This window comes from Lygodium microphyllum, chromosome 3, assembly GCF_053477565.2.
Source record: "Lygodium microphyllum isolate KBCC chromosome 3, Lygodium_microphyllum_v1.1.10, whole genome shotgun sequence".
In the NCBI taxonomy this organism is placed as follows: Eukaryota; Viridiplantae; Streptophyta; class Polypodiopsida; order Schizaeales; family Lygodiaceae; genus Lygodium; species Lygodium microphyllum.
In genome coordinates this window covers 169,598,431-169,670,519 of record NC_141137.1, presented here as the reverse complement: position 1 = coordinate 169,670,519, position 72,089 = coordinate 169,598,431, and the positions used below count along the sequence as shown (strand labels likewise).

At 43.3% G+C, this 72,089-nt stretch overlaps 1 protein-coding gene across 2 annotated transcripts; it reads right to left on the bottom strand.

The window, feature by feature from the left end:
• Nucleotides 1-18,286: 18,286 nt before the first annotated feature.
• LOC148039161 (wax ester synthase/diacylglycerol acyltransferase 5-like) lies at nt 18,287-68,457 on the bottom strand. Of its 2 annotated transcripts, none has more exons than XM_087675049.1 (8): nt 68,169-68,457; nt 67,796-68,058; nt 66,908-67,483; nt 65,317-65,383; nt 35,134-35,306; nt 34,674-34,883; nt 19,046-19,183; nt 18,287-18,962 (listed from the first exon to the last, which is right to left on the bottom strand). In XM_087675049.1, exons 2-8 carry the CDS (start codon nt 68,045-68,047, stop codon nt 18,813-18,815), a joined length of 1,566 nt encoding a protein of 521 aa, XP_087531175.1. In that variant the 5' UTR covers nt 68,048-68,058; nt 68,169-68,457; the 3' UTR covers nt 18,287-18,812. The 2 variants fall into 2 exon arrangements, with proteins under 2 accessions (XP_087531175.1, XP_087531174.1); XM_087675048.1 differs by having other exon boundaries at nt 68,179-68,457.
• Nucleotides 68,458-72,089: the final 3,632 nt, after the last annotated feature.

Sequence of the window (72,089 nt, the reverse complement as noted above, 5' to 3'; positions counted from 1 at the left end):
GGAGGAAACAACGAAAACAACAATAGTTGCAGGTGGTTGTGGACCCCAAGAGCATTGAGACCAAGAGCGATGAAGAGCCGGGGAATAAAGCATCAACTCCGTCCACCAATGAGCCATTGATGCCTCTCCTAATAGCGGTGAAACCTCAAACACATCGGTGTGCTCTGAAAAACCAAAGCAATCGTTGCCATCAACAGTTGCTCGCAACACTCTATCCACTGACAATAGAACTCGCATCGACCAATCAAGAGTGGATACAACGTCGTCACAAGAGGGTGACAAATCTATACCAGTCATATCTGAGAAGAACCATGACAAAATAGCAGTAAAACCTCAGGAGAAACATGAGAACCCAAGAGCATAAGAAATCCTAGCGCTGACCAATCTTGCTCATCTAGGCCTAAGCCCCCAGCCATGCTAAAGCCTAAGGAAACTCTTAGAACTTTGCATGAGATGGTAACTGAGCAAGCCCTCGTTGAACATAGAAGTGTCACTGAATGCTTAATTGAGTTGGATACTAAGCTCAAAGTGGTCGCACGTATCTACGTCCTTGCGAACATGGGCACAATTCCCAAGGAGCAGCTTCGAGATTACTTAACCTTTCCTCTATCATGGGAAGAGCAAGAACATCTTAACGAGCACTACGACAGGCTCCTGCATAAATGCATGCGACTCATCTCTCACGAGGAGGCTCACGAGCTGCGCTTAACCGTCACGTTCAATGAGATGCTCTGTCGACCGAATCTCGTAGACATAGAGCAACTAAAGTGATTGTCAACAGGATAGAGTCAATTTGAGCAACGTTGGTGCGAAAGCCGCGTTGTAATGGCCGAACTAGGGGCTTAGATCATGACGGGTCTCAGAAGAGCGATTGGCCAAATGGCGGTCTCAAAGAGACCCAACTTATGTGGCACCAACTTCCCTTCAAGTGCTGACTACCATTCGAGGTATGGACCTAGGTGGAACTAGCCAAGAGAATGTTCTGTTGGATAAGGTTCTCACTGAGGAGGAGTTACATATAGCCAGTAGACTCAGACAAGGTTCCATGCTACTCGATGTGGCAAAATAACTATCGGTATTAAGTAAGCTACCACGAATACTAGATGCGTGTGCCACGCTCTGGTACAACCCCAAGTTCTACACTTGGTTCTTGTCCTCGTGAAGTGACATGGATTCATAAATATGTATATAAATAAACACTGCTTTTTGTGTCACCGTGTATAAACAATGTCAACACACACAAGCAATGATAGTCAAGCGCAGGGAGAAGAGTTGGGTCAGAAAAACTAAGCTCCTCAAGTCCTCCTCTCATCACACATTCAATAACCGTGTGACCAGCCCCACCTCCAAGTGAAGGGCATGCAACCCACATTACTGCCATAGGAAGCCTTGACCAACAACTCTGATGGTGTAGACAGGGTGTAGTCCCTTCCAAAACACCTGCTTCCCTTTTTGGTCTATCCTTTCGAGGATGTGCCATGTCCCACTCCACGACAACCAGTCTACCCGACTTAGCATAAACTAATATCCGCTAATGACTAGAGGCAACGTGAACATCAGCGTGGGGGCCACTCCTCTACAACAAACACCGCATGCCTCACCCCTCCCCTTCTTGTCATATGTGCTTCATAAACCACACTAAAATCCCTTCCATGCAAACAGTTGTATCCTATATCCAAGTCTAACCCTTGGATTGTGTCTTGCAGGCTTCCTTTTTTGGCGGGACGCATGGAGAATCATGGCAATCTGGCATGCAAAGACGCTCTTCGCAAAAGACGGGAGCATGTGGCATGCGCCCCTCCACCGGAGTGCTCTGTGCCCACCATCAAGAGGTATGCCAAGAAGCGAGGCCCTAAGCAACACTGTCCAGGGCGAAGGCCAAAGAATCCTTGAGACAAGAAAGCCAAGACCCAAAACGCGCAACAGGTGGCAGCACTAGTGGCACGAACCCTCAGCTCACGCCCGGGCCCCAGATGCTCAAGGGCATAAAGAGCAGCTCGGGAAAGAGAAGAATTTAATGAATTATTTAAATACATTCTGGAGACGGTAGCGGGTTGGGACTACACCATTCATGTCCCAGCCGACATGTTCCCTACCCAACCCCACAGGAGTCCCACGCCAGCAGAGCCCCAATCACCCGGCCATCCAGACTCGCCCCGCCTCGTACAAATAGAGTAGCCTCGTGCCATATAAAGGGATTATCAAATACTACCTGGCCATAACTTTTTGCCTTTAAAAGGTTAAATGTTGACATGTTCCCGAATTGTATGAACTTTCCATATCTGCGTTTAATATATTTCACATCTTTAGCTAAAGAAAAAGCTAATCAAGCGCAGGTGATAAATGTCTAAGTCAACACCATGGAATCCAGATAAGGGATGTCTCCTTGCATTTCGCTGGTTTATTATAGTTGCGACATATACCATGCATGTACTCTCATGAAGCGACAAGTGGATATAGGATGAGACAGGTCTTTGCACAAAAGTGTTTCAATGCCCAATCACCGCAAGACCAACGACCCCACAAGGAGCCACGGCAAAGCCACGCTGCCGAAAGCATGACTCACCCTTGCCACCTGCCCACATCGCATGGGCCACACTCCCTTTCTGGGTCAAGCTCTATCGTTGGCTCACGGTGGTTGTTACCTCAATTGTGCCAACATCGCATATGCCGCAAGGAGGTTTGCAATATCTCAAGTGTATCTCCCCATTTCGCCAACTGCTTCTCTAATGACGAGGCTAGGGCGCAATCATCATTGTACTATCCATTTTCTGCACCTTCAAAGCTTGACATTGTCCAACCCATTGAAAGGATGATAGCCTCAAAATATTATAATGGTTGTACCCAGGCAAGGTTTTTTTAAAAAAAACCGAAACGAATGGAAAAAATAAGAAACACCCACGATCATAGCACAGCACCTAGGGGTCCTCAAATTGGGTACGTCTAGTGACCTTGGTCGACTAGCTTCGTCCCTAGTCCCCTAGCCCTTTACCACCACCCACAATTGTTCAGGGCACATCAAGAGCGGGACATACCTGGGGAGCTTGTCTCGCCTATGGTTTGACCTGTCCCCTTGACCCACTTGCACACTTCTCTCTTGCACTCTGCCGGAGTACCATTGCAATCAGTAGTGATAAGCACCGTACGATTCACCATGAAAAGCACACGTACTCATCAAGCAAGTCCAATAGTTTCCAGCTACTGAGAGTGCGGTGTCCTTGTATTCAATTCTGCTATGTCATGCGTCACAATGCAAAGGATGTCTCATATACCTTCACGTGTACTTCTTCTCCACATGGACAACTTTGCTTCATCCATGCATTGTTATGAGAAACTAGCCTGCGGTCTTCTAACTACGTAATATCTAAGTATGCACAAGCACTCACATAATATCTACACCGAAGTATATCCACAGTTTGGGTCCTCAAGTACAGGACAATACTCCAGGCTTGCTTAGAGTTCGACCTGTCTCCCAAACTAATCAACATATGTCCTGTGCACAATAGCGGAGACTAGCACTACCCTTAGGGAGAGACCACAGGAGAGGTTTTCAATTGCAAGTGTTGAAGACTCCAACGAAGGTGTCGTTCACTCTTCATCAACACCTAACTCTAAATGCTTCTCCCTCACCATCCGACAAGCCCGCAAAGAATTGTCATGTGCAGAATCCCCAACAAACCAACACTTGTGCCAGCCATCAATGCAATCCCCAACACAGATTAGCCCTACCACCAACTCCAACAACCTTCCACCAGCCACCTTGGCCACCAACAGGCCCCCAGGACCTTCTCCCACACTACCACCAACACTCTTCCATGGAACCCACAAGCGACCTTGTCAACCACGTCTTTGGTGCATGCTACAGCCTGCTACCTACGACGGTGAGTGCCATGGAACTGGCACTCGTCTAGGAGGGGGGTAATGTTAACCCCAACACGAAGAAAGCAAAAGGAAGTGGAAAAGACGTAGGGCAAAGGTGGAAAAAAGGTAGCCCAACTGAAGAAAGAAGAGGAGAAAAGGCCAAAAGCACAAGGGCAACCTTAAAAGTCCAAGGCAAAGACAAAAGGGGAAAGGCGCATTTTTTTTAAAAAAGGCGCACCCTAGAATCTTGAAAAAGAGCGCCGGGCTCTCACCCGTGCAATTTGTAAATGTAGACGGGTGATGGACAGGAAGCTAGGAAGATAGAAGGACAATGGGAAAAATGGCCTAAGCTATGGCCGGCCATGTAAAAAAGAAAAAAGGGGATGACCGCCCAAAAGGGATTGAGGGTTTTGTATATAAAGTTGAAAAGTGAATGAGAAGCTCATTCTTGTGTGTGTTAAAAAGTGGCCCTTCTCTTCTTCTTCTTCTTCTTCTTCTTCTTCTTCTTCTTCTTCTTCTTGCTTGCTTGCTTGAGCTTGTGCTTGAGAGAGGGAGTGTGAGAGTGCGAGGGAGTGAGTGTGTGAGGGTGAGGGACCAAGGAGGAGAAGCTCTCCATCTTCTCCTCTCTTCTTCTCTTCTCTTCTCTTCTCTTGTCTTGCTAGCGGAAATGGAGCTTGGAGTGTGGAGCTTGAGGATGGAGCTTGCTTGAAGCTTGCACTTGGATCGTGGAGCTACCGGAGTGCGCCGGAGAGGAGGTAACTCGAACGGCATGGAGGTAAGCTCACTACACCCGTAGATATGGATGGCGCGTCGGTTATGTGAGAGGTAGCCATTAGTGCTCGGCTTGAAACGCTTGAAACAATAAGCAGTTCGTGGGTCTTGGCAGTTGAGAGAAAGCTCCCACAGTCATCCTCAACCATGATGTTATTTTCCATCAATAGCCTATAGTAGCTAATGCTCTAGTGGCCTAAGACCCCAATGTTAGATAGGATGTACAAGCCTCATAGCCATTTGTGGCAGTCTACTAGAGATAGACATCAACTCGATCGGTTTGCGCCCTCTATGGATTATGTTATGGTGACAAATGTTGATGAGCCTCTTACCTATGATGAGACATACATAGAGGTGATAGTTGTTCAAAACTAACAAATGATTTAAGCACTAGGAAGAGATGTCCTGAATCCCATATGCACAATGAGGATAGTGAAGAAGCTGGAAAGCTATAAAAGCATGTACTTGGTTCACTTTTTAAATGCAATGCTATTGTACTTTGTACTTAGAGTCTGTAACTCTATCCACTCAAGATTGTGTTTATGAGTCCAAGCTAATCTATCTTGGAACCTAATTTACTTGAGTGAAAGTTTTTGTCTAGTCATCAATCTTCATGTCTCTTGCTTATGATTTCAAACCTCCATAGCTAAACTTATACGAGTTGTACAACCCTCCAGGTATGGGTATCTTCCTGGCCCCCAATGGTATTTCACTAGGGGGTGATACTTTATATTGCTAGACAACCACTTTAGCACACCCGATACATCTCTCTATTGATACTCAAATAGTGCTTCTTGGCACTTAAGGTTTTTTCGCTTACTCAAGAGTAACTTATCTTCAGCTACTTCAAAATCCTATTCTTAGTCTATAATGATTTGAATGTTTTATTGATCCAATTCCTTGTAACTCTCAATCTCATTGTAAAAGGACAGACACTACCCAAGTGTTCTCGTGTAAGACCTCCATCTAAGATGACTGAATTGGAGCAGATAGCAAAGTTTAATGGTGAAGGCTTTCACGCTTAGGAGAAAACCATGTACCATCTCATGAGGAAAGACGTTTGGGATCTCTTTGAGGAAGATGATGCAGATGACAGTGCTAAAGAGGAAGATGTTGCAGAAGACCAACCTAAAACAAAGGCATGGAAGAAGATGAACAACAAAGCTCTAGATATTATTTCCTAGGGACTATCCAATGATGTAATACATCATATTTCTAGCATCAGGGATGCAAAGAAAGCATGGGAAGAACTTCATAAGATCCTTGATACATAAGCAAAGAACTCGATGGTCAAATTACTTATGCAGTTTTATAAGTTGGATGTAAAAGACACTTCATCTATGAATGTACACATCAATAAGTTCAAGAGCCTTAAAACGTAGCTAGCAACTCTTAAAAAGAACATTGATGAAGATGAGGCAATAGCAGTGCTACTTGCCAATGTTAATCATGAACCGTATGAAAACCTTGTTTCAACACTAAGTAATATTCCCAGTCTCTCACTCAAAGACATTGAGCACTCACTACTTGATGGAGAAAGAAAATTTAAAAGCAAAGATGTAAAAGAAACTAGTTCAAGGGAAAATCTCTTATACACCAAAGGAGCTGCTTGACCCAAAGGAAGGGGTCAAGGATTCAACAACATAGAGAACAAAAGTCAGATGACATGCCATTACTACGGTAAGGTTGGTCATATTTCCAGTGAATGCTTTCACAAGAAAAGAGCACATAGATGCAGAATGACCACCACCAAAGTCAATTCATGAATGAAGAAGAAGAAGAAGAAGAAGATGCTTCTGCTACCATCAACAACTCTAACAGATTTTTTCTAAGGAATTTGTTCCCATAGTGGATCTCTATGTTTCCCTTAGTGGATTTGATTTGTAAAAACCCTTGCCAAAGATGTAAAGTCTCAGGCTTTAACTTGACTAGGCTACCTATGAGCTAGTCTCCCGGGCCATGTTATCATGTAAGGGGGGGAAATCTAGCAAGTGTAGGGACTCATCATTTGAGGGGGGTGTTGAGAAGTAACAAATGATGTATGCTCCAAGAAGAGATGTCCTGAATCCCATATGCACAGTGAGGATAGTGGAGAAGCTGGAAAGCTATAAAAGCATGTACTTGGTTCACTTTTTAAATGCAATCCTATTGTACTTTGTACTTAGAGTTTGTAACTCTGTTTATGAGTCCATGCTAATCTTTTTTTAAACCTAATTCACTTGAATGAAAGTTTGTGTCTAGTCATCAGTCTTCATATCTCTTGCTTATGAGTTCAAAGCTCCATAGCTAAACAGTGTTCAAGATCCATGTTTCTCAACATGGTATTAGAGCCATGGTGAGCCCAGTTTAGCTCTTCTCCCTGCGCCTTTAACTCTCTTAAATCTCAGCTTAGCTCATAGCCACAGAAAGCTTTCAATCTTTAACTCTACTTTACTTAATCCACACTCTATCTTGAACTGCCATGGCTGTCTGTCATACCTATTGATCTTAGAGGAGTCTCCTTGACCTCGAAAAGAGCCACGGTCTCTGCTACATCTACCATGCTAGCTAGAGTAAAGAACATTGCCTCTTCTTTGAGACATACTAAAACCTATATTCAACCCAAGCTTAACTTTCTCATGTAGTAGCAAAGCAATCATCTCATCCTAATCAAGGGATTCAGCTCTCACAGAAATAGACGTATCAAATGCTTTATACTCTTTACAAAGTCCATTCAATGTCACTACAATCATATCATCCTCAGACACTAAAGATCCAATGGTGGCAAGAAGCTGATCCACTATGTTCTTGATCTTTGTAGTGTAGGCCCGAATGCTTCTGTCGTTCCTAGCTATGTTATTGAATTGTTGCTTCAGTTGAATCTTTCTTGCATGTGTTACATTTCCATAATTCTTCATGAGTATGTCCCATGCATCCTTCGGAGAAATACATCCAGTAATCAGTATAACCATAGCATCCGATATACATAAGGAAAACCAATGTAACACCTTGCATGCTCTCAGTCCATAGCTTATGAGTCCTTTTCTGATCATTTGTCGAATTTCTTTCATGCATTTCAGGTTCAGCCTCATCACCTATACATAAGTCCCAATAACCTCTGCCAATCAAAAAATTCTTCATATGGAACTTCCATAAAGCAAAATTTTTGTTGTCCAGTTTTTCTCCCACTTCCATAGGGCCTTCATAGCTCTACATATGAGCTATCTCCAACTAATGTAGCTTGACAAAATTTTGTCTCTATAGGGAGATATTACACAAACCCTAACTGTGTACTCTGCAGGAAGCCATAGCCAAAAATTTAAAAAACCTTGGCAACCTCGTTCCTTTCTCACTGCCATCATCAATAATGATTTTGGTCACTCTGACATCATCTCTAAAGTCTATTGCAGATCTGGAAGTGCCAAGGAAGCTCAAAAATTACCTAGCAACATCAAGCCCAATATCAAGATCCCCACTCAACCCCGTTTTCCTCTGTGTACTATATATACAAGTTGTACAGCCCTCCAAGTATGGGTATCTTCCTAGCCCCCAGTGGTATTTCACTAGGGGGGTGATACTTTACGTTGCTAAACAACTACTCCAACACACCCGATACATCTCTCTATTGATACTCAAATATTGCTCCTTGGCACTTAAGGTTTTTTGGCTTACTCAAGAGTAACTCATCTTCAGCTACTTCAAAATCCTATTCCTAGTATTTAATGATTTGAAATTTTTATTGATCCAATTCCTTGTAAGTCTCAATCTCACTGTAAAAGGACATACAGTGCCCGAGTGTTCTCGTGGTAAGACCTCCGTGTAAGATGACTGAATTGGAACATATAGCAAATTTTAATGGTGAAGGCTTTCACACCTAGAAGGAGAAAACCATGTACCATCTCATAAGGAAAGGCCTCTGGGATCTGTTTGAGGAAGATGATGCAGATGATAGTGCTAAAGAGGAAGATGTTGCAGAAGACTAGCTTAAAACAAAGGCATGACAAAAGATGAACAACAAAGCTCTAGGTATTAGCAAAGAACTTGTTGAAAGATAAGGATAGGAACTCTCCTGACAATAGAGAGGATAAGGGTAGCTAGGTGTAAATGGACATGAGGATTGGGGAAACCCTAACCCTAGCTTCTCTAATGGCTATATAAACGGCCTAAAGTACACACTCAATGTAGAGGAGAGTGTACTAGTTGTACTTTGAGCAACTGACTAAACAAGATCTCGTTCTTGTACTTGAGATCTCTCTCTCCCTCTTGTTCACACTCTTTCATGCTTTCAACTTTGATTTTCATCATGGTATCAGAGCCTTCTCTGATCCTTTTAGCTTCCTATACCGTCATCTTCACTAACTGCACATGATTTTCCATCTTCATCTTTTACCTCTTACCTCCATAGCCAAACCTTGACCCCCTAACCTTAGACGACCTGGGGAAGCCAAAGGAGAGCATTCTAGCTCTTGACCTCAAATGAGGACACAAACTGGCATGACACATCAAAGGGTAGCATTATGCATTGTGGAGGGTGGCATTGAAGAAAATGCTGGAAAAGGTGCAGTTTGGGCAACATGGCATCTCTGTGTGTGGTGCGGCCTGTACTGGGCACAATCGTGGCGGCTGTCTCAGGGTTATTGTAGCCCCTACAGTGGACCATTCCACCTAAGAGGGTTTGTCCTAATTCATCTCCTACAATGTGCTGTGATCAAAACCCTAGCTGTGGGTCTCCTGGTGGTAGCCATAGTCAAAAAGCTTCAAGCTTTTTCAACCTTCAATTATTTTCAATATTTGGTCACTAACAATGATTTTAATCACTGAATCAACTCTTCCACAGTTAATTACTAATCTGGGAACTTTATTTCAAAGGTTATTTTACTTGGAAGGTCATCATCAAGCTCATCAAGACCGACATCTACCATCTCTAGCAACATAAGCTACACATGAGTGCTTGTAAGCACTAAGGCACATTGCTTAATCATTATTGCTACTACTACTTACATATTCTGAATTTTTTCATCTGAAAATTAAAACAATTGAGCACTTTACTTCATGTTGTAAGGCTATGTGTAGAATTATAAACACATAGACCATCCTATCCTAAACTTGTATTGCATATCATGTGTGGCTTTTTCAAGTACACTAGTCAATGAAATCAGAGGGATGAGTATCATTGTACTCTCCTCGGGGTCATCAACAATAAGCATTGAAATCATAGACCGTCCTTGTCCAACACAAGGTTCATCCACTAAGCCATACCACAAGGAGGAGCCCAAAGTCCAGTCTAGGTTCACATTATTGAAGCCTAAAAAGACCATTTAACCTCGGAAGAAGATTGCACATAAGAAATGACCACCAAAGTCATATTTTGAAATATTACATATGTATGATTTTCAGCCTTTCTCCTCATTACAACTCTGATATCAATTGCTTGATTTGTTTCCGCATTCAATGGCAGGGTTGTAAGAGACTAGACACTGCCCTTGTTCTAACAAGTGGTAAGACCTTCCCAATGGCCACAACATATGTTGATGTCTATCCTCAAATTCAAAAATTTAATGAAAAATATTTCCATCCTTGGAAAGTCTTGGTCAAATATAAAATGATGGAAAGAGGATACTTGCCCTACATAAAAGGGACCAAAGTAATTGACCCATCCAATCCCCTTGATGTAGAAGATGATGAACGAGCTCAGGCCATCATCATGCTTCATTTAGATGAATCTTTAATTCATCACATTGACCAAATCTCAAATGCAAAAGAAAAGTGGGATGAGCTCGAAAGGCTCTACGATGCTACAGGGCAGAACTCCAAGATTATTCTCAAAATTGAGTTTTTTAGATTGGAATACAAACAGGGAGAAGATCTAAGCAAGTTCATTTCACATATGAAGGGGCTTATGGCACAGCTTGCCTCCGTTCAAGCACTTATCCATGATGAAGATGCCATTGCCATCCTGCCAAAGTCTGTGAAGAAGGTCTTTCCAACCCTTGTGACTACCCTAACTAATATCCCGGACCCAACGTTAGCAAGTACCATCCAATCATGCATGGATGAAGAGAAGAGAAACAATACTAAAGGGTCTTCAACATTTACTTCCCGTAAGCAAGTGTTAGTCCATACAACTTCTACTAAGTGCTTCTTCTCTCACAAAAAGGGGCATATTATGAGAAATTGCTGTTGGAAGAAATATCCTAACAAAATGAAGTGCAATAAATGCAAAAAGACTTGGTATATCACCAATAAGTGTCCCGGTGTTCCAGAAGTACCTAAGGAATTGGAGGTCAACTTTGCCTCCCAATCCACAAGTGACCGACTCTTTTGAGTCTTATAACACTCTCTACCTATAATCTTGTCTTGTATCGTGATTTATAAAGGCATCTCATTGAGAATTAAGGGGAGGCATCCTATTATGTTTTATCTAATGCCACCTAGCATTGAGGGGGGTGTTGAAAGATAAGCATAGGAACTCTCCTTACACTAGAGACGATAAAGGTAGCTAGGTGTAAATGGACTAGAGGACAGGGGAAACCCTAACCCTAGCTCCTCCAGTGGCTATATAAACAGCCTAAAGTACACACTCAATGTAGAGGAGAGTGTACTAGTTGTACTTTGAGCAACTATCTAAACAAGATCTTGTTCTTGTACTTGAGCTCTTTCTCTCCCTATTGTGCACACTCTTTCATGCTTTCAACTCTGATTTGCAATAGAACTTGAAGGTTAAATTACTTATGCAGTTTTATAAGTTGGATGTAAAAGACAGTTCATCTATGACTATACACATCAATAAGTTCAAGATCCTTAAAACTCAGCGAGCAACTCTTAAAAAGAACATTGATGAAGATGAAGCAATAGCAGTGCTACTTGCCAATGTTAATCATGAACCGTATGAGAACCTTGTTTCAACACTAAGTAATATTCCTAGTCTCTCACTCAAAGACATTGAGCGCTCACTACTTGATGGAGAAATAAAATTTAAAGTAAAGATTTAAAAGAAACCAGTTCAATGGAAAATCTACTATACACTAAAGGAGCTGTTGAACCCAAAGGAAGAGGTCGAGGATTCAACACAGAGAATAAAAGTAGAATGACATGCCATTACTATGGTAAGGCTGGTCATATTGCTAGTGAATGCTCTCACAAGAAAAGAGCACAGCATATGCAGAATGACCACCACCAAAGTCAATTCATGAATGAAGAAGAAGAAGAAGATGCTTCTGCTACCATCAACAACTCTGACAAATTGTTCTAAGGAATTTGTTCCCATAGTGGATCTCTATGTTTCCCTTAGTGTATTTGATTTGTAAAAACCCTTGCCAAAGATGTAAAGTCTCAAGCTTTAACTTGGCTAGGCTACCTATGAGCTAATCTCTCGAGCCATGTTATCATGTAGGGGGGGCAAAAGCCAACACAGTATAAGAACTCATCATTTGAGGGGAGTGTTGAGAAGTAACAAAAGACGTATGCTCCAAGAAGAGATGTCATGAATCCCATATGCACAGTGAGGATAGTGGAGAAGCTGGAAAGCTATAAAAGCATGTAGTTGGTTCAGTTTTTAAATGCAATGCTATTGTACTTTGTACTTAGAGTCTATAACTCTATCCACTCAAGATTGTGTTTATGAGTCCAAGATTATCTATCTTGGAACCTATTTCACTTGAGTGAAAGTATGTGTCTAGTCATCAGTCTTCATGTCTCTTTCTTATGAGTTCAAACCTCCATAGCCAACCTGTGTTCAAGATCCATGTTTCTCAACAATAGCTACTCTTGGGATATGGCCATATAGTTAGAGTATGACTCACTGTTGAGAAATCATGCATGGGATTTGGTTCCTTTGACTAATGGAAAGCATACTTTGCCATTCAAGTGGGTGTACAAGTTGAAAAGTACCCTATGATGCCCCAACCTAGCCTATAAGACCTGATTGGTTGCTAAGGGTTTTAAGTCAGAGCATAGTGTTGACTTTCATGAAGTCTTCTCTCCTATAGTCAAGATGACAACCCTACGCTTGGTATTGGCTTTGGTTGCATAGCTGGATCTAGACCTCTATCAAATGGATGTCAAGATGGCTTTCTTACGTAGGGACTTGCATGATGAGATTTATATGTAGCAGCCTTACAGCTTTGAGAAAAACAACAAGAAACACCTAATGTGCAAGTTGAGAAAGAAACTTTATGGCCTTAAGCAGGCACCTATGAATGGTACCATAAATTTGATGCTTTCATTCATTCACAAGGATATATCCACAAAGATATGGATCTGTGTTACATGAAGAAGACCTGTGATAGTAACCTTATGCTTTTGGTAATCTATGTGGATGATATATTGATTGCTAGGAGTGCTCACGATGAGCTAGATGTCTTGAAAGGTCAGCTCAAGAAGAGCTTTGAGATGAAGGACATGGGACAGGTCTCGCATATTCTTGGGATGCACATCATGTGCAATTTCTCTAAGGGACTCCCCTACATGTTGCAAAAGGAGTACATCCTACAGGTCCTTAAATGGTTTCATATGTAGGATGTTAAGCCTATTGGCTGTCCTTTATCTTCTCATGTGAAGGTTAGTCAAGTGGATTGTTCACAGTCTGCTGATGAGTAGAAGGCTGAGATTGCTAAGATTCCTTATGCATCTGCAATGGGCAGTTTGATATATACCATGATATCCACTCACCTTGATATAACATTTGTAGTGGGAGTTGTGGGCACGCTATATGGCTACACTTGGCAAGTAGCATTGGGATACCACAAATGGTATCATGAGGTACATTAAGGGCACTGTAGATGTATGCATATGTTATGGTGGCTAGGAAACATGAGTCATGGGGTACACTTACTTTGACTATGTAGGGCATTTAGATAGTAGGAAGTCCACCTCTAGCTATGTCTTGACCTTTTCTAGAGGGGTTGTTTCTTTGACGTTTAGGGTGCAAAAATGCATGACACTTTCCACTACAGAGGCAGAGTATGTTGCAAGCCACTAAGACTTGCAAGGAGGCTCTCTAGTTAGGTAGTCTGGTAAACCTTGGTATTATTGATGCGGTCCCTACATTGCATTCAGATTCTATAAGTGTTATTCAGCTAGCCAAGTATCAATTCTTCCATAAAAAGGCAAAGCACATTAAGGTGTATTAGCACTTTATTAGAAAGGTCATTGAGGACAAGTTCATTGAGCCGTCAAGATCTCAACTAACCAAAATCCTACAAATCTACTCACTAAAAGTTTATTAACGGAGTGTTTTGCCTACACACATGTACATTGTAGGTGGTGGGTGCCCATCATTGTCACTTCATTCTTTACTCTCTTAGTGACATTTGAATAAGGGGAAGGCTAGTGACACATTGTGACTATTGGAGTTCCCACATCCTATATCTCTAGCTCTTACTCTCTTACTTCTTCCACCATAGCTCTTACTTTCGCTTTTGCCGGCTTCCACTCAAGGCTTCCTTCCTTACTATAATACATCTTGTTTTGCCCTCACTTGGAGCTTACCCAAGAGGAGCTAAACTGCATCATCAAGGTGGACATCATTCAAATACACACAACCAGAACATGGGTGACACCCACTCCTAAGGATCTAGGAACAAAGATGGCTTTCTACTACTAAAAAAATCTTATGCATATATTCCTCGATGGCTTTATTATCCACCCAAGATACATGGATACACACTTACCTCATGGGGTATGATGCACCATTGGATAGCTTAATACATTTTTGCACCGACTATGGATTAACATAAGTAGATACAGTGAAAACTTCGTCCCCTTGTCCTTTGTGAGCTTTGTCAAATCGAGCTAAAGATCGAGGAGCACTACTTATGTAGATGTTTGGTGTATTATGAGATTGCATGGTGCTTTCATTGCTTGTTTAGAGAGGGATTTGGATCATTACCTAGGGTGATGGATTTCCCAAATCATAAATATCTCTGCCTCTTCTTAATGGAGCTATGCCAACACAAAGAGACCACCTCTTACGAGCAAAAGAGCAAGGACAAGGAGTTGCACGCCAGCATACACTCATGGAGCTCTATAGAGCATCAACTACTATTGCACTATAGAGCCCTCATCGGACCAACTAGTGGCCCCTCCACAAGGAATCACCCTAGCCATAACCACAGAGAGATGTAGAGCTTGTTGTCCTCACGCAACCAGTCTATGCTCCTACAAGAGGCATCATTTACACAATATACTACACCGTCATCAGGGGACCATACCCCGTCGCTTCAGGTTCTCTATGTTAGATAGACCCATGAGAGATATCTTAGGATGAGGGTGTCTCCTCATTAGTTACACATTGTATCTAGCTTATACATCATTTTGTACTCGTCAACGATGTATTGTTTGTTATTTATTTTCCATTTAGTTAGTCATAGCATTAGATTACATTTATTTTGGGACTTTGAAAAATTCTTTGACTTTCCAAATGTAACATTTTGGGCTCATAGGCCGATGTGGCCTTTTATGGATGTTAATATAACTTTCTTTCTTTCCTTCTTTCTCTCTTCAAGAATATACTATAATAGACTTAAGATAAAAAGTAAACTAGATAATGACATAAGAATAGGTACAATGTTTCTCCCATACACAAAGAGGACTCTCCTTGATGCACATATTTAAAATTGTATTACATATTTTATATTACAAGTTGCAAGGGTATATAGATATTCATGGAATATCTAGGATCCAACTCTAATACAATTTTATACACATGGATTGAGGAGGGTCCTCTTTGTGTATGGGGAAAATATTGTGTATGGGAAAACTAAAGAGCCTTAATTGTATTACAAATTGGATGACAACAAGCACAATGCTCAAAACCTATTTTGCAACAGATACTTGGGGGTCTTAAATACTAAATTTAGTTCCCATTGTGATCCTGGAGCATCTGATACCTTCAAGCTATTTTTAGCTTTTTACAATTTAGAGTGTTTTTTGAAACTTCAAATTTCATGGTTGCATCCTTCTTGATGTGCTAGTCCTTCTTGTACCTTTACTTTTTTACTTTTGGGATTTACACCCACTATTTCTCTACTTCTACTCTTGATATGGTAACCAACCTTGGATAAGATTAACAAGGCTATACATGTATATTCACATAATGTAGCCCGAGATCGTCATGAGTCATGGGAGGATTAAACTAGCTTTTGATAGCTCATCCATGGTTCGTAAAGGGTGATTTTAATACTTGTGAGCACATAGCTCAAACAACTTTCCCTATCTCAATGATGGACAGTCCAAAGAACCAGTCCAAGGTGCACATGCGGTTTCCTCTCTTAAGCAAGATACATGGTCATAGCTTCATCTTTATGTGATAGGCCACATGTATTATTCTATCCACCATCCTAATACTTAGCTAGATTGGATATGGTCGATATGTGCGTGCGTGCGTGCGTGCGTGCGTGCGTGCGTGCGTGCGTGCGTGCGTGCGTGCGTGCGTGCGTGCGTGTGTGTGTGTGTGTGTGTGTGTGTGTGTGTGTGTGTGTGTGTGTGTGTGTGTGTGTGTGTGTGTGTGTGTGTGTGTGTGTGTGTGAAAATGGCACTTTTTCTAGCAATAATATTGAACAAGTGGTTAAAGAGGTAACATGTTTTCTCTAGCTAATATCCTTTGGTGTTGGAAATGTTGTATAAACTAGTAGATGCTTAAGGCCCTACTAGAACCACTTGTCTCTATGCTTTCACCAATAAATGACTAATTCTCAAAATATGTGCAACATCTCATTGGTTCATTTGGCAAAATGGACACTTCTTGAAAGCATGCATGTATGGCTTATTTTTCAAGAAGTTTATTGTACGACATCATATACATATGGAATTCGACACACATTTGATGTTTGGGCTAAATTGCAACACCTCAATTTTATTTGAACACTATAAACTTATTGATGACTTCTCTAATGGTTATGACACTTCATTCAATTGTTAACATGCAAGATTCAATCTCTATAGAATGAACAATATAAGAAGTATAGATTGTTGGCCAGTATAAATACATTATGTTATATAACTATCAAACTCATGTTTCTTTTGCTTGTATTTACCAAAAATATGCTAGAGAGAGTATTATGCAACATAGGACTTTGAAGATACACATGATTACTAAGCTACATTTAATCATTGTTGTGTATGTATTATTGCTTCTCTATTCGACTCACTCGATAATGTTTCAAATCTTGTCATTGCTACTTACCATTATATTCTAAACATGATTAGAACCAAGTTAAAACCACCAAAACAGGCAACCTTTATGGATGTTAAAATCACATAGAAGAGTTTAAGGTAGTATTAACTTACCTTCCACATAAGAAAATCCTATGATAGGATGGTTCGCCAATGAGCTATTCTCAATTTATTGTAGATAAGTTTAATGCTCAAATTTGGAGAATAGTCCAAATGGCATCTAATTGAAAGATTGCAGTACTTTAATTATTGTGTAATATTCCTTATCTATTTTTGTTATGGGGTTAGTGTATGAAAGATTATGTAAGATGACCATTAACAAACTCTAAGAAACCTTCCCTATGCTAATTCATTGGAGGCAATATTGTCTCAAATGACATCTCCTCAAATGGCACCTCCTAGTTGGCACGACCAACGATAATTGTGGTGATGCATATAATGCTTAACGAGAATCTAATCAAAGAGATTAATCTTACTCAATCTCTTCATTAAGATTGCCTTCTTTGACATCTAACTCATCCAATACTCTCGTATATCGTTACTAAGTTGCAATTATTTAGATAATCTTGATGGAGAGACTATATTACTAGGATAAATTACAAGATATGATTGTGCTATATCATAGAGTAATAATTAGATTCTACTTTGGGTATCTATTCTTAGATTAAAGAGTTGACGAGTCCTTAAGTATGAATAATCTCTAAATGATTGTAAAGTAAGCATAATGTTACAATAGTTTGTATATACATCTAGTTATATCATATATATATAAAGAGCATAAACTTGTTTTGTAATATAAGTTGAATCATACTTAGTGTTATTAGAGTATTAAATTTAAGACTAACTTTTCTTTAAAATAAAAATAAGCTTTTCTAAATGAAATGCTTTGCCTTTTTTATATTGCCTACTTTTGGAAAGCTTTTCTATTTCTCTTTATCGAAGCAAGAAGATCCCATACAAAATTTGAATATAAGAGATCATTTCTCACTCATTTGGACTTGAACTTCAAAGCTCAAGAGACATTTTGGGAGTTTTAGCATGTTTGTAATGCAATGGTATTGTCAAGACATCAAGATTGGTCTCACAAAAGTCCATGTGAGCTTCAAGAGACCTTATACATTGAACTGAGTTTTCGATTGGTACGCTACATGATCCATTTGGTATCGTGTATAAGCTTGAGTGAGTTGAAATGTCAAATGGCCACAAATCCATGCGTTATGGTGGCATATGTTCCAAATTCAATTCGTGAAATTAAAAGTCGAGTATTTTCTACTCTCCCAATTGATTGCTTCCTTACAACTCGGCATTGCTTAAGAAAGGAGGCCACTTCCATCCAATATGAGATTTTGGTCACGCCCAATATGCCTAGCTTGTTAGATAAGCGCGTGGAACATGATAGTTTAATAGAATGGCACAACCAAGTTTGAGACATTACAATGGATACCAAATTGACCTATGAGAGAAATAAGCATACAAGAAGTTTACAATCAATACAAAAATAGAAAAGAAACTAAAATGCATATCGTGACTAGTCCATAAGAGTATAATCATGACAAGCAATCTACATCCAATGGGTATAAGCTCTATGTCATACATGAAGTAGAGAGAGACAAAGAGTTTTTTTTGAAGTATTGTCTGTGTTCTCACTTTTTAGGTGTTCTGAGAGGTATGCATATGGCTTTTGCATATTGGTCAAGAGGCGTGGGGACATCTACAACCTTTTACCAACCTTTACAAGGGAAACAGAATCAATTTCTTTTAAAGTATTGTCTCACATTTTAGGTGTTTTGAGAGCTATGCATATGGCTTTTACACATAGGCCAGAAGGCCCCTTACACATGTACATCCTTCACAAGGGAAAGATAATGAAGTCTATGGTCTCTCTCTCTCTCGCTCTCTCAGACACGTATTATGTCCACGGATGTGATACAGAATGGCGTTCCGGGGTGAGAAAGCATACGTATATGGACATCATCCAATACATGTATGATTCATAAGACTGAGCCTCTTGACTCAGAAAGGCCGGGTTATAGTCCTGTAATGATCTTCTGCTTCATCCTGTCGAGTGCACGAGCCATGTGACGACATAGATTTTCCGGGTCAGGAATCACATCTTTTGCCGCCAGAACAACGATGGTGACCTTCCCCATGTAGCTTTGAACGTGTACACAGAGCGACTGCATGCACAATGGACAAGCAATCGATCATTCAAGAGAAGAATCAGCACCGCAAAACCCTTCCTGATTCCCAGACACTCTACCTGCGGTTGACCAGATACTGTTGGAATGATATGTGCGATCCTATTTCCAAAGATCTGAACTTCTTCTGCCGGTCCCATCACATTCGAAAATGAGAGAGTAGCATGCGAAGTACATCTATATGTGAGCTTAACTGGCACCTGGAAAATTGTCAAAAAAATGCAGATAATTATTTTCAGCTTCACAACACAATCTACACGAGATATCAGAATGGATGCTGATAACCTTTGAAACTTGATGCAAACAATGCAATCTTTTCTGTTTTTCAGAGAAACAAAATTATAGTACTAACACATCCGAGAAAACCTGAGTTGGTCCTGATTAGAAAGCTGCGGCTAAACATAGAGAAGGGGTAATGATGTTCTTACTCACAAATTATATGAAATGTCTTAGTTCTGCTTCTGTGTGCAGCTTGCATAGGCTAGTTTAAATGCTTAACAATGGGGCATGTAGTCCAGGCTGCATATGATATGCAGTGCTCCATGCACGGCCCCCAATCAATAAGAATACATGGTCTGACATCATTGCCAGATTGGTTGTTCACGCAAACATTATATTTATGACGTTTGTCTCAACTACTCTTTACAGGGTACTTTGTGCCCTACGCAAGGGGGATTGAGTTTGTCCCTGTTGTAGTCAGGCGTAAGTACATGATGAATCCAAGCATCCAGTTTCTTTGAGAGCTGCTATATAATGAAAATTGTCAAAGCTGGGGAGCTATTTTGGAAGCTATAGACTAATGGATGATGGCTTAACCTGATCCTCATTGGTAATTCATGTATCTGCCTGTTTTTCTGCAATGTCTATGGCTCTCATGGCTGATGTTTCCAATGGATGAAATGAACCAAATTCACAAATTTCACCATGCACCATACATTGAAGCACCGTCGATCACATCAAAGATCCTTACACATGGCTGCAGATATTGCCCAACCAATGTCACCACACCTGAACAATCGTGGGTTGCCCATTCCATACATTAAACAAATCACAGCACATCCTTTCCAACTGAAATGTCTCCTAAAGATGAAAGAACGGGCAAGAAGAAAACCAAGTGGATGCTGGAAAGTGACACAATTTTTGGGATTTTTTGAAATATCTTAGGCATTGGAATCTTTTAGGCAACATATCCCAATCAATTTTTATATCGCTGAATTTTTTTGTAAAATTGACAGTTGGGCTCACTCCCATGCACCTCGTATCTGTCTTCAGACTCCATGTAAGGCCAGCACTTCAAGCACGGCCAAAAGGAAAATATCACAGTGAGACTATAATTACAATACAATAAAAAAAGAATGTTGAACCATGGTCCATGGGAAAGTCAATAAGGTTTTATAGACGCTTGAGTCAAGCATTACTTTACTATGGGCAACCAATAAAGGCCCAAAGGTATTGCAACTAGCATAGGTGCTTCTATCTTCTTCTCCACCTTGCTTCACCATAGAGAGAGAGTGTGTGTGTGTGTATGTGTGTGTGTGAGCTTGGTTGAGGCTTTCTCGTCTCTATTCTCCTCCTCATCTTCTATTCTCACTTTTGGAAAGAGATTTAAGCCATAGCCATGGCTTGAGTGAGAGAAAAGTCAAGAGGGAGTGTGAGAGTGTGTTTGTGAGAGCTTGGAAGAAAGCTTCCCTTCTCCTCTTCCTTTCTTTATTTCTCTTCTTATTCCTTTTGCTTGTTTACAGTGGCAATGGTGGATGGATTTAGGAATGAAAGGCTATGGTACATAGCGGAGCGACACTTGGATCGTGACAGCATTGAAGCTCCTCTCAATGGATTGGACTACAATGGTACGTTTAAGTTTGGTGCGTCTACTATACCCTTTGAGCTTGCTATTGCATTTTCACAATTCATTGTCACATCCAATTGACAGACCTTGTTGTCCCTCAGGCCTACAAAAGAAAGAGAGTTTGTCAATCTTGAGTGCAAATCTGAAGAGTTATGCTGAAATCTCTTAACTTTCAGGGCATACATGATAGGACCCCGTACTTGGAGTGCAAATATGGTGCAAGAGTCCAAGCAAGTCCACAAGTAACTACCAAACAATTCCACGTACCACAAGTTCTTTGAGCCAAACCTTTGACTAAGTAACCTTGCCATGAGACCAAGTTTAGAAAAGCATAAACCACTACCTTGGAGGTACTTGAAATGACTCTTTTGGACACACTACAAAACTTTTTGACTAGTACATTGCGACCATGCAATCACTAAGGGACAACTAGATTGGACCAATACAAAGACTTTCCAACCTTGGGAAGGGAATCAAGAGATTAAGTCAAATAGAATCCATAACCCCTCAAAGGCATGCACTCTATTGTTTGACCATAGTTGTGACAAGGAGGGATTGGTATCCTACCTTTGGATTCTTGACTTGTGAAACCAACCTTCCTTCTTGGCAAGGGTGATAATGACTTGATTATTCACTAATTATAGCAAGCAATCAAATCAATTGAAACACAAATATTACCACTTAATCTTGGACAATGGACATCCTGTTGGCCCCAAAATAGGTGCCCCTTGCAGTGTTCCTTTATCTTGTATTGCAATTGCATGGAGTATACTTAGACTGCTCATATCTCCTTCACTTCCCCATGCCTATTGCTGTCAAGAATGACCAGCAAGCCTTCAAACCAATTTGCCCCTTCGTTTGCTTGAGTTTGGCCTTGAGTTTGCTCCTTGGATGACAAATTCTACCTTTGTTTTGGTTGGCTGGCCTCTTGAGATCTTTTGAAGTTCTCAAATTTCAATTGTTGAATTTTAGGTACTAGGCCTTGAATTCTAAGCTTGCTTCCCAAGCTAGCTTTCGAACCCTAATTTTTGTAGTAAATTAGGGTTTATAATAGTGAATCTCTAAATTCTTTTCCTCCAAGGGCTAAATGGCTAGATTGACTAAGATAACTTGAGAGATGATTGGAGAATGAGAGTGAATGCTGAGCAGAGAGTTCAAAATTTTGTTGCGAGAAATAGCTGAAATATGCTGCAACCTTGTCAAGTCAACTCTTGGAGCTGTTGCCTACCGCCGAAAGGCTATCATCTAGTTGTAACAACCCTTTTTCAATTGTCACTCACTGCTCTTGGCTCTTGGGCTGCTGTCACATGCTTCCATTACTGCTCTTGATGGCTGCAAATGGTCTTGATCAACTGGTGACCACCTTCAACAGCCTCCTCATCAACTAGTAGAGCTCTAGAGAGACTCTCTCTCCTCTCCTAGCCTCCAACCACCCGCCTCTCACTCGCATGAATAAGTTTTGCAAAGGGGCTATCAGAGGTGGGTGTGGCAATGGAAGTGTGAGAATTTGCTGTAATAGACTGCATGACACAAGAAAGAAGAAAGACTACAAAAGGAAAGAAGAATAGAAGAACATTGTAAAGGGAGAACTCAGAGATATGCTTGGGAAATGGAATTCATATACCAATGTGAAGGAAACTGCTAGGGTTTACACTGAGGATACACAGAGTATATGACCACGACAAAAACACAAAGAGACAGACACAAACACAGAGGGCAAAACTCAAACCCTAAACGCAAAACTCAAAACTCAAACACAAAAACTTAAACACAAACAGAAGAAGAGAGAGAGAGAACACAACTCTGAAGTGAATGAATGCTGTAAATGAATATAAGAGTGTACAGTGTGCTCAAGGGCAGAGCAATGTCGGAGTGTGACGTCCACCGAAGACTGATCCCAAGTCTGTGACCACCAGTCGGAGTGTAGGAGTGCTGAACAGTGAATGGCAACAGTCTGGTCACCAAAACGCAGCAGTCTGGAGGCTGGAAACTGGTAAATGCAGCAGTGTACCACCGATCGGAGGTTGGAAACTATGTGCAGTCTGTTGTAAACAGCAGTCTGGGACAGTCTAGAGCAATCGCTAGCAGCTGAGAGCTGTCGCCTACAGCAATGGACAGGTTGAAGATAATGTGGTTGCAGTCAATGATAACTGGACAACAGATGGAGACGGGCTGCAAGCTGGAAATTGGACGCCAACAACAAACAGATGGCGTGTGGGCTGGTGTAACCTACAAACAACGATGATGTCTGAATGGGGGCAGCCTGTATATTTATAGATGTGGAAGGGCGCCCCAAAAATTAGGGTTTCCACTAAACTCTCTGGAACCGCTCCCATTTAAGGGTTTTCACTAAACTCTCTCGAACCGCTCCCCGTTTTAGGGTTTTACTCTAAAAGAGCATTTTTTGTGCGTTTTGGGGTTGTTTAAGAGACTGATCAGCAAGTGATGCATATTTTAGCTCAACACCCTCTCTCAAGCCCAAAACTGAGCTAAAAGGTTAGGCTAGCCATTGTGATGTTTCTGTACTCTAAGGCATCCCACACCAAAGCAGCCAAGGCATCGGACAAAGGGTACACGTCGGTTGCCCAGTGGCCTACCAAGGCTACAAAGGCGATGGTTATCTTACCAAGGGAATCCAAGTATTCACCCCAGAGAGGACAAGGCATCAGACAAAGGGTGCACGTCGGCTGCCCAATGGCCTACCAAGCCCTACGAAGGCAGATGGAACTACATGGATTTTCATTTTTTTTAAATAAGTAAAGTAAATTTGATGGAATGTGGCCGATTGACTAAAAGTGACCCAAAAGACAGGAGTAGGGAGGGTACACCCAACACATTACAAAACATAATGCCGTCTCAGGGCCTCCAATGATGGAGAAGCCTGATAAGACATCATAGGAACTAGAGAAGGTGTCTGGGACATTGTGATTCGGTTACGAGTCGTATTGTGTGCCTCGCACAAAGACTAGCTCTCCACAATATCCTCAAGATACTCTTTAGAAGAGCACCGGCTCTAATACCATGTGAAGGAAACTGCTAGGGTTTGCACTGAGAATACACAGAGTGTACGACCACGACAGAAACACAAAGAGACAGACACAAACACAGAGAGCAAAACTCAAACCCTAAATGCAAAACTCAAAACTCAAACACAAAAACTTAAATACAAACAGAATAAGGGAGAGAGAGAAAACTTTGAAGTGAATGAATGCTGTAAATGAATGTAAGAGTGTACAGTGTGCTCAAGGGCAAAGCAATGTCGGAGTGTGACGTCCATCGAAGACAGATCCCAAGTCTGTGACCACCAGTCGGAGTGTGGGAATGCTGAATAGTGAATGGTAGCAGGCTGGTCACCAAAACGCAGCAATCTGGAGGCTAGAAACTGGTAAATGCAGCAGTGTACCACCGATCAGAGGTTGGAAACTGTGCAGAGTCTGCTGTAAACAGCAAGCTAAAACAGTGTCTGAGAGTGTCAGGGCCTGCAATGTTGAAAACATAGGCTAGCTGACCTTGAATGTAAGAGTGTACAGTGTGCTCAAGGGCAAAGCAATGTCGGAGTGTGACGTCCACCGAAGACAGATCCCAAGTCTATGACCACCAATCGGAGTGTGGGAGTGCTGAATAGTGAATGGTAGCAGGTTGGTCACCAAAACGCAGCAGTCTGAAGGCTGGAAACTGGTAAATGCAGCAGTGTACCACCAATCAGACGCTGGAAACTGTGCACAGTCTGCTGTAAACAGCAGGCTGAAACAGTGTCTGAGAGTGTCAGGGCCTGCAATGCTGAAAACATAGGCTGACTGACCCTGGAGATGAGACAGTCTGGAGCAGTCATCGCCAGCAGCTGAGAGCTGTCGCCTACAGCAATGGACAGGCTGAAGATAATGTGGCTGCAGTCGATGATGGCTGGACAGCAGATGGAGGCGGGCTACAGGCTGGAAACTAGGCGCTAACAGCAGCAGAGGGTTTGTGGGCTGGTGTAACCTGCAAACAAGGATGATGGCTGAATGGGAGCAGCCTATCTATTTATAGATGTGGAAGGGTGCCCAAAAAATAGGGTTTCCACTAAACTCTCTTGAACCGCTCCCCGTTTTAGGGTTTCCACTAAACTCTCTTGAACCGCTCCCCGTTTTAGGGTTTTACTCTAAAAGAGTATTTTTTGTGTGTTTTGGGGCTATTTAAGAGGCTAATCAGCAAGTAATGCATATTTTAGCTCAACAACCAAGTCATGAGATAGTCACGTACAACAGTGAGTCACTACCTACTTGAGCGTTGGCTCCCTCTCTCCAATAATACTTGCTCTAGAAGTCTAATAAAAGTAATAATTGATAGAGGATGAATGAGCCCATGCCATAAATAGGCCACAAAACAAGAAAGTCAGCCCACACATCAAATAATAATAAAATCCAATCGGTCATAAAATAATGGGAATAAATCCTCAAACACATGCATCAAAAAAATGCATAGAATAAACTCCTATACCTAGCCTACTAAACCACACCCAATCTCTCATGAGCTAACTAATCTGCTAACATTGGCAACCTTCCAATTGCATTTCCCAGCAATTTTCAGCCAAATTAAATTAGTTTGTAAAATATTAATTCTTGCTCAAAAAAATAATTCTACCAGCCAACAAATGAATCGGTTGGGCCAATTTGTAACCTAAGTACTCTTGAGCATTTATTAGCCCCTGAGATAAGAAGAGAAGAGAAGAGAAACCTAGATGAATAAAATGAAATAATAAAATAATGAAGTACAAGGGTGCCACAGCACAAAAGATGCCCTAAAGCAAGAAGACTGCTAAAGAAGCCTTTAAGTCTACAAACGCAGGGATGATGAGGTATTGCTTGAGCAGGGAGACTGCCATTGAAGAGAAGCCTTTGAATGCGCAATGCACGAATGATGATTGGCAATGGTTGGAGTAGGAAGACTGTCATCAAAGGGTGAGGAGCCGTTGAGTCTATAAACACAAGCGTGAAGACCAACGCCAGCAACTGGATGTGATGTCAGGTGGAGGATGATGAGCCATGCTACCAAAATGCAAGCAAACAATGGTCTCTGGGGCTATTGCCAACTGGAGGAGGAGATCGCCTATTGTAGAGGAGCCACTAGGATATCAAAACGCAAGCAGGGCCTCAAGATGATGACGCCAGCTAGATGATGTGACGTTTGATGGTGGAGGAGCCACTAGGGTGCAAAACACAAACATTGGCAGACTCAGATACTGTTGCCAACAGTGGGTGATGATGCCTGGAGGAGGTGGAGTGTTGTCGCCAAGGTGTAGATGACAAGCACCAGCTGAGAAGAAGGCTGCCACCAAAACGTAGCCCAGGTGATGTTGAAGATTGGTGCCTGGCAGCATGAGATAATGGTGGACAGAGAGGAGAAAGAGATGATGGTCCCACAAAGTGAGTGAAAGAAGTGGCTAAAGAATGAATGGGAGGTGCCATATCTATGGGCACAAACAGTTTCGAGTCTCGCCCACTGAAGTCTCTCGAACGACACTCCAACACTCTCAAAAGACCCTAGAAAGCCTTTTTGGGGCTGGAAACTAAAACCAAAAATGGGAATGGATAAGTGAACTTGTACAGAATAATGTGTTTCTCAACATTTCCTAATGTCCCCATTGACATTAATGGCTAAGAAAATGATATAGGCCAAAATCTAATCACCAAAAAAGTACATGTCAAGTGCAACTTATTATAGCTTTTTCCTTTAGCATCCGCTAACTTCTCAAGGTCCTTGGCCCGTCATTGTGAAACAATTAAGTTTCACCCCACTTATTAACTCTTTAAAATAGCTCCTAATTAAACGGCGAGTGGTTTACAGAGTTTTTGTGTCCCACATGCAAAACCATAATTTGGGAGAATCCTTCTGCATCTATAAATAGACAGGCTGCCCACCATTCAGCCCTATCCTTGTCTTGCAAGCTTCAGCCATCAACCCTCTTCCACTAGCGGTCCAACCCCTAATGACCACTGCTACATGATCTACAACTATTGCCCAGCCTCCCACTGTTGTTGGTGATCAGCTGTCATCACCTTCAGCAAGTCGTTTTTGTGTTTTTAGCACTTTTCTTCATCAGAATCTATTCCGACTAGTGGTTATTGCACTCGGGATTTGTTTCCAGTGGACGATACACATTAACCCCTCCCTTAGCCTGCTCCCATGAGAGCCACCAGTTGTTGGACAGCTCTATCCTTGAACATCTTGTACATTCTTTGCTTCATTTACAGTATTGATTCACACTTTAGAGTTCTCTTTCTTCTCTATTTGTGTTTGTGCTTTGCATTTTGCATTTTATGTTTTAGATTTTGCATTTTGAGTTTTACATTTTGTGTATTGCATATTGTGTTCAGGGTTTAAGTTTTGCACGTCACTATTTGAGTCTTTGTGTTTCAATTGTGGCTGTACTTTCTATGTTTCCTCAATGCAAACCCTAGCATATCTTCACATGGTATCAGAGTTGGTGCTCTTGTAAAGAGTATCCTGTGGATATTATGGAGGCTTGGTTTTATGCGAGGTACATGAATGACATGTAACTAATTCATAATGTCTCAGACACCTTCTCCTGGAGTTCCTACAATGTTTTATCAAGCTTCTCCATCATATCAGACCTTGAGGAATCATTATAGACTCGGTGAGGAAGATGACACCCCATCTTCAATTGGCAACCCATCTTCTTCATCTCAACTAGGCCCAATGCTAGGTTCTTACAACACCTTTAAGTTGTATAAATCAAAACTCTCTCCTATTTCTCCTTTTGGTATGCAAGATCCGAATAATTTTCAATATGTAAACTTCAATAGAGGGGCTCTCAAAGCATACATCCTTCATCGTGTATATCTATACCTTCTATTTCATTTGAGTATGTAAACCACTCTTCTCAAATCCCTCCCATCCAAATCACATCTAATCCACACCTCGATTTTCTCTCTTCTTCATTCCAAAACCTCGGATTGCACTCCACTTCTATATCCAACACACTAGGAGTTGGATCCTCCATCTCCGCTCTTAGCACGTTCTCTTTTTCCACCTTGTATTCTATCTACCCTCCAGTACCTCTTTGTACCATGTTCTATCGTTAGGGGAGATGCCACCCTTTAATACTGTGCCTTCCACATACCCACATGTGAGAACTTCTCTTCACCCCGGGACAACTGTGATGAGCAACCCTCTCAATACTCCCAGTCACTCCCCTTCCTATTTATCGGCCTCTCAAACACAGGGATTTCCATCCTTTGCTTATGGTGCATTCTCACACACTCGATGGGTCACTCCTATACAGGGATTTCCATCTTCAGCTCCATGTGTTCCTATTTCTCCTCCATGGGCTACTCATGTGGTCACCATACCCATGCCCAGTCGGTCCATACTCACATTTGGATCCGCTACACACACTTTCCGCATGTATGGGGGATTCATTCCCAAGTGTACTCCACTTCCCCACCCTATCCACTCTACCCCCATTACACACCTTATCCATCTCCTAGCACTACCACTCCTATTGCAATGGCCAAGAATGCCTTCATAGATAAGACTCATTTTAATAGGTCAAATTCCACCACTTAGTCAAACTTCATGCAACAAGTGCTTGAATCTCAAGGACTTTGGGACCTGGTAGTTGCTGAACCCTTAAGTGGCTCACTCTGAGGACATCTATTTGTGGAGAGCCCCTAATGCTAGAACTAATGTTGAGTTAGTGTAGGGGTTGCTTCCTAAGTTCCACTCTCAGTTACAGCATTTCCCCCTTGCATCTGAGCATTAGACTCATCTCATTGACCATTAGATGGCATGAATTCGCACTGGGCATATAAATCTCAACTTTGAGCTTCAAGAGTTTTCCATTAAGGGGATGATCTCAAAGTCAAGTTGACTAAACTTGATAGTTATTGAGTTTGCTATATTGACTCTCTAAAGTCAAATGATGATTAGGTTATGTTCTTTTTGAATAAGCTGCCTAAAAAATACTTCCATTTCATTCAAGACATTATCTCATTGGCCTAATTAGCAACCTTTTATGAATTCAAGTGTTAGTTTTTGCATTACATTAGGCTACGCGATCAAGTCCACAAGAAGTCCTCAACATACTCTTATTCAAAGAGGGGTCTGGTGCCTCTTCTTTGCAAGGGAAAACTGTTGATGGCAAGAACTCACAAGATGTGAAGGCAAGCCACAACAAGGGTGACACCCCTTCCTCCAACAAAACCAGAGAACCAAAACTCATTTGGCAACAATGTCCTGAGAAAAATAGGTTTTGCACACACAGTTAGAGATCGAGCCATATGGACGAGTGTCATACTAAGACCCAAGGTCTCCCACCTAAGGAACCACAACAGACCGCTACAACTGCCTCCACTTTTGCTAGACACTCCAATGGGGCTACACTTCCTATTACTTCCCCGTCTACTCCTTTTGTCCCCATCGCTACTGGACGCGGTATGTGGATAGCCTCAGCAATCTATATCTTTCAGTATCCCTAAAGGATTAGCTAATTGATCTGTTACCTCCTCTTCCATAGCACTCTTTGCATCCATTCCTAGGTCTCACTTTGCGCTCTCATCTAGGATCACTTTTCCACCTCATCACACATTTCATTGGCAGTGACCTACTAATGGATGTATGCAACGGTAGCCATATCTTTGGTCTTTCCTTCTTCTATTGCATTCACTCATACACTCATTGCATTGTCATTTAGTTCTCATTTTTTGTTTGTTTACTTTGGAACATGTCATTATTGATCTTTGTCTTGTAGATTTTAATCTCTTTTGCAGGGTTTTGTGTTTCAGTGTAGGGCTAACATGCAGGTTTGCAACGGTTCTTTCCGCACTCAAGACATGGGCTGCGCAACGTTCCTTTCATGGTTTCATCTTCCAAGGAAATTTGTTCTTTTACCAATATGAAGGCTTCCCCTCTCGAGGTGGATCGTACAACATCTCTCTTGATGCTCTCATGGCAATGACTTCTACCTTGCTCTTCCACTCTAGGTGTTTCATTCTAATCTTTATCTATCATCATGGTTCTCAGTACTACATAAAGACTAACATCAAGCTTCTCTTCCTCCTTTGGCATCAACGTCCATGGTTAAGAGGGGGTTTCTACCATTTCATGATATTCTATAGATTTTGGCACTTGTCTTTGATATCGGCTTTTCCACCTTGTTGTACCTTCTCCTTTGCATTGCATGATTTCATTATCTTTGTAAAGGACGCTTGGGTAAGTGAACAATTTTCCCACAAGGGATACTGTCCAAGTGACACTTGCTATATGCACATTCTCATCAAGTAGCATACTCCATTGCATCTCATTGTGTAGAGCACCCTTGAGCGGATCCTAAGATGTCTCCACTAGTAGTTCTTTACGACATTACTCCATTACCCTTTCCTTCGTTCATCGTCAACACCCTTGAGTGGTTGGGATAACTTGTTTGTTTTGTGATGTATTGCATCTAACCATCCCTGTTCATTCTTCCCACGAGGCTAGTTACTTGAAAGGCCACAAACCATCTCTATCCTCCCACAAAAAACCAAAAAAAAAAAAAAACAAACAAACAAACAAAGGGAGAAAAAAAAATTATGTGGTTCCATCCACCTTTGTAGAACTTGGTAGGCCACAGGGCAACAGACGAGCATCCTTTGTCCAATGCATTAGCCTCTTTGGGGTAATCATTTGGACTTCCTTGGTAAGATAACCATCACCTCTGTAGCCTTGTTGGGCCACTATGCACTCTTTATCTGATGTCCTAGCTGCTTTGGGGTGGGATGCCTCGGGGTAAAACTTGGTTTGAGCTTTTCTTCCAATCCCATCTAGTTCCAGTTTTCGACTTGAGAGGGGGTGTTGAGCTCAAAATTCATTACCCCATTGATTAGCTCTTTCAAATAGCCCAAAAAAAAAAAAAAAAAAAACCAAATTTTTCGTTAAGCGGGGAGTGGTTCTAAAGAGTTTTTGTGTACCACATGCAAAACCCTATGTTGGGAGGATCCTTCTGCATCTATAAATAGACAGGCTACCCACCATTCAGCCCTATCCTTGTCTTGCAAGTTTTAGCCATCATTCCTCTTCCACTAGTGGTCCAACCCCCAATTACTACTATTGTGTAGTCTATAACTCTCGCCCAACCTTCCACTGCTGCCACCAGTGACTAGCTGCCATCATCTTCGGTAGGTTGTTTTTGTGTTTTCAGTACTTTGCTTTATCATCCTTTACTCCAACTGGTAGTTACGGCCCTCAGGATCCGTCTCCATTGGACGACACACATTTGACACCTCTCCTAGTCCGCTCCCACAAGAGCCACCGGCTATTAGATAGTGTTGAGAAACCCTTCACCCGCAATTTTCGTTTTTGCATTTCTGCATTTTGCATTAGAGTTTGTGTTTAGGGTTTGCAGCCCCAAAAAGGGGCGCCATCCTAGGCTAACTGTGCCTATTTATAGCCCACTCTCTCATTCATTCCTCACGGCTAATTCATTCAGTCCGTCGCCTCTTCTCTCCAGCCTCTCCACTATCCTCACACCCCTTCAAGAGGACATTGCGGTTCGTGGTCATCTTCCTTGTGCTACGGCACCCTTGGTCCCTTTTATCACATTCACTCCATGATTCTGAACTTCATTATTCCATTCATCAGAGTTTCTTCTCTCTTCTCTTCTCTTCTCCATGTTTTCCGAGTTCACTCCGTGTTGCTCCCCGCAAACCCTACTATCTCGCTAGTATGTCATCTTTTAACATGGTATCAGAGCTGGATCTGCTCACCTAGCAGCGAAGATCCTCCACTCTAGTGAAGGCAAAGACCGGTGGCGGGTTTGGCATCCACTTCTCTTCTTCTTCCGCTGCATCAACATCTCGTTTTTGCAGGTTTCAAGTGTTTTCAGCTTGCTGCCCACACCCCTTTCGCGAAGGACATTGCAGTCTCAACTGTCCCTTGCTATCATCTACAGTCTGTCACCTGTTTCCAGCCTTCCACCCACAGTTTGCAGCGTTTATAGCAGAGCGACTATTGCTGATCACTCGCCATTCAAAAAACAATCTCGTTTTTGCAGATTTCAGGTATTTCGGCTTGCTGCCCACACCCGGGACGCGGAGGACATCGCGGTCCAAGCTGGCCATTGCTGTCTAGAATAGTCTAGCGCCTATTTCCAGCCTATCACACACTGTTCGGAGCTGATTTCAGCATATTGACTGCTGCTGTTGTTTTTTTTCCTACGTTTTCAGTCTTTCTCTCTCCTGAGGCTGTCCTGCCTGCGTTTTTAGTTTCTCTCTCCTGCAGCCTGCGTTTTTAGTATTTCTCTCTCCTGCAGGCTGTCCTACCTACGTTTTTAGTCTTTCTCTCTCCTGCAGCCTGCGTTTTTAGTTTTTCTCTCTCCTGCAGGCTGTCCTACCTGCGTTTTTAGTCTTTCTCTCTCCTCACCTGCGTTTTTTTACTGGTTGCAATCTCTTACTGTTGGTCACATCCTCCTCTTACTGGTTGCAACCTCTTACTAGTAGCTCACTTCCAGCCCTTCCACTACCCTCCCACCCCTTGAGGCGCATATTGTGGTTCGTGCTTCACACTGCCCTCACACCCCTTGAGGTGGACATTGTAGTTCATGGTTTATGGTGGCTGACCTCTTCCTTCTTCAGCAAGGCACGTTGGTATCCATGGCTTCTTTACCACTAGATGACTAAACTACTGGGTACTCCTACTGTGGCATCACCGGACATACTACCGATGCTTGCCAAATTCGACCCTTGCTCCCCACCCCCCCCCCCCCGAGTATATGCGTCTTCCACCAGGCACTCCTTGTGTCACCTCTCCTTTCTGGGCCACAGAGATCGTTCTACATCGGCTATCAGAGTATTATGCTCAAGGCAATAAGACGCATCTAATACGTACTAAGTCCTTTCGAGCACATGGAGGATCAATTGGCGCTACGACCTCTGAAGATCGTCGCAATGCCAGCGACACTCTTCTCCCACCTATTTTCGGTACAGTGGCTACCACGGCCCGCAGTTTTGCAGTCCACTCCATCGAGAGACTGTGATTGTTTGATACCGTCTCCTCGTCAGTCCGCTCCTTCGAGAGACAGTGGCTGCTCGACTTCTTCCTCTTATTCGGCTACCTAGTCTGCTCCATTGAGAGACAGCGATTATTGCTCACCTCTTGCTCATTCTAAGCCCCACCCTTCCCCACCCTCGACTACTCAGGTTCGAGAGGCTACCTCTGGGAGCTCTTCGACACCCCAGATACCTTCTTCGGCACGACTGGCGGCACTTCTTTCGTCATCAAATATTTCGAAGTCCGTGATCCATGAGTTTTTGGATTCCCTATCTACTTCAGAGGGGGATATTATTTATTTGCCCTCAGAGAGGGCATCTACTTCTTTGACTTCAGCGGGGGCCCCTCCACCTCCCACCTCAGAGGGGGAACCTACTCCACATAAAGCTCTTCACTCATCCTCTACTTTCTTGGGGTGGCTGTCTTCGACGAGTCATCTCTTCTACTGATACCCAGGATCTTCAAGTACCACCTAGATCGGGACCTCAAAGGTTCAACCACGACTTGGTGACGAGGCCTTCATATTCCTTCCAACATGGATGCACAGAGCTAGTGGCTTCTCTCTCAAGGTTGAGTTTCGGGTTCTCCAGGCAAGTGAGTAGAAAGTGCATACTTTATCTCGATGAGGCTATCTCAAGGCAAGTGAGTAGAAAGTACATGCTTTTGGGTTGTGTTCAGGAGAGAAAGTATGAACATGGTTTATGAGCCTAGATGTGGCTGAGAGAAATGACTTCAATACATTAAAAGGACCAGTTCATCTGGGGATTCTCAAAAAACGGCTATGCAAAAAACCTCCTAGTCAAGCTAATGAATGTAAGCCAAAGAGACAATGAGGCTATAGATATTGCATGACTAGCATCCATGGTCTCTATAAAAGAATCCCCGATCTTCATCAATGGGATCAAAGACAAGGAGCTGCATAGCCTCTTTGTCATACTTACATAGAGGGCCCCATTCCTATTTTCACTAGAGTTATTTTTGTACCATGTTCTCTTTTGTTTTTGAGGATAAAAAATATTGAGGTTGAGATGTAACAAAGAGCATAATAAGTACTCAGACATAAATTTTGGTATATGTTTGATAAATACTTTGGTGTTACCATCACCCAAGTATAAAAGGACATACGAGACTAATTTTTCTTTTCTTTATCACATGAATACATTGAGAAGTCTCTTTATCTTTCCAAGCTTCCATCTCTCTCTCTCTTTTCTCTTCTTCTATTCTCTCTCCTTTTCTTGGTTTTCTCACTCAAATTCTCTCTTCCCATTAGCTTGATTCCTTACATGAGACATGCTGCAGATGTTCCAAATGATGATTTTACTAGGACAAGATTCTTGCAAGTCAAGATCCATGGTGGATGCCCCAAAGCAATGATCTATTGTGAGCCATGATGATGATCCCCTCTGCTCTTTGACACACAGACACATACAGTCCAGTGCTCCCCAACCAATCCTTTATGCAGTTAAAATCAATACTTGCTTAAAAGTGAAAACTTTATCGTCTTCTTTGAAATATCCCGTCCTAGTCAATTCTTTTTTAAAAGTGAAAACTTTATCATCCTCTTTAGATGCGTGATGAACTGTGCAGCCAGGAGGCAGAACCCAAGGTTTGAGCTCACATACCCACAATACTCAACCCACACTCAAAACCACTAGGCTACGAACCCATTGGCTTTATCGTCCTCTTTGAAATACCCCAACCTTTTAATTGTTAATCAATACTTGTTTAAAAGTGAAAACATTATGGTTCTCTTCAAATGCCCAATCTTTTAATTTTCTGGAAACTAATGAGCGGAACCAAAGATGTGCAAACCATACCTCTGACCCAAAAAGTTTCATTAGCAGTGCTCCACATTTATAGCTGAAGATTGCCTCCAAGGACAATTTTTTTCTGTCAATGATTTTTTTGGCTTTGTATAATGACTCAAGAGGATCCATGCAGCTTGAGAGAGGCACCGGTAAAATAATATAACCCATATGATTTCCCCATCGAACCTTAGATCCCCTGGTCATCATATCTTTCAGCTCCTGTACACATTCACCACAGGTCTGCAAATTATAATTGTATGCTGCTAAATAAACCTTGCTAAGCATGCCAAGTGCATTCAGCTGCACAATGAGCGTCAAAGAATTATAGATATGTCTTGTCATCAACCAAGTCTCAAAAAGTTCCTATTAAGTTGATACTTTGTTAGCATAGCTATATTAAGACTCACGGTTATGTATCTTTTAAAGATAGCAAGCTACTTTGTCTTGCAAGCATACCAGGTTGACTTACATGAAGGCCCGGTGATGGTCGTGTGTTAACCAGAATAGAAGCCCTCACTCGCAAATGATCCAGTAATGGTGGACTCTGTCGGAGAGTACTCTTTTGATTTTTTGGCACATGCTCTTTGACATCATAATTTTGATTCAGTGCCCAAGGTGGCTTTTTGCCTCCATCGACCGTACCTAAAGACATTCAATCTGTACAACTTAGAAAGTCAAGCTAGCAATGTAGAAAAATGCATATTTACTCGAATCCAGCAACTGTAATATGACATTTTTCACTATTTTTTAATCAGCCTGTAATGTGACCTTGCAACACCGTATTCATATCCCTATAGTATTTCTGTTTGGTACGAACGTTGTATACCATGGCATAACTTAAAGGGAGAATCGCCAACACTCTGCTTGAAAAGGAATTCGTACGTGTGATGTTTTAGGTTCGTACGTGCAAAGTGGCTGAAGGGAATTCGTGATGCAAAGTGGCCGAATATCCTACAATATCCACAATTCTCTCCTCAACTGTTGCGTCCCTTCCCCTCTTCCTCATTCTTCCCTATCACCACCCCTTCTACCATCTCTCACTCCCGTCCACAACCACCACCATCACCTTGTCTTCTCGTCATCACCAACAATATCACCTCCCCAACAACATCACCTACGCTATCTTTTATTTTATCCTATCACACACCTAAACCCTCTTCTCTCTTCACCATAACCCTTTCACCGCCACCCTTCCCCACTACTCCTTTCCCCAACCACAGTCTCCTTTACCACCTCATTGACAGTCCCCAAGGACATCATCTGCACCTTCAATTTCCCTCAACTCCCTTAAACCTCTCTCTTACCCTCCTTCCCTATCATAGCCACATGTCCCCCATCAACAGCTAGCTTGCGTTTGCATGTCCTGCACAATCAATAGGTTTTCTCTCTCCTCTACAATTTGATTTTGCTGCATATTTTATCTCCTATTGCCTGTCTGCATCAGATCCACTCTTTTGTGGCTATGTTTGCTAGTGTTCAACACACGAAGGTTGCCTTGTTGGGTTTCAGGATCTGTTCGGAGTACAACACACTCTCCAGCTCATAACCTCTGCTTTGATCCCAAAGATACGAGAGTTCGAGGTTCAATATTCACTGCGTAGTGTGTTTGTTGCATGACCACTTTGTATTTATCAATTTGTGCTTTGTCATACAATTGGTTTTGTGTTTTTTGCATTTAGAGCATTTCTGCACATGGTATCAAAGCTAGGTACTCTTTGAGAAACCTTGGCCTTTGATCGGAGAGCTCATTTGCACAAGTAAGAATAGCAAAAGGGTCAAATGACTTTAAATGCATTCACATCATCGCTCCAATCTCCACAGGTGATGTACATGTGACAAAGGCTCAATCTCGCAAACACACACTTTCGGATTTCCCTCTAGGAGTGCATCCCAGACATACTCGAGTGTAGATGGGTTGGTACCACAGTTTGCCTCTATGGCTTTACCTAGTGGAACATCCAATCATTATGTTGTCCCCCAACCGACATTTGGACAAGCTATCATGTCCCAATATCTCCACCTCCACCTACAATATAATATGGAACTATGACAGTTTCAATACCTCCACATCAATCAGCACTCATCCACCTTCATAGACACCTCATGGTTCTGGTTCCTCATCCTGCAAGCATGCTTTTAATGACAAGACTCATTTCAACGGGTCAAACTACACCACTTGGTCAAATTTTATGAGGGATGTCTAAGACTCTCACAACCTATGGGATTTAGTGCAAGGGTTGGAACCCCAACCTAATCCCGCACTTGTTCCATATGAGATTGTCTACTCATGAAAGGCTCATAACGCCTCCACTATTGTTGAGCTTATGCAAGACTTATTGCCTGAGTTTCACTCTCAACTTCAGCATTTCGACTTAGCATACAAGCATTGGGCACACTTCATTAACCCCTACCCGGCTCGAGATATAACGCATCATATCAATTTGGATCATGAGCTCCAAAACTTTAAAATCAAAGACAAGGATGACTTGAAAGTCAAGTTGGATGAGTATTGGCATCTTCTCTGAGTTCTTAACCATTGAGACTCCTAAGTCCTTTGAGAATTAGGTTACCCTATTCCTTAACAAGCTACTAAGAAAATATATCATTTTGTACAGCAAGTGATTTCAATGCCTCAGATGCCCACATTTTATGAGTTTAAGTGTCAACTGTGTAGGGACCGATTAGACACGAAGATCGAGACAGACTGTCCTACGCGCAGTGAGAGCTAGAGAGAGTGAAAGAGAGAGAGAGCAGGGTAGAGAGTGAACACGATTTTAGGTACAATGACGAGAGTGTACCTTTAGGTTTTTAGATAGATATATATGTGTAAGTATAAGTGCTAAGGGTGTGTTCACACCCAAGCACATTTAAAAGGCACGAGGCCTTTATTCCCAACAACCTCCCACCTAAAGGAAATGTGCCTTAAGAGGAGAAAAGAATCAGCTAAGTCTAGGTATATACAAAGCTGAAATACATATATCTATCCAACTCCCATTCTCTGTCGGCAATGAGCAAACCGCTCTGCTGGAAGACCCTTCGTGAGAAGGTCTATAGGGTTATCATCTGTATGCACTTTGACAAGCTCAATGCTTTTGCTATCAAGTACATCTCTAATGAAGTGGTACTTCATCTGTATGTGCTTTGTCTTTGCATGAAAGACAAGATTCCGTGCTAGCATGATAGCACTCCGACTATCACAATGGAGAACAGGTAACTCTGTGATGCCAAGCTCTCCCACTAGACGTGAAAGCCATAAAGCCTCCTTGCATGCCTTAGTGGCAGCCACATACTCTGCCTCTATAGTAGACAATGCAACATACTTTTGTAGCCTGGAGATCCAAGAGACTGCCCCTCCTGTGAAAGTAAACACATATCAAGAAGTGGACTTCCTGCAGTCCGCATGACCAGTATAGTCTGCATTCGTAAAGCCAACAACACATGCCTTCTGCTTTCCAAAGCAAATGCACAACTCCTTTGTGCCTTTGAGGTATCTCATAATACCTTTCACTGCATCCCAATGCTTCTTGCCAAGGGTTGCCATGTATCTGCTAACCACTCCTACTACAAAGACAATGTCAAGACGTGTAGCAACCATAGCATACATCAAACTGCCAACAGCTGAAGCATATGGTATCTTGGCCATTTCAGCCTTCTCATCATCAGATGTAGGGCTATCCTCTGCATTGATTTTCACATATGGAGGCAATGGAACCTTAATTGTTTTCCCCCTCTCCATATTGAAATGTTGCAAAACTTTGGAGATATACTCATGTTGAGATAGATAGAGTAAGCCTTTCGATCTATCTCTGAGTATTCGCATGCCAAGAATGCGATCTGCATCACCAAGATCCTTCATGTGAAAGCTGCCATGAAAACTTTGCTTCAATGAATCCAAGGCATGAGTATCCCTCCCAGCAATCAGCATGTCATCAACATACAAAACCAAGATAATCAGGCTGTCATCTGCTGCCTTCTTGGTGTACAAGCAGTGATCCACTTGACTTCTATGAAAGCCTTAGGACTGCATGAATGTATCAAATTTATGATACCATTCTCTTGGTGCTTGTTTCAGCCCATACAAACTCCTTTTGAGTTTACATACCATTTTTTCCTTCCCTTGTTCAACAAACCCTTCAAGCTACTGCATATATATGTCTTCATGCAATTCACCATGTAAAAACGCAGTCTTTACATCCATCTGTATGAGCTCCATATCTTCAACTGCAGCCAAACCCAAAATGATTCTCAATGTAGTCATCTTGACTACAGGAGAGAAAATCTCATCAAAGTCAATTCCATGCTCCTGCTTGTACCCCTATGCAACCAATCTTGCTTTGTACTTTGGTGAATAACCAGAAGTGACCTTCATCTTGTAAACCCATGCATGGAAGGGTTTTCTGCCCTTTAGGCAACTGCACCAAGTCCCAAGTGCCATTTTTTTTCAAGAGATTCCATCTCTGAAAACATGGCTTTATACAATTTCTTGTTGTCCTGTCTGTCCATTGCTTCCTTGAAGCAAGACGGTTCACCATAGTCTGTCAACATGACATAATCAGCCACATTAATTACACCAGGAACAAACCTGTCAAGTTGTCTAGTAGCCCTAGACGATCTCCTAACCCAATGGTCATTGTTTGCTGGCTGTTCCTACAAATTTCCATTTTCAACATGCTGTCCTGGCATTTCAGCCTGCAAATCAGCATTAACAACTTGCTGTGTTGGCTGTTCCTGCACATGTAACGGCTCATTTTCATGGGCAATAGCTGGCTGATCATTTCCTGCATCATTTTCTGCATTTACAAGTTCATTTACAGCAGGTATTTGTTACTATACAGCAGGCACATTTTGCTATCCAAAAGGTATTTCTTCGCGGAATACAACCCTACGAACCTCCTCAGTCTTTTCGGGCTGTTTGCGCATGCGATCTTCCCGGAAGATAACGTCATTGCTGCATACTACTTTCCTTTTCTCGGGATCCCACAATCTATACCCCATTTCACCCTCGTCACCATATCCTAGGAAAATGCATTTACAAGACTTTGGCTCAAGTTTGTAGCGTATTTCTTTACGAATATGCACAAAAGCCTCGCAGCCAAACACTTTCAGTTGAGCATATGAAGGTGGCTTGCCCGACTACGCTTCTTGGGGAACTCCCCCTCCCCCCAAAGACCTGTTTGGTGACCGATTAATCAAGTGAACAACTATCATAATAGCCTCTGTCCAAAAACCATGGGATAATGCAATATGAGACAGCATCGTACAGACCTTATCTTGTATGGTCCAATTCATACGCTTTGCAACTCCATTTTGGGGCGGAATATGAGGGGCAGTGAGCTCCCTCTTTATCCCTTTGCTATCACAAAATGCCTAAAAGGCCTTGGACACATATTCCCCACCATTGTCAGAGCAAAGACACTTAAGTGTCTTATCTGTCTGATTTTCAGCCAATGCCAAGAATTTTTTTAACTTATCAAGCACTTCATCCTTGCTACGAATGGAATAAACCCATACCTTCCGTGTAGCATCATCGACAAAGGTGACAAAATATTTCTTTCCCCCTAAAGATAATCCTGGCATTTGACATACATCCAAATGTACTAACTCTAGAGGAGAAGATTTCAAAGAAATAGACTTTTTGTGAGACATCTGTGCATGTTTGTCATAAATGCAATGATCACAGTACTCAAAATCAACATAACAAAGACAAGGCAAGTAACCCAAATGAGAAAGCACTTTCATTCATGTTTGACTATGTGTCCCAACCGGCCATGCCACAAAGAAACGCTTGGCTACTCGCTCACGACAACAACATGGTCACGCGCACTAGATACATGAAGTGGATACAAAGTATCACTCTTGCAACCTCTGGCAATAACCCTAGATCCCTTACAGATCCTCCATTTTCTATCACCAAAGGTGGTATGAAAACCATCATCATCTAGCTGCCCTGTGCTAATCAAGCTCTTCTTGAGTTGAGGTACATGCCATACATGCTGAAGTGTAAAAACAGAGACACACTGAAACCGTAACTGCACACTGCCAATACCTACAATCTCACATGCATAGTTGTCCCCAAGATGGACAACACCATGTAGACCCCTTGTATAGACAGAAAACCACTTACGATGAGGGGTGACATGAAAGGAAGCACCTGAATCAAGAATCCAAGTATGCATGTTATCATCTGTATCTACAAGTAAAGCATGTGCACCAAAGTATGAAGAGACAAAGAGTACATCACTCCCACTGTCACTGTCATGAGTGACTACATCACCTCTTCAATTTTTACACTGCTCTTCTTAGGCTGACTGTCCTTCTTCTCTTCCTTGCTATCATCTATTTTCTTGCCTTTTTCTTTCTCTTTCTTCCATTTGTAGCAGTCACGTTTAAAGTGACCCTTCTTGCCACAATGATGGCATTCAACATCTTTGCCACATGATTTACTACGTCCCTTGCCATCATATTTGCCCTTTAGCTGGATCTGCCCTAGTATGCAAAGCACTGGAAGACTTACTGGATGCATTGTTCTGCCGATTCATCTCTTCCATAAGTAGAGCACTCTCTACATCAGCATACAAAAGGATCACATTAGAATTGCTCATAGCAGTCCTAAATGTATCCCAACTCTCTGGTAGAGTGCAAAGCAAGAAAGTAGCCTTAAATTCCTCATCAATCATGAACTTCAAGGCAACCAGTTGGCTGAAAATGGAGTTAAACTCACTCAAGTGAGTAGACATTGCTGTACCCTCTTTCATACGCAAATCCATAAGCTTTTTCAACCAAAACACTTTGCTTGCAACACTCTTTTGTACATACAGTTCTTCCAGTCTAGTCCATACAGCATATGCAAAACCCAAACCTTCAATGTTGAAGAGCAAGGCATCAGAAATCGATAGCTCTATGGTTGAGCATGCAAGCTCATTTAACTCATCCCAATCATCTTGATCCATGTCCGCGGGCTTGGCCCCTTTGGTTTTGATCGACTTTGCCTGCTTCTTTTGTAACAAGATACTGTAGCACTACTTTTGCCAAACTGCAAAGTTATGTGCGCCTTCAAGCTTCTTTATGTGCATTAGATTACTGCTGTCATTGCTGCCAGCCATGATTTTCAGCCCAAATGTGACCAAAAAACCAGCTAATGCAGGCCCAAACTACCCAAGTGACCAAGGTACAAACAAGTACCAATCAGCAATAAATGACCATGCAAAAGCACAGATTTCAGATCTGTAATTAAATTTTCAAAAGCACCAAACCATGTGCTACAGCATTATCCAACTAATTACAGCTGTTCCAAGGGCATGTGCATCACATTACACGAGGAGTCCCAAAATTTCAGCAGCAATTTCTGTTGTACATGTACCCACGGGCATAAAATTTCACAGGAATGGTCAAAAGCCCCAAAATTTTGTGCTCAAAGAATCAAACACACATCTGCATTTCCTCTGTCATGCATAGGACAAGCCAGTTTTGCCAAAATAGAGCAATTTCAGCAAAACCCCCAAATTTTACCAAGTGTTGATGTCCAAATTGCGCGCAATTCAACTTGCATGTACATAAAATGACCAAATGCTGCACAAATTTTGCCCAAACTACAAAAGCCCCAAATTGCACAAGGTCCAATGTGCATCATTGTCGAGAAATTAGGCAAATTTCGGCCCAATTTGTGCATGTACATTAAAAGCCCCAAATGTCGGAGGCAAGATTTCACAAATTCTTATAATTTCTGAGACAAATTTGCTTGTCCTGCATCACATTCCCCAAATCTGGGAAAAGCCCCAAATTTTATGGGTCCAATGGTGAGAAATTTCACTCAGATGAGCAAAATTTCAACATTATTGGCGAAATTCCCAATTCAAATGAGCACAATGTCTGTAATTCCAATGCAGATGCCTCAATTTTGCATAAACAGTGCTCAGTCTAGAGAAGCCCCAAATTTCCGGGCCAAGATTGCACAAATCTGACCTTCAAGAATTTGCCAGAAAAATTACGAGAAGAAAAAAAAAAACGTCACGTCTAACGTTGACCCGTCAGGTCAAGACTAGTCGCGCTGGCGTGAAGTCGGCCCGTCGTGAAGTTCATATCCTGTCGCTCGCGTGACGCTGACGACATCTTCTGGCCTGCTCGCGACGACGCCTAGTCACCCAATCCCTCACGCCACCTGCTCGCGATGACGCCTAGTCGCCCAGTCATCGTCACGTCGGGTCAACTGCTGCCACGTTATGCTATGTCCGCTGCCCGCTAGTCCTCGTCAGCTCTGCTGCCCGCTGTGTCCGACTGGCGACTGTCACCTATTCACGACTTGTCGCCCACGATGCTTGCAGCCCAACCTGCAACTCCGACTCTGCCATTGACTCCTGTAAGACTGATGGAGTGTTGAGCACCTGGGCTCTGGTACCAGTTTGTAGGGGCCGATTAGGCATGAAGATTAAGACAGACTGTCCTACGCACAATGAGGGCCAAAGAGAGAGAGAGAGAGAGAGAGAGAGAGAGAGAGAGAGAGAGAGAGCAAAGTAGAGAGTGAACACATTTTTAGGTACAATGACGAGAGTGTACCTTTAGGTTTTTAGATAGATATATATGTGTAAGTACAAGTGCTAAGGGTGTGTTCACACCCGAGCACATTTAAAAGCCACGAGGCCTTTATTCCCAACAAGCTATTGCATTATGCATGGTTGTTTGATCAATTTCATAGCATGCCCTCAATAGACGGGGCTCTCGTTGCATCTACTCAAAAGGGACCACAAGGTGAGGGCAAACAAAATTCAAATCAAAATCCAAATCAAAACAAGGCTAGTAAATCCCAAGGAACCACACAATCCACTCTTACACTTGGATGACACAATGTATCTGAAAAGAACAGGTATTGTTAATATTATCAAAATGTTGGCCATTATGACAACAAGTGTCAATCTAAGGTAAGAGGCACACACCCAAAATCCAAGAATCAGACCCACGCATCCTAGTCAGGTAACCCCTACCAGGGAAAGTAGGGTGGTGGCAACCCTCTGCAGGGGTAGTAGCAAGGCCAGAGCCACACTACCATCAGTCAGCCATCACAGTCGACAAACTACTCAACTCCAAAGGGTTTGTCTAACTAGTCTGCAGAGGCCCACATTGTCTCCTTAGAGGCATCGGATGTGAGTCTCGTTCATATCTGCAAGTTGCCTCTTGATGTGGTGATTGCAGAGACCCACTCATCACAATCGAGCACATCAACACCTATTTGGCTTGTGGACAGTGGAGCAAATGATCATATGACTCCTATAGAGGATATTTCATTTCCCAAGCCCCTACAACCAAGAGAGTCTACGTAGGAAATATCTCCTTGGTCAAGATTCAGGCCCAAGGTCATGTCAGCCTTCTTCTCACTGACCAAGGTCCGGATCTAGCTTCGCTAGATGATGTCTATCATATCCCCCAGCTTGGGGTAAACTTATTGTCCATTCAACAGCTTTGCCAGTTGGGGCGAGTAGTTTTCTTCACACCGACCACAATCGAGATCCTAGACTCTTAGACTAGTTTAGTGACTGCTAGTGGTAAGGCAAAACCTAATGGCCTTTATCACATGACTCATTTTCTTACCGCGTTGATTGCCAATGATTCAAAGTTCCACCACTTCCAGGCCTTCGCCACTACATGGAAGCCCACAAAGTTTGAGCGTCTTTGGTAGTTTCACTTAGAAGATCTTGGCTATGACTCTCTTTATAAGTTGTCAAATCAAGGGTACAAATCTAGCTTTGCTAGATGATGTCTATCATGTCCCCAGCTTGGGATAAACTTGTTGTCCATTCAACAGCTTTGCCAGTTGGGGCGAGTAGTTTTCTTCACAGCAACCACAATCGAGATCCTAAACTCTTAGACTAGTTTAGTGACTGCTAGTAGCAAGGCACAGCCTAATGGCCTTTACCACATGACCCATTTTCTTACCGCGTTGATTGCCAATGATTCAAAGTTCCACCACTTCCAGGCCTTGGCCACTACATGGAAGCCCACAAAGTCTAAGCGTCTTTGGTATTTTCATTTAGAAGATCTTGGCTACAACTCTCTTTATAAGTTGTCACGTCAAGGGATGGTTGAGGTCCTTCCAAGCCTAAAACTATCTCGAGAGGTCAGAGAGCATGTTAGATAGATAAACAACATTGTACACCCTTCCCTCAGCAATCTACCATTCGTGGTGAGGAAACCCATAAGCTCATTCATATAGACCTTTGTGATCCCACATCCATTGTCGCCTTAAATGGCATGCTGTACTTTTTCTTGATAATGGATAATTTCTATAGGTACATGTGGGTGTACTTCCTTGAGTATAAGTCCGACACCTTCACTTATTTCAATGCTTGGGTATTGCTCATTGAAAGAGAGAAAGAAGAGGAAGGAAGCCATGAAAGCCGTGAAGGTGAAGAGAGAGTTTCTTGATTAATGCATGATAACTAACCTAACCCTCTTATACCTTAAATACCGTCAAGGTAACTTGTATTTTTCCCTTATTTTCCTGTATATCCCGTTCATTACAATCCATCCCCACTCAAAGAGTTTTTGTTCCCAAAAACATAAGAATTTTTTTTGGGGGGGGGAGGGGGCAGCAGAGTACTACTCTATGCAATAATACAACGGAAATAAACAGAGGAGGGGGGGCTGAGTACCATGTGAAATGGGGCACATAGAGGCATAGGTAGTATGGGCATCATAAAGGGGGGCCCACACAAGAGGACTGCTCTAGAAAAACGGTCATAACTTTGGGTGGGGAGCTCCGAATAGGATGATTGAGGTGTTAATGCGGAGCTTGGAAGCGTATTTTCAGCCCACGTAGCAGACTTGTCATCGTGTGGGTACTATGAGGAGTGATTATGGTGGCAAGTTTACCTCCCAGAAGTTCTCTACATTTCTACAGAAGCAAGCATTGCTCGCCATCTCACCTCTACCGACTCCCCTGCACAGAATTGAGTCATAGAGCATAGGAACCAAATAGTCACGAGTATGGCACACTCTATGCTATTCGCAGCAAAGCTCCCTAAACACCTTTGGGTTGAGGCTATTAACACTTCAGTGTACATCCTTAGCTGATGCGACTATAGTGGTCCCTAAAAAGACTCCATATGAGGTCATTTTTTACTTTTGGCCTATTGTTTCTCACTTCAAAGTCTTCGGTAGTCAGGTTTATATACACTCCAAATGACGAGCTAGGAAAGCTCACCCCTCGAGCAGATCTCTTGATCTTTGTGGGCTATTCTTTTGAAGCAAAAGCCTACCGTTTGTTCAATCTTGGGACAAACAAGGTGATCGTTACGAGGGATGTCGTCTTTGATGAGAGAGACATCGTGCAATGTTCTGCACCAAACTCTACGTCCTCACCTCCGCACACATCCCATGAGATTGTGCCTTCTAATACAGGTCTATTGTCCGCTCCTGACCTTCCAGTAGATACGTCAGCTCCCAAGCCTCCTCCATAAGACCCATTACCTCACTAGTACCAAACAAACTATGCGAGATTCGGAAATCCTTCCACTAGATTCCACTTCAAAGGACCCTAGAAGATTTGCTTGGCTCACCCCTCAACCTTCATATGCATCACTATTTATAGCTAATTATATTGCACATTTCCAACCGAGCACGAGGCTCTCTAGGACCCTCTGTGGCATGAGGCCATGGAGAAGGAAGTAGATAATATCGATCGAAATGGGACTTGGACCTTGGTGGATCATCCTCATCACAAGCTTGTTATCGGGACGATGTGGATTTTTAGAACCAAGCTAAAGGCTAACGATACTTTAGACAAATATAAGGCTCACAGTGTAAGGTTTCAGACAAAAGTACGGCATTGACTATGAGGAAACCTTCACACCTACTACCCGATTGACATCCTTTTGTCTGTTGGTTGCGGTTGCCGCTCACCACGGTTGGCCAATCTATTAGATGGACGTCAAAAGTGCCTTTCTAAATGGTTATTTAGAGGAGCAAATCTATATGGAGCAATACATAATCATGATGTTAGACAGAGAGAACAAGATGTATAGATCCCCCAACCAATATTGGGACGCTCTACTAGAGCCTTACCTCCTCCTGATCATTATGAGCCCTCTATGTATGATATTATGGTAGACAGATTTTGGTGAGCACCTTACTTACGAGGAGGCTATGCATAGAGTTGATAGTTGCTCTTGGAAGAGGGATGTGCAATCTAAGTTTGACTCGCTACAAAAGAATCATATGTGGGATTTAGTTGCATTGCCAAATGGAAAATATGTATTGCCATGCAAGTAGAGTATAAGTTGAAGAGCACTTCTGGTCATCCTAAGCTAGCATACAAGGCATGTTTGGTTGTTAAGGGTTTTAAGCAAGAAAAGAAAGTTGATTTTGATGAGATATTCTCCCCCGTGGTCAAGATGACTCTACCCTTCACTTGGTTTTGACCTTGGTTGTAGTCCTCACTTTACTTACGCTGATCGGAATGATAAGGTATTTCGCTTGTGAAAAGCTCTTTATGGGTTGAAGGAAGCAGTGAGCTCTTGGTACTATAGGATGGAAGGAGTTCTTATGGACTCGTGGATACCATTCCACACCCTTTGATCCAAATCTATATGTGCACACCACTAGTGCGGGGGTTAGCTATATCCTGCTATGCATTAACAATATACTCCTCACTAACTCAAATTTTGTGGCCATTGCAAAAATCAAGGCACAACTTTGCACTACATTCGCGATGACCGACTTAGGTTTGTTGTCTTATTTCTTAGGGATGGAGATTGTTCAATCCAAGGAAATATCTTTCTATCCCAGCAAAAGTACACCCTACTGTTGGCAACGGAACAATATTGCATTGATCAAACATGGTCAGTGGCCACTATCCATTTGCATAAGGATACCTCAGGTCAACGTTTTAATGCTCACATCTATCATTCTGTTGTAGGAAAACTACTTTGGTTGATTCATACTAGGCCAAATCTTGTAAGCTCGGTTAATTTCCTTAGTCAGTATTTTCATGCATCTAGGATGTCTCATTGGATTGCTCCTCTTCGTGTGTTAAGATATTTAAGGTGTGCCTATAATTATGGGCTAACTTATGGTAATGATTTATGCTTGCTTGGGTACACTGATCTGACTAGGCGAGAAACCCTAGCACCTAGCATTCCCATGGCGACTACCTCTACACCTTGGGCACAACACCCATCTCTTGGGCCAGCCATAAGCAGGAGACAATGGCATCTTCCAAGGCCGAGGTGGGGTATCGGGCTCTCTTCAATGGTACTACAAAGGCCATCTATCTGAGGAGCTTGGTGGCCACACTTCAGTTTCCTTGTGAGACGCCTGCAGTTGTCTACTATGATAACCAAAATGCCATTTGTCAGAGTGAAGCAATGCGGAAGCATATGACCAAGACAAGGAGTGAGTAGAGAGGAGAGAGAGAGAGAGAAAGAGATAGTGAAACAGAGAAAAACTGCAATGAAGAATGTTGTATAAGGATGCAAATATGTACACAAGTGCAAAGAGTATTTTTGTGTATGTCTCCACCTTGAAGATCTCACATTCCGTGAACCCCGAGGGCAATCTCCACGGTCTGCAGCCTCGAAACTGAGGACAGAACTGAACTAGAATGTGGAGACTGGGGCCAATAAATAGGCCACAAAAAATACATGAAATAATGAAGGTCGGCTTCATTAAATGCCGGCTGGACAAAAACTGCCAGATCTGCATAGTCTGACCTGCTACAGGCTGTCTGACCTGCCACATGTCTCCCGCCCTGCCTGCTGCCTGCTGACTAATTTGATTGGCTAGGTCATTTTGACCCTCAAGTGGTCCTATGCAGTATTTGACCCTTGAACAAGCATTAGTTAATTGATTAATGCCTAGTTCCTAGTGTCGCCATTAACACTTTTTGGTTAAATAATTGCTCTCGGCCCAAACTAACACGAGGTACCACAGTACAATTTTTGCCTTTGGTACTAAACTGATATCTTGGGGTCCTTGGCCCAATATTGTGAAATAACTTGCTTGTACATTACATGCACCTCACATTTGCACATTTGATCAACAACTTAATTGAATGCTAAGTAAATCATCAAAATTTCACTTACATGTGGCAGATCTCCAAAGAAAAGTATACTGCAATGGAATTTGTATAAGGCATCATAGTCAAAACAACATTGGCCATTGCTATTACCAACGCTTGCTGAAAATTTCCACCCAGTATAATTAAATCATAAGACTCAAATCCTCGACACGGCATAAGGCTACAAGATCTAGAGTGCTGTTGAAGTAAAGCCTAAGGAAGCGCCTTCGTAAACAAGTCTGCAAGATTGTCCTCTGTCTTGCAATAGACTAGGGCAATAGTCTAATGGAGAATCTTCTCCCAAAAGAAATGGTATTGAATCTCAATATGCTTTATCCAAGCATGAAACACAGGGTACCTGGCCAAGGCAATACAACTCTCATTGTCGCACTGGAGAACAGTAGTTCCTGTTTGCAGGCACCCAAGCTTTTCCAAGAGCCTACGAAGCCACACTGTCTCTCATGTGGTAGAAGACACCACCTGATAATCCGCCTCAGTCGAAGATAGGGCAACCATGGGTTGCTTCTTGCTACTCTATGAAACAACACCAACTCCCTGTTAGAGATCAGATCAGATCAGGGCAGCAGCTTTCAGCAGTCTAGTACACTTCTCTGCTCGCAGATTACAGACCGGTGACACGCGCAGATTCCGTCTCTGTTCGCAGATTTCAGACAACAGACAGTGCAGACTGCAGCAGACTTCGAGGTGAACAGCAGGTTGCATCGTCGAGGTGGAGACACGCAGTCCAGCGCACTGCGCCCGTGTATATATCTGCATATCTTTGTATTCAGCATTCTTTATACAGCAGATCTTCATTGTCCACTGTCTCTCTCTCTCTTCTCTCTCTGCCTTCTCTCTCTCTTAGTCCTACGCTTCCGCACCGCTGCACTCTGACATGGTATCAGAGTAGTGTTTGAGGGCTGACTGAGCGCAGAATCAACCTGAAAAGGAGTTTCCATCGCGACACAAATTTGCGTTTTTTGCGTTTAAGGGCAAACAGGAGGGCTGCTCCTTGGAACAAGGCTGAAACCAGTGTGGGCGCACAGGAAAGGAGAACAGGTGGTGGATTTGCTGCTGTTTACTGCTGTTTGACGCAGAGGAAGTTTGTGTTAGAGATCATAGCCTGATCATGGCAACAGGGCAGGTTTGGTGGCAGTCTGCACAGTCGGACTGCCACATGGCAGTCCGACTGCTTGCAGCCCAGTCGGCTACATTTAATGCAGCCGACCTGTCCTGGTTGTGCCCTATTTTTGGCGCCCTCTTTTTGCCCTGGTTGTCGGCTATTTATACCCGACGTTCCCAGCAGTCTATACACACTTCTCTGACGCAGATTACAGACCGATGATGCGCAGATTCTGTCTCTGTTCACAGATTTCAGACAGCAGACAGTGCAGACTGCAGCAGACTTCGAGGTGGACAGCAGGTTGCATCGTCGAGGTGGAGACATGCAGTCCAGCGCACTGCGCCCGTGTATATCTTTGTATTCAGCATTCTTTATACAGCAAATCTTCATCGACCACTGTCTCTTTCTCTCTCTTCTCTCTCTGCGTTCTCTCTCTCTCAGTCCTACGCTTCCGCACCGCTGCACTCTGACATGGTATCAGAGCAGTGTTTGAGGGCTGACTGAGCGCAGAATCAACCTGAAGAGGAGTTTCCATCGCGGCACAATTTTGTGTTTTTTGCGTTTAAGGGCAGACAGGAGGGCTGCGCCTTGGAACAAGGCTGAAACGAGTGTGGGCGCACAGGAAAGGAGTACAGGTGGTGGATTTGCTGCTGTTTACTGCTGTTTGACGCGGAGGAAGTTTGAGTTTTCAGCCTACAAGTGCAGGTTTTGCTTTTTCATCGCCTCCGGCGGGTGAAGAAGCTTCAGGACGCGGAAGAGCCTTAGCAGGCTGAGTTTTCCCAGTCAGAGGGGGTTGCTTTTGCATTTGTGAAGGCATTGCAGGTGAAGATGTCTACAGAGATGGACTTGGAGTTCCAGGCGATTATGGACCGGAAGGTGCCTGTCTTACCGGCTCTTCCTACAGATCAGAAGCTCAACGGCGACAACTACCGCATTTGGCGCGTCATGATGTTGGCCATCCTTGAGTCCTATGATTTGGCGGAGTTGGTACAGGAGGAGATTGACCGGCCCTCGGTAAGAGATGAGTCCAAACTCTCTTCCGATGCTCGTGCGGAGTTGGCCAAGGCCCAGTCTCATTGGGACAAACTGAATGCCAAGATTCGATCCTTTCTCTTTCTATCATGCACTACAGCCGTGATCGCTCACATCAAGCACTTGATGGTGGCTCGGGAGATATGGCTGGAGCTTGATCAAATGTACAATCGGATGACCCTGATGAAGAGGGTTTCTTTGGAGGTATAGATGCGGACCTTGTCCGTCAATAAGTCTTCTTCGCTACGGGAGCACATTAACAAGCTAAGGCAGCCACAGATGCAGGTTCAGAATGCAGGAAAGCCGATTTCCTCCGAAGACATGGCGATCACACTATTGTCCCAGTTGCCACCACGATTCGGTACATTTTACTCTGCCCTTATTGCTTCAGGGCGAGAGTCTACTCTTCGCTGGGAAGAGTTGGTTCCAATGGTTTTGGACCAAGAGGAACAGTTAAAGGGACAAAATGCTTCCAAGTCGGAGGCGCTGACAGGTCAAGCCTCTCAGAAGAAGGGGAAGGACCAAAAGAAGAAGAAGGGGGATAACAAGTCCAAGAAGGACAAGGAGAAGGACAAGGACAAAGACTCCACATGCCATATTTGTGGAAAGACTGGCCATTGGAAGAAGGATTGCCCTAACAAAGACACGAAGGACACCAAGAAGAAGGACACTAAGGATTCTGGAGCCGTGGCTGCACCCTCATCAGCTGCATTTCTTCATCTAGCTGTCATTGAGGACGCTTCACTGAATGCTTCTGATGCTGCGATGACGGCTCCCCAAGCTCGAGAGTGGATTATTGATAGTGATGCCTCACGGCACATGACTCCTTCATCAGATGGTGTTGCCCAGCTGCGACCCTCGCGTGGGCAGATTCTCATTGGAGACAGCTCTTCCGTTTCTGTTGCAGGTCGGGGTAAGATGCAGCTTATTCCGGATGGACAAGGTGGTACCCATACCTCAGAGGTTTTACATGTACCAGGATTAGGGTACCATCTCCTTTCAGTTCATAAGATTTGCTCCCTTGGTCTTTTGGTGGAGTTTGACAGTACTACGGTGCGAGTCCTTGATCGTGGATCGAGGAAGGTTCTCTCATCTAGGTATGAGGAGAACGGCATTTACAAATTGAAGTCTTCCACCGCCCTATCTACTCTTCTTCTTACCTCACAGTCACAGTCAGAATTATGGCATGCTCGGTTTGGTCACCTGAACTATGACTATCTTCGGAGGGCGTCACGAGGACAGCTTGTTCGAGGGTTGCCGGATATAGTGGTGAGCCAATAGCCATGTGTCTCCTGCATACGAGGGAAGCAGCATAGGGATGCCATTTCCCACACAGCTTCGCGGCGGTCTACTTCACCGATGGAGCTAGTATCTACGGATCTATGTGGCCCTATGAGGAATGAGTCCCTTCGTGGGAGCTCGTACTTCATGCTGATCGTGGATGACTATAGCAGGATGACTTGGGCCTACTTTTTGGCATTAAAGTCAAAAGATTTTTCGCACTTCAAGGATTGGCTTCTCTTTGAGGAGAACCAATCAGGCTGGAAGTTGAAGACCTTGCGATCCGACAAGGGAGGTGAATTTGTGTCTAATGAGTTTGCTCGGTTTTGTGCAAATAGAGGAATTCACCAGGAGTTTGCCAATACTAATACTCCTCAAGAAAATGGTATTCTTGAACGGAAGAACCGCAGTGTGATCGAGATGGCACGCACCATGATGGAGCACCGACAGACCCCTCAGGTTCTGTGGGCCGAGGCTGTGGCTACTGCAGTCCACATCCTTAATCGATCCCCTACTTCGGCCGTGGAAGGGATGACCCCATTTGAGGCTTATTTTGGGACGAAGCCAGATGTTTCTTACTTTCGGATCTTTGGGTGTGATGCCTATGTTCACATTCCCAAGGCTCACCGTGATAAATTTGAAGCGGCTTCCCGAAAACAGGTATTTGTTGGCTACAGCTCCCAGTCCCAAGGCTACCGACTGTATGATCCTGTCAAGCAGGATGTGTACACTAGCCGTGATGTGCGGTTTGTGGAGGTTCCGGCTACTTCAACGGGTGAGGAGCATCCCGTTCTTGGAGATCCAGGGGAGAGTTGGGCTCCTTCTACAGTTCCACTGGAGCCCGTGCCTTTTGATTATGATTCTATTTCTGACACAGAGTCTACTGTTCCACCGGATACCTCTGAGGAGTTACCGCCGGTGGATATTGTAGAGTCTTCTGCTGATGGAGAACGACGAGGGGAGATTCGGGGGGAGGTTCGGCCTCCTCCTCGCTGGGCCCGTGACACACTCCATGATTCAGGGATCGAGGGGGTTCCTAAGGAGTGGGGACCGCAGGATGGTCCGCGGCGGTCACGGAGACACCAGGCACATACAACGGAGCTTGTTTGCTCCAACTATTATTTGATGACCCGTGTGATGCAGGATCGAGAGCCCACCTCCCTGAAGGAGGCTTTACAGTCCGCCCCATGGAAGAAGGCTATGGAAGCTGAGTTGGAGGCTATTGAGAGGAATGGCACTTGGTCACTCGTGCCACGCCCCCCGAAGAAGAAGGTGATTGGAGTCAAGTGGGTCTTCAAAACCAAATACCTCAGTGATGGTACTTTGGATAAGCACAAGGCTCGCCTTGTTGCTAAAGGTTTTGCACAGCGCCCAGGTATTGACTGTCATGATACTTTTGCCCCCACAGCTCGGATGGCGACCATTAGATCTGTTCTTGCTTTGGCTGGCCATAGGAGATGGCCTGTGTTTCAGTTGGATGTGAAGTCGGCCTTCCTGAATGGTGATTTGAAGGAGGAGATCTATGTTGAACAGCCTCCTAGCTTTGGTTCTTCAGATGGGAAAGTCTACAGGTTGAAGAAGGCCTTGTATGGCCTCAAGGAGGCCCCGCGTGCATGGAACGAGAAGATTGATTCGTTCCTCCAGTCTCAGTTGGGCTATCGGCGGTCCAAGGCCGATCCGCAGCTGTATGTTCACACTTCCGAGGATGGTTGTGTACTGTTTGTCTAATATGTTGATGATTTGATTGTCACAGGTGATGATGCACAGCAAGTCCAGGAGACGAAGTCAGCTTTACATCGGACGTTCGAGATGACGGATTTGGGTCTACTCCATTTCTTTTTGGGCCATGAGATTTATCAGTCTCAGAGGGGGATCTTTATCTCTCAACAGAGATATGTACAGGAGCTTTTGGTGTCTTTTGAGATGGAGAATTGTCGGGCCCTCTCTACTCCTATGGATCCGAACTGGAAGGCCACTTCCCATTCAGCTTCTCCTTTGGCGGATGCGTCCCGCTATCGACAGTTGATTGGGTCCTTGATTTGGCTTCTCAACACCAGGGTTGATCTATGTTTTGCTGTTGGGCTCTTGGCAGTGTTCATGAGTGAACCTAAGACGGTGCATTGGCAGGCTGCTCAGAGGATACTTCGGTATCTGAGGGGGACGTCTGATTTAGGGATTCATTACCCCGCAGGGATAGATGGGTCAGATCTTGTACTTGCAAGTTGGAGCGACTCGGATTGGGCCGGTGACGTGGACCACAGGCGGTCTACTACAGGTTACTGTTTTACTTTGGGTGCAGGTGTTATTTCATGGAGTAGCAAGAAGCAGCCCACGGTAGCCCTTTCATCTACTGAGGCGGAGTATCGGGCCGCGTCTTCCACCACATGCGAGGTTGTGTGGCTTCGGAGATTATTGGAGGAGCTTGGGTGCCCCCAGACTCGTCCTACATTGCTGCGATGTGACAATGAGAGTTGCATTGCCTTGGCAAGGAACCCTGTTTTTTATGCCCGGACGAAGCACATTGAGATCCAGTACCACTTCATCCGAGAAAAGCTTCCGGATGAGACCATCACTGTGGAGTATTGCAAGACGGAGGACAATCTTGCGGATTTGTTTACGAAGGCACTTCCTCGGGCTCTACTTCGGAGACATTCCAGATCCCTCAGGCTTCTGCCCTGTCCAGGCTCTGAGAGGGGGTGTTAGAGATCATAGCCTGATCATGGCAACAGGGCAGGTTTGGTGGCAGTCTGCACAGTCGGACTGCCACGTGGCAGTCCGACTGCCTGCAGCCCAGTCAGCTGCATTTAATGCAGCCGACCTGTCCTGGTTGCGCCCTATTTTTGGCACCCTCTTTTTGCCCTGGTTGTCGGCTATTTATACCCGACGTTCCCAGCAGTCTATACACACTTCTCTGACGCAGATTACAGACCGGTGACGCGCAGATTCTGTCTCTGTTCACAGATTTCAGACAGCAGACAGTGCAGACTGCAGCAGACTTCGAGGTGGACAGCAGGTTGCATCGTTGAGGTGGAGACACGCAGTCCAGCGCACTGCGCCCGTGTATATCTTTGTATTCAGCATTCTTTATACAGCAGATCTTCATCGACCACTGTCTCTTTCTCTCTCTTCTCTCTCTGCGTTCTCTCTCTCTCAGTCCTACGCTTCCACACCGCTGCACTCTGACAGTTTGAGTTTTCAGCCTACAAGTGCAGGTTTTGCTTTTTCATCGCCTCCGGCGGGTGAAGAAGGATCAGGATGCGGAAGAGCCTTAGCAAGCTGAGTTTTCCCAGTCAGAGGGGGCTGCTTTTGCGTTTGTGAAGGCATTGCAAGTGAAGATGTCTACAGAGATGGACTTGGAGTTCCAGGCGATTATGGACCAGAAGGTGCCTGTCTTACCGGCTCTTCCTACAGATCAGAAGCTCGACGGCGATAACTACCGCATTTGGCGCGTTATGATGTTGGCCATTCTTGAGTCCTATGATTTGGCGGAGCTGGTACAGGAGGAGATTGACCGGCCCTCGGTAAGAGATAAGTCCAAACTCTCTTCCGATGCTCGTGCGGAGTTGGCCAAGGCCCAGTCTCATTGGGACAAACTGAATGCCAGGATTCGATCCTTTCTCTTTCTATCATGCACTACAGCCGTGATCGCTCACATCGAGCACTTGATGGTGGCTCGGGAGATATGGCTGGAGCTTGATCAAATGTACAATCGGATGACCCTAATGAAGCGGGTTTCTTGGGAGGTACAGATGCGGACCTTGTCCGTAAATAAGCCTTCTTCGCTGCAAGAGCACATTAACAAGCTAAGGCAGATTCAGATGCAGGTTCAGAATGTGGGGAAGCCGATTTCCTTCGAAGACATGGCGATCACACTATTGTCCCAGTTGCCGCCACGATTCGATACATTTTACTCTGCCCTTATAGCCTCGGGGCGAGAGTCTACTCTTCGGTGGGAAGAGTTGGTTCCTATGGTCTTGGACCAAGAGGAACAGTGAAAGGGAAAAAATGCTTCCAAGTCGGAGGCGTTGACAGGTCAAGCCTCTCTGAAGAAGGGGAAGGACCAAAAGAAGAAGAAGGGGGATAACAAGTCCAAGAAGGACAAGGAGAAGGACAAGGACAAAGATTCCACATGCCATATTTGTGGAAAGACTAGCCATTGAAAGAAGGATTGCCCTGACAAAGACACAAAGGACACCAAGAAGAAGGACACCAAGGATTCTGGAGCGGTGGCTGCACCCTCATCAGCTGCATTTCTTCATCTAGCTGTCATTGAGGACGCTTCACCGAATGCTTCTGATGCTGCGATGACGGCTCCCCAGGCTCGAGAGTGGATTGTTGATAGTGGTGCCTCACGACACATGACTCCTTCATCAGATGGTGTTGCCCAACTGCGACCCTCGCGTGGACAGATTCTCATTGGAAACAGCTCTTCAGTTTCTGTTGCAGGTCGGGGTAAGATGCAGCTTATTCCGGATGGACGAGGTGGTACCCATACCACAGAGGTTTTGCATGTACCAGGATTAGGGTACCATCTCCTTTCAGTTCATAAGATTTGCTCCCTTGGCCTTTTGGTGGAGTTTGACAGTACTACGGTGCAAGTCCTTGATCGGGGATCGAGGAAGGTTCTCTCATCCGGATATGAGGAGAATGGCATTTACAAACCGAAGTCTTCCACCGCCCTCTCTACTTTTCTTCTTACCTCACAGTCACAGTGCGAGTTATGGCATGCTCGGTTTGGTCACCTGAACTATGACTATCTTCGGAGGGCGTCACGTGGACAGCTTGTTCGAGGGTTGCCGGATATAGTGGTGAGCCAGCAGCCATATGTCTCCTGCATTCGGGGGAAGCTGCATAGGGATGCCATTCCCCACACAGCTTCGCGGCGGTCTACTTCACCGATGGAGCTAGTATCTACGGATCTATGTGGCCCTATGAGGAATGAGTCCCTGCGTGGGAGCTCATACTTCATGCTGATCGTGGATGACTATAGCAGGATGACATGGGCCTATTTTTTTGGCATTAAAGTCAGAAGCTTTCTCGCACTTCAAGGATTGGCTTCTCTTTGAGGAGAACCAATCGGGCCGGAAGTTGAAGACCTTGCGATCCGACAAGGGAGGTGAATTTGTTTCTAATGAGTTTGCTCGATTTTGTGTAGATAGAGGAATTCACCAGGAGTTTGCCAATACCAACACTCCTCAAGAAAATGGTATTCTTGAACGGAAGAACCGCAGTGTGATTGAGATGGCGCGCACCATGATGGAGCACCAACAGACCCCTCAGGTTCTGTGGGCCGAGGCTGTGGCTACCGCAGTTCACATCCTTAATTGATCCCCTACTTCGGCCATGGACGGGATGACCCCATTTGAGGCTTATTTTGGGACGAAGCCAGATGTTTCTTACTTTCGGGTCTTTGGGTGTGATGCCTATGTTCACATTCCCAAGGCTCACCATGATAAATTTGAAGCAGCTTCTCGAAAACAGGTATTTGTTGGCTACAGCTCCCAGTCCCAAGGCTACCGACTGTATGATCCCGTCAAGCGGGATGTGTACACTAGTCGTGATGTGTGGTTTGTGGAGGTTCCGGCTACTTCAACAGGTGAGGAGCATCCCGTTCTTGGAGATCCAGGGGAGAGTTGGGCTCCTTCTACAGTTCCACTAGAGCCCGTGCCTTTTGATTATGATTCTATTTCTGACACGGAGTCTATTGTTCCACCGGACACCTCTGAGGAGTTACCACCGGTGGATATTCCAGAGTCTTCTGCTAATGGAGAAAGACGAGGGGAGGTTCGGCCTCCTCCTCGCTGGGCCCGTGACACACTCCGTGATTCAGGAATCGGGGGGGTTCCTGAGGAGTGGGGACCGCAGGATGGTCCGCGGCGGTCACGGAGGCTCCAGGCACATTCTACGAAGCTTGTTTGATCCAACTATTGTTTGATGACCCGTGTTATACAGGATCGAGAGCCCACCTCCGTGAAGGAGGCTTTACAATCCGCCCCATGGAAGAAGGCTATGAAAGCTGAGTTGGAGGCTATTGAGAGGAATGGCACTTGGTCACTCGTGCCCCGCCCCCCGAAGAAGAAGGTGATTGGAGTCAAGTGGGTCTTCAAGACCAAATACCTCAGCGATGGTACTTTGGATAAGCACAAGGCTCGCCTTGTTGCTAAAGGTTTTGCACAGCGCCTAGGTATTGACTGTCATGATACTTTTGCCCCCACAGCTCGTATGGAGACCATTAGAGCTGTTCTTGCTTTGGCTGGCCATAGGAGATGGCCTGTGTTTCAGTTGGATGTGAAGTCGGCATTCCTGAATGGTGATTTGAAGGAGGAGATCTATGTTGAACAGCCTCCTAGCTTTGGTTCTTCAGATGGGAAAGTCTACAGGTTGAAGAAGGCCTTGTATGGCCTCAAGCAGGCTGCGCGTGCATGGAACGAGAAGATTGATTCGTTCCTCCAGTCTCAGTTGGGATATCGGCGGTCCAAGGCCGATCCGCAGCTGTATGTTGACACTTCCGAGGATGGTTGTGTGATGTTTGTCTTATATGTTGATGATTTGATTGTCACAGGTGATGATGCACAACAGGTCCAAGAGACGAAGTCAACTTTACATCGGACGTTCGAGATGACAGACTTGGGTCTACTCCATTTCTTTTTGGGCCATGAGATTTATCAGTCTCAGAGGGGGATCTTTATCTCTCAACAGAGATATGTACAGGAGCTCTTGGTGTCTTTTGAGATGGAGGATTGTCGGGCCCTATCTACTCCTATGGATCCGAATTGGAAGGCCACTTCCCATTCAGCTTCTCCTTTGGTGGATTCGTCCCGCTATCGACAGTTGATTGGGTCTTTGATTTGGCTTCTCAACACTAGGGTTGATCTATGTTTTGCTGTTGGGCTCTTGGCAGGGTTCATGAGTGAACCTAAGTCGGTGCATTGGCAGGCTGCTCAGAGGATACTTCGGTATCTGAGGGGGACATCTGATTTAGGGATTCATTACCCCGCAGGGACAGATGGGTCAGATCTTGTACTTGCAGGTGGATTGGGCCGGTGATGTGGACCACAGGCGGTCTACTACAGGTTCTTGTTTTACTTTGGGTGCAAGTGTTATTTCATGGAGTAGCAAGAAGCAGCCCACGGTAGCCCTTTTGTCTACTGAGGCGGAGTATCGGGCCGCGTCTTCCACCACATGCGAGGTTGTGTGGCTTCGGAGATTATTGGAGGAGCTTGGGTGCCCCCAGACTCGTCCTACATTGCTACGATGTGACAATGAGAGTTGCATTGCCTTGGCAAGGAACCCTGTTTTTCATGCCCGGACGAAGCACATTGAGATTCAGTACCACTTCATCCGAGAAAAGCTTCTGGATGAGACCATCACTGTGGAGTATTGCAAGACGGAGGACAATCTTGCGGATTTGTTTACGAAGGCGCTTCCTCAGGCTCTACTTCGAAGACATTTCAAATCCCTCAGGCTTCTGCCCTGCCCAGGCTCTGAGAGGGGGTGTTAGAGATTTCAGACAGCAGACAGTGCAGACTGCAGCAGACTTCGAGGTGAGCAGCAGGTTGCATCGTCGAGGTGGAGACACGCAGTCTAGAGCACTGCGCCCGTGTATATATCTGCATATCTTTGTATTCAGCATTCTTTATACAGCAGATCTTCATCGTCCACTGTCTCTTTCTCTCTCTTCTCTCTCTGCATTCTCTCTCTCAGTCCTACGCTTCCGCACCGCTGCACTCTGACACTCCCAAGGTAAAGCAGTAACCTGCCGTGGACCGCTGATGATCCACGTCGCCAACCGAATCTGAATCACTCCATCTTGTAAGTACCAAGTCTGTAGTTCCAATGCCTGCTGGATAATAGATCCCAAGATCAGGGGTCCCCGTAGGAACCACAAAATCCTCTAAGCAACCTGTCAATGCACCATCTTGGGTTTACTCATAAACCTGACCAACACACCTACCACATAACACAAGTCAAAATGAGTATTGAGAAGCCAAACCAAGGAGCCAACCAAATGCCTATAATGGGTAGCATCCGCCAAAGGAGAACCGGAATGAGTTGTAGCCTTCCAATTCGGGTCCATAGGAGTTGTAAGAGACTTCCATCCCTCCATCTCACACGTAGTCAAGAGCTCCTATACATACCGCTGCTGGAAAATAAAGATTCCCCTCAGAGTCTAATAGATCTCATGACCTAGAAAGAAATAAAGAAGCCCCATATCCATCATCTCAAACTTCTCATGACGTGTTGCCTTCATCTACTAGACCATCTAAGAATGGTCACCTGTAACAATCAAGTCATCCCATAAAGGACAAACAACACACGACCTCCACCCGAGGTGTGAACATAAAGCTGGGGGTCAGCCTTGGAATGCTAATACCCCAATTTCTCTTGGAGGAACGAGTCAATCTTTTCATTCCAAGCACAGGGAGCCTGCTTAAGGCCATAGAGTACCTTCCACAACCTATACACCTTACCATCAGAAGAACCAAAACCGGGAGGCTGCTCAATATAAATCTCCTCCTCCAACTCTATCAAGAATCGCGTGGTGGGGGACTTGCTTGAGCTATTGCGCCAAACACACACTGTATACACAAGAGGAAGCTCACTCAAGAACACAAGAGAAATGGAGGCCAAAACATTTTCTTGCTGATTTTTTTTTTCTTCTTCCACACACTATACAATATACACAAAGTATAGATAAGATACAACATAAAGGAAAGTGGCCTTCTAAGTCAAACAATGCATAACCGACTACATTAATCGACTGGAGCTATATCTTTGCCAGCTGTAGGTAGGTGTAACAAACTAAATATAATAAGTAATAAGTCAGTGGCCATGTGAGTATCATAATGACCACCAACGTGCTAAGTGTAGACGTGCAGACTCATCTAGTCACGCGGTCCATCATCAATGTCCACACATGTTGAGCTTTCCATCTCAATAAACTCCCCATTCAAGAAGGCAAACTTCACATCTAACTGATAGACCAACCATCTCCTATGACTAGCCAAGGCATGAACTGTGCGAATAGTAGCCATTCGAGCTGTAGGGGCAAAAGTATCATGGAAATCAATGCTTGGATGCTATGCAAAACCTTTAGTAACAAGGCGGGCCTTGTGCTTGTCCAACGTGCCACCACTATGGTACTTGGTCTTGAAGACTCATTTGACTCCAATGATCTTCTTATGAGGAGGCTTCAGCACAAGGTACCAAGTGTCATTTCTCTCAATCGATTCCAGCTCCTCTTCCATCACTCTGCCCATGATCATGCTATAAAGCCTTCTTCACAGATGTGAGCTTCCGATCTTGCATGATATGAGCCATCAAACAGTAATTAGCATACACAAGCTCGGTGTAGTATGCCTACTTCTCCAAGAACGTCATGGGCCATCCTATGGCTACCACTCCTCAAGGACCCCCTCAATCCTTGTATCATGAAGAGTATCCCAAGCGCAACAAGGAGAAGTTTGGATCTCACCTCATCGCTCATCATCTGTTGAAGTCTCTAGTAGGTCCATTGACTGCTGGGGCGCAATCGGTAAGTCCACTCCCAAGCCACCGTCAAATGCTCTATATGAGAGATCACAGCTCTAGTACATGAGAGAAATAAAACGAGAAGATGCGAGCATTTAGTTTGTCCCAATGTGCCTGAGCCTTTGCCAACTCTGCTTATCACTAGAAGAGAGTCTAGACTCGTCTCGCAAAGAAGGACGATGAATAGCCTTCATAACAAGCTCTACCAAACCATAGGACTCTAAAATGGCAAGCATCATAATCCACCAAATGCAATAGTTCTTGCCATCGAGCTTTTGATCTAGTGGAAGAGCCGGTAACACGGCACCTTCCGGTCCATGATCACTTGAAACTCGGTCTCAACACCTCAAAAGACATCTTCACCTACAATGCATACACAAAACACAAAAAGCAGCCCCCTCTGACTGTGTGAATGCAACCTGCTAGGGCTCTTTGCCGCTCATCCCATTCCTTCTTTACCCACCGGAGGCGATGAAAATATAAAATCTGCACACGTGAAGGTCCAAAGCAGGGCCTTCTTCCTTCTCTAACAGTAAAAATCAGCAGCAACTTCAACAAATCTGCTCCTTTCTCGCACGCCCACACTCACCTCAGTCTTGTTCTAATGGGCAGCCTTCCTACTCGCCCTTGAATGTTGAAAACGCAACCTTGTGTTGCACTGAAATCTCCTCTTCAAGTAGGTCCACCCTTGGTCAATCCTTCAATGCTCTGATACCATGTCAGAGTGAAGTAGTGTGGAAGCATATGACCAAGACAGAGTGAGTAGAGAGAGAAGAGAGAGAGAAAGAGACAGTGGAATGCAAAAAATATGCAGTGAAGAATGTTGTATAAGGATGCAGATATGTGCATAGGTGCAGAGAGTATTTATGCGTATATCTCCACCTCGAAGATCTCACACTCCGTGAACTTCGAGGGTAGTCTCCACCGTCTGCAGCCTTGAAAACTGAAAACAGAACTAAACTAGAATGTAGAGGTTGGGCCCGACAAATAGGCCACAAAAAAACACATGAAAGAATGTAGGTCGGCTGCATTAAATGCAACCGACAGGACAAAAACTATCCAACCTGCACAGTCCAACCTACTGTAGGCTATCCGACCTGCCACATTTTACTCGCCCTGCTTGCCGCCTGCTGATGTTAGCTGCCTACCACGTGGATTGCTTGGGTCAACTGCTGGAAACTGCTCAAATCTGCACCTGCATGTCCATGGAATGCCAATCTCTAACACCATTGCCCTTTAACACAATCTGATCATCATCTCTCAGACACGGCACGTGGCGATTCATTTTCATTTCACCAAAGCAAGTTGAGCAAACCCTAGTTAGCGGTGGCCTACTGTCCCACGGTGGATAATGCAACGGATCTCTTCATGAAGCCTTTGCCCAAGGCTTCTATGCTTCATCACATGAGGTTGTTGGGTCTTCGGACACTCCCAAGATCTGAGAGGGGGTTGTTGCCCCAAGGGCTAGAGAAGATGTGGCAGCAGTCACAATGGGCTAGGCAGCCACTAGATAAAGAGGGCTGATGGCTAGAACCTACAAAGAAGGGCTCGAATAAGTGGGAAATTAGAAACTGCGGTACATCACCCTTCAATCACATTCACATTAATTCAAAGGCACTCGGTCATATAGGGCACATAAATCCACTCAACCTTGCCAATTAGGTGCACTTGACCACACAAAGTCTGCTCAACCATATCTAGATAGCAGCATTTGATCACACTACGTCAAGTTCAATTAATCACATGCCCTTGATCTCATCAATTAAGGCCACTCAACCATAGCACTCCACTATATTAGGATTGGGTATTGTGCAAACATTGAACTATCTAAACTAGTCCAAGATCACCCTTTTTTATTAAATAAACTCATCACATAGAAAGAACTACATATTGCTAGCAAATTTAAGTAGAAAAATGTAGTACTCAACATTAGTGCTTTTATTTTATTCTTCAAAAAGGTATCCAATTCCTTGGTGCTTACACTATGCGCCAATATAATCCTTATTACTATAAATAGCTTGTCCCACACGCTAAGTGACATTGTATCATAACCCATTGACTTGGTATAAATAATAAAATAAGTGTAATTACTATACATAAATAAATTTCTAATAGAAATAATCCATGCACACCACAAGAGCAATAGCCCTACAATACTTGAGAGGATCACAATGCTTTTTGGTACCAGGGGAAAGAGAGAATAAATAATTAATTAGCAACTATAGTACCAATAATAAGTGGGAAATTATGGATTTCAATTTTTTATTATTTGACCCATAATCAATTGCACATACTCTCAAGAGTTTTGGGCTGTTTTACTAGGCTAATGAAAATTTAATGTGTAATGATGCATCTTTTTAAGCTTAACAAAGAGATCATAAAGCCTTCTTCCTTCTCCAAAAGCTATTATCACCTTTCAATTCAAACTAGAGTGCACAAGATCCATCCTCCAACTATTAAGCAGTTCAATAGTGTGCAATCCTATCTTGCCTCGTTCTTTATAAAAGGTGCCATTCTATCTTAGAAGAAAAAAAAAAGTGACCATTGAAGTATCCAACACATGCTCTTATGTTTTTCATATCGAAGATGGTCTTGTTTGTTACGCACGCTCAATGCCCCACCCTTGTAAGGTGCTGCCAATGATCTATAGTGCTTAAAGTTGTAAGGGCCCCATTATGAGGAGAAGCCAAGTGTGAGCTGGGATATTAGTTGGGTCCTAACTTCCATGCCAAATGAAATCTATATGATTAATTGGCAAAAATGTGACCTTTGTGGATCTAACATTTTGGTTGGATACTTAAGCTGGTAGTAACTCGAGGCAGATTGCATTGAGTTCCAAGGTGTGGAAGTTATCAAGGACCCCTAGTTTGAGTCCTAGGGGCTGTGGAGGTGGCCCTTGGTAAGGGGATTCTAGGGGGACTAGTGAACCCCCTAGCAAGGGCTTTGGAGCAATGTCCCCCAATCCAACAGTAAAGGGACTATTCCCTAGAATATCCCCTAGCCAACCAGTGGAGGTTAATAGGTATGTCAATTAGGCCTACTTGACTACCTTTGTGGGCTATAAAAAAGGGACCCCTTGAGAACCATGATCATCTATCTCCTTTCTCCCAATCGAAGTTCATCAAGCTAAAGCCTTAAGTACTTCACCTAGAATCTATGTAGATCACCATCTAAGCTTCACAATGGAAGCATACGGATGGATAGTTGCAATTAAAGAAATCACAAATCTTCTCTAATTTATTGTGTACTCTCTATTCTTTACTTCGATTCTATACGTTGCGCCATATAATTTTTACATGTTGGTAGTGAGTTGTGATAGATTGTAGGACTAACCACATTTTACGTAATGATAAGGGAACAAGACGGATTATGTAGTCCACATGGCAAGATCTAAATAGTTGTGTTTGTCACCTCTGTCACATTTTATTTCTCGAAAAACAAGTTTTTACAGGTTTTATGAATTAAAGCCTAACATTTTTGCTTTTCTTGCAAAATGGTGCAAGTATTTCTATATTGGAAATAAACCATCAATGATGTTTACATCAAGTCAATCTCTAAGCAGTCCAACACTATGTAAAAGACAATTTTCAGTATACAAACCAAAATCAAACTGCAGAAAAGAATGAACAAAGCCATACCATAATGATCCAGTAGATAGCTTGAAAGGCCTGCTGAAAGCATTCCAAGTACAACATCATTTACTGTCTGTTTTCAAGCATATGCACCAGTGGGTCTCTCTTTTTTTTTCCTGCCAACTCTCTCTCTCTCTCTCTCTCTCTCTCTCTCTCTCTCTCTCTCATCGTGCATAAACCAGATACAACAGACTCAACGGATACTTTCTGAGGCATCACGATCAAAAGTACAAAGGAACTAGATGGGCTAGGGGGGTGGAGCTCAAGAGACTGCGGTGTGCCAAGAAAGTAAATCCTGTCTAGGGAGAATATCCGCCAACTCAATCATGTCAAGCTGCCAATGAAGAAATCTTTTCAAGCGGACTCTCTCTCTCTCTCTCATGAAGAAGTTTGCATTAATAAATTCGAATATTTGCAAGGGCCTTCTGAACAACCAAGCAGACTCAATCTAAGAAAAGGTGTTATTGTAGTACATGTCATGAGTTGTACAAGTAAATTATTTGGGTGCATTTCTTTTTTGAGTGAGTCGCATATTTTTAGCCTAGCTAACCAGCATTTATGGTGACATTTATGGCTGGCCAACCTGATCATTATTTTCCTCTATTTATGCTTATTTTTAGGCCATCTTTCCTCCTTGCCATTATCTGATACATGCATACTACATCCTACAAGAGAGAGGGAATCTCGGAGCAGTCTACTAGTTGATCACAGCTTGTGTGGTTGCACACACTGTTGTACCTTGGTACATGGTTTCCATTTCCCAAGTTTGTTATTTTTTACTTCATATGTTTTCTTGTCCTTTCTGTTTAGTTTTCTGTGTATACAGCAGGTTCATTGCTTTGCTTCCATTGCTCCACATCTACCTGCCAAAAGCATCCTTCTTGATGGTCACCCTTCACCAGATGACAGTGGGGATGCTTCTACCAGCACTAATCCTCCGTATAGTTGCCCTTCTTCAATCGTGTAATGAGGGCAATGCTTGGAAGATCCTTCCTCCTCCTTTCTCTTCCCCTCTTTCTTCTCCCCTTCTTTTCCCTTCCCTTCTGCTTTCCTCCCCCACTAGACGTACCTGCTATAAAGGTGTTAGTGACCATCCATACTTGATGGGCAGGATTTCTGTATGAGATAAAGCATTGGCCATTGAGGTATCTTCTCACTCACTCGTAGCAAAAATATGTCTCCTAGGAAGATGTGTTGGTGGCCTTGTTTGTCCCAATTTCCATTTGATATGGCAAGCACTACCTAGGATAGGTTGAGTTGTCCTGAGCCACCAAACAAGGTAAGCACATCCACTAGTTGAGGCCATGTAACCTAAATATAGGGAGTCCCATGTACAGCCAGAAAGAGCTGAATCTTGTTGTGCATGATTTGTCAGCTTGCGAAGTGCTTGAAAGTGATTGTGCTTGTGACATTGCCTCATCATTTCATATTTTGCTTGCATGGCTGTCTGAACAGTGAATGCTGTTGCCTACAAGTTCTAATGTGTCAGAATTTTTTGGGCCTGCAGTTCTAGTTCAGTTATGTTTCAGAAGCATGGCCATTCCCTCCCTATCTCTCATCTCTAACTTTAAAAAGAAGAAAGTCAAAAAACCCATACCCCTTTGATTGCTTGTTTGACAACACGTATGTCTTTGAGAGAGATGGTCTTGTGAGCAAGCTTCTTTGCTGAATGCTCTACCCCTGGAAAGCCCTTAATGGGAGTTTCACTATCATCCATCCAGCAGATTGTAGCTAAAAACTTGAAAATCTCACAAAGGCTGTTCCAAAGTATCAGAAAGAAACTCCACAGAACGAGGAATCCCTTTCGCCAGAATGAAACTTTTCTGTGCTTGATCATTGTAGAGTGAGTTTGCATAGTTGGCAAAGCCTCTGGTACATCTGTTCTTCGAGTGCAAGCGAGTAAAAGTGACATAAGAGATGTTCCATCCCCCAAAGCATGATGCACTCTGAAAATCACATTCTCCACTGCATCCCCTAATTTGGCTTTCAAGATATGAAACTCAAAGAGTGGTCTTGACATGTCAAGGGGAGGAGCTTGTGCCAACTGGGCCACATAATCCTCCACAAAGTTGGCCGAATCTCTCTCTTCATCTTTGAGCTCAGGAATCAGAATATGATCATCTAGGTTCACCTCCTTTTTCACCCAGTAAAGCTCCTTTTTGGCATCTTTCCTCTGCAGAAAAGGGAGAAAATGGTAAGATGCAGGTCTGCTTGTTAAACCCCTAATTTAAAGCTCATAATAATTGAGAGCACATCAATAGTGCCCAAATAGGCCTACTATTATAGTTCTGCGTACGCAGTGACCAGTTATGCTTGTCGTATAGCTTCTTTACTTCGACAGATTTCAGCCTGATCTAGTAAGGAAAGTGAATCATGATTCATGTAATTAGAAATTGTTGTAGAACCGAATTTGGGCACGCAGTCCTTAATTGAACAATTTTACGTGGATTGATTCTACTGAACCAGATTGAAAGCGCCACCTCACCACGACACTGCAGAAACGCTTGTGCTTCAGCAAAGTATTACTAATTCCGTCTTTTAAAACATCCAATGGGATTGGACTTCTCAGACCAACTATGACCAGAATGTGCACATTGAACAGCGGGTGACAGAAGGCACGGCCAGCAGGTGTAACAGGCTCGGCTTTATCCTCAAGATAGTCAGTGAATCCTGCTGCAGGTCTGGTACGAATCGGATGAAGTCTCGGACCTGCCAGAAGAGTTTCTGACACGTCCATTGAGGCAAAATCTGTAGACAAAGTTGGTATTTGGTTCTCTCTCTCTCTCTCTCTCTCTCTCTCTCTCTCTCTCTCTCTCTCTCATATCACCGACGATTATACGTAAAGCAAAACGCAGAACTTGGGATCACCGTTCATCCGAGATGCTTGCGCCTCTTCATCAGAATAAGGATACGCTATCTAAAAATGGGAGCAACAGGCGTGTTTAATGCGCGCAGTATGGAGATTCCCTGTGGCCCGCGATTGTGCAAAAACAGAGAGACGGCCCACTGATCTTCCGGATCAATTAGAGAGAGAGAGAGAGACGTCTCTGGACTTGGTGATCGGTCAGGGATTATAGGCCAAGAGCTAGGACAGCGCAGAGAGAGAGAGAGAGAGAGAGAGGTGTTGGAACTTGGACTTCAAAGTTGACGTACAAACGATCGGGAAAAGTTGGAAAAAAGCTTTTCACGGGAGAGGGCCTGAGTGAGTGAGTGAGTGTCACAGTATTCGCTTAAAATTTTACGTGTTCACTTAAAGCTTTTCAACATTGTCTCACATTCAAAGGTTCTCAGGGCTTCCCCGAAATTGACTTGCAAAACAATAGCCATTAACCATCTCACAAAACTCGTAAAATGTATAGGTGTAAAATGTATTCGCACGCACAGAACGCTAGGATGCTTTGCGGCAGCTTTGTTGCCTTGAAGCGACAAGCGAAGTTGCGATAGCACGGCAACTTCGCTCAAGAATCAATTTCTCATTTTTCTCTCTCCTCTTTTTCCTCTCTCTCTCTCTCTCTTTCTCTTTCTTTACCTTCTATTTTAGTTTATTTTTTTCCCTCTCCTGGTTCTCTCTCTCTCTCTTTTTTTTCTCTCCCCGTTTTTCTTCTCTCTCTCTCTCCTTTTATTCTCCCCCTCCTCTCTTTTCCTTCTCTCTCCCTCTCCTTTTTTTTCCTTTTTTTTCTTCTTCTTCTCTCTCTCTTCATTTTCTTTTTAATTTTTCTCTCTCTCTCTCTCTCTCTCCTTTTTTCTTATCTTTGCACTTTTCTTCTCTCTCTCTCTCCTCTCTTTTCCTTCTCTCTTTCTCCTCTATTTTTTATTCTCTCTCTTTTTAAATTTTATATTTTCTCTCTCCACATGTTCTCTCTCTCTTCTTCTTCTTTCACTTTCTTTCCTCCCCCTCAGTCTCTCTTAAAATATGTAAATTTTATATTTTTCTTATATATACTTCTCTCTTTATGTTTATATTCTCTCTCTCTCTCTCTCTCTCTCTCTCTCTCTCTCTTTTCTTCTTCTCCTCTTTCTCCTAATTTTCCTTTTTTTCTTCTCTCCCTCTCTCTTTAAAATTTTACCTTTTTCTTCTCTCCTTCTCTCTTTTAAATTTTATATTCTCTCTCTCTCTCTTCCCTCCTCTCTCATTCTCTCTCCCTTCCTCTCTCTCGAAAAATATTTAAATTTTAAAAAGACTTTTCTCTTTTCTCTTTTTCCCTGTCTCTCTTCCTTTTTTCCTCTCTATTCTTCTTCTCTCTCCCCCCCTCTCTCCTCTCCTTTTCTTCTCTCTCTTCTTTTTTCTTTTTTTCTTCTCTTTATATTTTTTTCTTTTCTCTTTCTTTTAAATTTTATATTTCCTCTCTCTGTGTTCAAATTCTCTCTCTTCTTCTTATTTTCTCTCACATTTTCTTCTCTCTATCTCTATCCCCCTCTCTCTTCTCTCTTTTCCTTTTTTCTTTTCCTCTCTCTATAATTCTCTTTCTCTCTATTCCCTTTCTCTCCTCTTTTTTCTTTTTTGCTCTTTGTATATATATATATATACATATATATATACATATATATATATATCTCTCTCTCTCCTTATTTTAATTAAAAAGAAAGTTTCTTTTTTTCTTTTTCTTTTTCATTTCTCTATGTGTTCAATTTCTTTCTCTTCTTCTTCTTATTTTCTCTCTCATTTTCTTCTCTCTGTCTCTCTCACCTCTCTTTTCTTTTTTTCTTTTCCTCTCTCTCTCTCTCTTAAATTTCATATTTCCTCTCTCTATAATTCTCTTGCTTTCTTTTAAATTTTATCTTTTCTCTCTCTATAATTCTGTCACTGTGTTCAAATTCTTTCTCTTCTTATTTTCTCTCTCTCATTTCTTCTATGTGTCTCTCTCTCCCCCTCTCTCCTCTCTTTTCTTTTTTTCTTTTCCTCTCCCTCTCTCTCTTAAATTTTATATTTCCTCTCTCTATAATTCTCTTTCTCTCTGTTCCCCCTTTCTCTCTCTCCCTCCCTCTCCTCTTCTTTCTTTTTTGCTCTTTGTGTGTGTGTGTGTGTGTGTGTGTGTGTGTCTCTCTCTCTCTCTCTGTGTGATCAAAAAGTTTACATCAAAAAGTTTAATTAGAGAGAGAGAGAGAGATCCTAGGCCCCACGCATGAGAGAGAGAGGGGGGAGGGAGAGAAGAAAAATGTTTAATTAAAAAAGACTATTCTCTTTCCTCTTTCTCCCTCTTCTCTCTCCGTCTTCTTCTTTTTATCCTTCTTCTTCTTCTTCTTATCTCTCTCTCTTTTATTCTTTCCTTCTCAAAGTGTGTGAAAAACTATGTTCGAAAAATTTTAAATTAAAAAAAATCTTTTAAACTATTTAATTAAAAACTTTTGATTTAAAAAGAAGTTTAATTTAATTAAAGGAGAGAGAAACTTTTGATTTAAAAAGAAGTTTGATTTAATTAAAGGAGAGAGAGAGAGAGAGAGAAAACATAGGCCCTACACATGAGAGAGAGGGGGGAGGAGGGATGAATTTAATTTTAAAAGGAAGGGGGTTTTAATTTTAAAAAGAGAGGTGAGGAGGGGAGGCTTTAATGAAAAAAGGGAAGGGGAAGAGAAAATGAGATATTACACGTGAGAAAGAGAGGAGGGGAGGGGGTTTTGATTAAAGAAAGGAGGTTTGGAAAAGGTGGTAGGTTCGGGAAGCCCTCTGGAGGTTCGGGGCTTTCCAAATCTATAGCTAAAATAATATAGTAGTAAGATTCTTTTCTTAAAATTTTGACTTATATGTGAAATTATCAATGGAAACACCCTATACATCCACTAAGAGCTGGGTCACCCCACGGTGAGCTCACACCAGACTACTAGTACCACTAGGCTAACAAAGAGAAGAATTTAAATGAAGGGTAGCAAACGCATCATTCAAACAAGTACAAAAAAAAAAGGGAATGCCATGCGATTGGGTTTTCTTTTATCCACTCACTTCTGTCAAGCCAATGGCAAAGCTTGAAACACATTTACCCTATGAGCATAATGCTAGCATGCTATTTTTCATGGGTGCTAAGAGCCAGGTTGCACACTTGGTGCCTATAACATTTGGGGATTTGCTCCAAACCCTTTGCCAGTTGTGTCATGCCTAGGACAAGGAGTAGAAAGGTTTTATTGAGTGTGTTAGCACATGGTGAGAGAGATGTACCCAATTGGTCCTAGCCTGCAAAGTTGGTAGCATTTTAGTAGCTTTTCATTATTTTAATGCAACTCAACCAATCAACATTCTCAACCCTACTAGTCGCTTGTTAGCACTTGCTTTTGAACAAGTGCTTGTTGCAAGGGTAATAGGGGCTTCTACTAACCGTACTAGCACTAACCTCAAGTAGCACGACCAAGGTGTAGTGGGGGGAGTGGTATCCCCCCCCCCCCCCCCCCCCCCCCAACTCTACCCTAATGCGACTCACCCTAACAAGGTGAGTGGGGGTTGAAGCTCCCCCCACTCATCCTATTAACCTTGGGTGCGACTAAGTGTTACCAAGGGGAGTGGGTTCCAACTCCCCTTGCTAAACCTAGTGCAACCCAACTCTAATATAACTCACTTTGGCATTGTAGAAACTTTACGTTCTAACCAATCTCACATGTAGATGTAGAGTACAACTAAGCCTTTCAAAGATTTTGCAATGGTAGTCTACATAACCTCACCTTTTGATCAATTCTTTCATGTGGCTTATAGTGATGACACATAATTCTTCGCATGTAGGTGTATGCTTCTCACAAACGATCAACACATATAGGACATATTTAGGGAGAACTTGAAATTCCCATTCAACAAG

Coding starts and splice junctions, on each gene's coding strand:
- LOC148039161 (XM_087675048.1), bottom strand. Junction 65,384..66,907: donor TCAAACAAGCAATCAAAGGG/GTATGGGTTTTT, acceptor GCTTGAAAACAG/ACAGTAAATGATGTTGTACT. Junction 35,307..65,316: donor CTATCTACTGGATCATTATG/GTATGGCTTTGT, acceptor GAATGTCTTTAG/GTACGGTCGATGGAGGCAAA.